This window comes from Vigna umbellata, chromosome 3 (genome assembly GCF_029865625.1).
Source record: "Vigna umbellata cultivar VRB3 chromosome 3, Vumbellata_1.0, whole genome shotgun sequence".
NCBI classification, from domain to species: domain Eukaryota; kingdom Viridiplantae; phylum Streptophyta; class Magnoliopsida; order Fabales; family Fabaceae; genus Vigna; species Vigna umbellata.
In genome coordinates this window covers 27,453,377-27,525,465 of record NC_142167.1, presented here as the reverse complement: position 1 = coordinate 27,525,465, position 72,089 = coordinate 27,453,377, and the positions used below count along the sequence as shown (strand labels likewise).

Here is a 72,089-nt window from a genome sequence, read left to right as displayed (position 1 = left end):
TGGAATAGAGTCAAATTATATGTTGTGAATTGTAGCAAAAGAAAGTGAAAGTATAAAAGCATGAGTTCTTGTGATTTGAAAAAGAAAAAGCAATTAGAAAAGAAGTATTGATTTAACCACATAAAGAGCCAAAGTGGCAAGTGCAATTCACAACACAGTTTCACTCTTAATGTTTCTCTCCTTTTTTCTGGTTCGGATTGGAGTGAACATTTTAGGGCAATTGGCAATGCATTTCCTATTTCAGTTGCAAATCTGTTTGGTCATGTATGATTCAACTTGTTGTGATTTTCTTGTGTTTTTTTAATCTGTTTCTAGTTCTATTCCTTAGGTTCTATTTGCTGTGCTTACTTTGATCAAAAGCTTTGTTTCTTGCTTGTCATTCTTGAATGTTCTGGTTTTGTCTCAGTGCATGTGTAAACTCTGATCTGTTGTTCCTAATTGAAGTTTTTTGTTTGCGTTTGTAATCTGGTCTAGAGTTGATCTTGAGTCAGTTTCTCTGTTGTGCTGTCAGTTTCATTATATGGTGCTTCCAATGCTTGTGGCTGTCATGTTCTGTTCTGGTTTCTGATTTCTGACCTTAGCCTAGCCATTCTTGATTGAGAAGCTTTTACACTTTGGTTTCTGGAATTTGAAAGAAGGTTTGTGTGCTTGGTAGCATCTTAGGTGGTGGTGGTCTGAAAGACTCTCAAGCCTTGAACTGCCAAGGGAGAATCTCCCTTCCAAACCTTTTCATTTATATGCTTTAAATTTCAAAAGAGAAGCCTGAGTGTCGTGCGTTTAGTGAGGCTAATCTGGCCTAATTCCTTGGCACTTTGAAATAGAGAATTCATTGTTAATCTAACTGTTTGTGATTGTTCATTGTGCAGGGAAAAGGAGTTTGAGTGATCAACCTAGAGCAATTGTGATTGTTTTCATTTTAATATGCTCTTGCATTCATTTTAGATTATAAATTGTTTACTGGAATCATTGGTATATTAATTGTTTGAATGTGAATGCTGATTTTGATTTGATAAGACCTATGGGAACTTGGTAGATGCATCAGGAATTGCAAATGTTGCTCTGAATTACTTTTGAGCTTCTTCATTTATGCATCAACACTATTTTAACTGCCAATTCCTGCATTGCATCATGTTAATCTTTCTCCATTGATTTGATTAGCTTGTGGTGGTTGTTTAATCAATTGGACTAAGGATTGAACTCCATACATTTGCATCTGGTTTAATATCCATGTTTAATATCCATGTGTATGTGTATTTTGCTAGAATTGGTGTAATTTCTGTGTGCATATTTGAACTGAATCAGTGCAGGGAGAAAGTGTAGAATAGGTGTGTTGTTGTGTGCAGAGTTGATAAATATTTGGAGTCAAGAATTTTAAGCAGCAGCAGCAGAATCTCAGTAGAGTTTAGAGCAAGCTAAACCAACCATTTAATTAGGGGAGTTGCTTAACTTTCTTACCTCTGGATTGCTTAACTGTTTCTGTCTTAGTTGTAAATTGATAGCATTGATGGTTGCTCTACTGAATTGAGTGTGAATATTTGATTGCAGTTTGTCATTTGAGAGCAAAAGAAATTTATATAGCTCCATCAAGTGCATGAGACTAGGAGAAAAGGGAAGAATCTTTTATATTGTGTAAAGTTAATCCTCTTGATGTCTGTGTGGAAACGGTGCACTAATCCAAATTGTGATATGTGATTGTAGGATGGACTGGCAAGGAGATTCAAGACAATTGATTTCAGAAGCAACAAAGTTGAGCAACAAAGCTGAATGAAGTGGACCAGGACCGTAGCAACCTAGAATAGTTGTTTTCTTTGTATTTGATTTGTTCAAATTGTTTGTAATAGGCTTGTGTTAGCCTACTGTTAGCTTTAGCTTGTTTTGTAAAAAGGCCTTTTATAAAGTCCAAGTGCTTTGGAAGAGTCCTTGGTGCTTTTTCAAACTCTTGGCAACTTTACTTGCTTTAATTTTAGCATAGCTAGACAGCTGAGTGTGTCTTGATTAGCCAAAGCTACAAGCCTCACCATAGGAGTAGACTTTAAATATTGATTTGATTTGTGTTTCACGTAGGGGTTATTAGAGTCCGCTGGTCTCTTAATTGTTTTGATTGTTTGAATTTTTTATATGTTCACGTTTTAGGGATGGATAGGCTAAAAGAGATTAAACTCTAAGCCTTACCACATTAGAGTCCGTAATTAGGAGTCTAGTCTTTGAATGTGTTTGTTTTTTGAGTCGTGTCCTTTGATTTTAAAGGTGATTTTAGTTTAAGGGGTAATTAGTTAGTAGCCTAAGACATTTCTGGCAAGGCAAGACTTGGTACTTAAGCAGTTCTTTAGCTCACCTCTCTTACCTGGGACTTGTCTAAGTGAAAGTTTTTAACCCTTTAAATTAAGAAAACTCTTAAAAACAAAGATGTCTTCTTATAGTTCATATAGGTCTTCTAGGTTAGATAATGTTGATGAAATGTTTAAACAAGCTAGGAATCTTTCATCCTTTGGTAAAGACATAGGTGCATTAACATACCTAGCTTGGGAAAAAGAAATTGATAAAATAAATCCTTGGTTTTATGGAGAGAGTGAATATTATGTCCTTAGCATATATCTCTCTAAGTTAGAAGAGCATGCAAGTGAATGATGGGATGAAAGACAATATCATGTTAGGAAAGGTAGGAAGTCTTCCATACGTGATTGGCATGATTTAAAAGCTTGCATGAGAAGAAAGTTTGTGCCTTCAAGTATTAAAAGAAACCTGGAACTAATTAGGAATTGCATTGATGATGGAAAATTATTTCTTGAGCGTTTAAATGATCATGGATTTCTTCGTAGAGAATTAGAATTTGGGGCAAGACTTAAAGAGCTCAAGAATAAGAAAAGAGAAAGAGATATTGAGAGAAAAGAAGAGGAAGAAAGGAAATAAGAGAAGAGAGAGAAAAGAAAACGAGAAAAGAGAAGAGAGGAATTAAGAAGAGAAGAAGAAGAGAAAAGAAAAGAAGAAGAAAGAAAAGAAAAAGAGAGAAAAGAAGAAAAGAGAGAAAGGCAAGAAAGAGAGAAGAAAGAAAAGGAGAAATTGTTGTTGATGACAAATTCTATTCTTTTCAAGACTATGAAACCTAAAAGGGAAAGTTTCCAAATCTTTACTTCTTTTCCAATCATGGTTTATTCTTCAAACATGGACTTCTCTTTCAAACCAATTGTCATTATATATTCTATGAAAACATTCTCAAAATATGAAAATTCAAATCTTGAGTTAATGTTATCTTTAAGAAAACAATTAACTCAAGACAAAATTGAATTTGGACTTCTAAAATTTTCAAAGATTACAAATCAAAGTATTAGAAGTTCTTATTTCCTTGTTTTTATAGAAAAATTCTTTCTTGGATTGATATTAATTGAAAATATATTTGATGTTTATTGCAGATTTGTGTTTGATCCAGGAGGAAGAAAAAGTGGATATAAAAGAATAAGGCCACTCCAAGGATGCCATGCTCCCAAAGATTGTGTGGAGCTTCTTCATAAGGCGATTGTCAGATTTGAGGATAAATCTTTTTTTAAAGAGGGAGGGTATGATGGAATCCTGCCTGATGTGTTTTCTCAATGTAATCTTTTTGTAGTTTTTACATTTTATTGTGCACGTATTTTAGCTTGTAAGGAGCCTGGGTTACTATAAATACCTAGCTCCACTCTTGTATTGGGACTTTTGAGATTAATGAGAATTAGACTTTCTGAAATAGAAACTATTCTCTCTTGAAAGTCAGGCTAGAGAGTCCTCATCAAGAAGAATTTAGATGTATAATGGAATGAAAGAGATAGAAAAACCGTAGAAACTAAAGAGGAGAGCTCCCGCATCTCCAAATCTGCCTCCAAAGGAGCAAAACGTGTGTTTCTGTGCTCAAGCCATCAAGAGATACAATCCCTAGGGCATCCAAGTCCTTAAATAGCTCAAAACAATAATAGAAAATAGGTCCAGGCCCAACATGCTGGCACTTCGCACCCTCATTTAGGGCGCCCGGGCAAGTGTACCAAATCGTATCAAGTAATAATAATTGGTAAGACCAAGTATTATTTCCCAAGAGACTCACAACACTAAACAGTCATGTAATTACTTAACTAATTAAGACTTTTAAGAACAATTTAGGGTTTTGAATGCAAGAACAAGAAAGTAAATACGAATGCACTTTTGATCAATTGAAGAAATACACAAAGGTGAATGAATGACATTGAAATTATGAGATGGGTATGTTGTTGGGGTTTAGATTTCACCTAGTTTACTCTCATGCATATATGAATTCATCTTCTTCATTAATGTTAATATCACTTTCTAAATTACTTAAAACCCAATGTCTCGGCAAAGAAAGTCTATCCTTAATTACTAGATCACGATGTCCTGTATCCCTAATAATTATTTATGCATTATGATTAGAAGCTTAAGATAACCAAGCGTTATATCCCTATGTCTAGGCAATAGTTCCCCTGGGAGAAATTCCCCAGATCTAGGTTTCCCCGTATGTGTCCATATCACAAAAACCAATAATCATGTCATGAATGAGTTAAACATAACAAGCATATAGCAAAGAAGAATAACCCTAACAATTAATGAAAGATACAAATATCAATTAAAACCAATTCAAATACATGAGGTTCACAAGGTTACATCATCCCCCAACAACAAATTTAATTTAGTTCCCCTTGTCATGGAGAAACCCTTGTCATGGAGAAACTAGATGAACAATGGAATGAGAATGAAAGATAAACCCTAAAAACCGAAGAGGAGAGCTTCTGCATACACTTCTGCCTCCAGAGAGTTGGCAAAATCTGAATTTGTGTCAATTATGTCAAAAGATACTCCCTCTAGGACGTCCAAGTCCTTGTATACAGTTGAATTGTATCATGGGCCAACATTCACACCGCTCAGCGCCCCTACTTAGGGCCCCCAAGTGAGCTTGCGAGAGGAGTGGCGCTCAGCGCCCGGGGAAGGGCGCCCAGGTGTGAAACGTTACATGAAGACTAGCACTCAGTGTTCCTGAAAGGGCGCTCAGGCGTGAATGCGAGACTCCTGCGCTGAGGGCCCCAGAAAAGTGTTCAAAAGCGTCTTGCGACCTTCTGCAGCCTTCTCTTCTAGTGCTCTTTCTGTCCTTTCTAAGTTCCAGCTTCTTGACAATTTAACTCCTCTTCCAATTCATCCCAGTTTCCTACAAAATCAAGGGAATTTAGTGATAAAATCTTCAAGTATAACCTCAACTCTCTTATTCACCAAAATAAGTTAAAAACAAGACAACAAGCAAGTTCCTAAGTCAAAAAAGGGTTCTTTCAGTATCAAAATTTAATCCCAAATAACGATGAAATCAACCATTATCAGTGACGTAATCGATTGTTTTGCGTCTGAACTGATAAAAACTATATATTGACACATTGCTTGAAATACTGTAATTTTTTGGATCAAATGAAAATTGTCATATCTGATATTCTCGTGAGAAAAGATTTTATAGGTTGCACATACGCTCCAAGAATCAAGAACATGAAAAATTTGAAGAATCTTGAGGCATTCTTGAGAGGCATTTTCGTGGACTACATTGGCTGATCACATTAGCACTACTGTAGGTGTATCTGGTTTGATTAGAAGAATTTTCTGCAATCTTTGATTTACTGTTTCCCTGGACGTGCGCATCAAGAAGAAGAGTGAGGAGCTCTTGGACTTTGAGAGGGGATTCTCAAAGGGTTTCTGCAACAAGGACAAATGGTTCTATGTGTGCAGGTATATTTTGTTTCTATATTTGATTGAGAGTTTGGAAGGTGTTTGCATTTAAGAGAGCTTTGTAAAACCTTTGTTGTAATACTCTGATCATTATAGTGAAACACTCTTCAATCTAAGGTTGATTGGGAGAGTGACTGGATGTAGGCATTGAGGCCGAACTAGGATAAAAACTATGTTTGATCTTCTCTCCTTATCTCTTTATAATTTTTTGCATACATTCTTTGCTTACTGTACAAGAAAGATTTCAAGATCATTCTATTTCTGCAAAAAGATTTTAAAAGTGCATGTTTTATAAAACACCAATTCACCATCCTCTTGGTGTTGAGAAACAACTCTCCTTATTTCTAACAGTAGTGAACCTTGATCTTGACCAATACCTACAACAAATAATAAAATAAATATTATTAACATTATATCAAGAATTAATTGTGTTGTAGTTATGAAGACTAACCTTGGAGGAATGGCGATAAAATTCTTAAAAGCATCTTCATTCAGTGCTCTTATGTTGTCATCTCCATATCCCAGGTTTGTGGGTATGTGGTTGTAGCTGCCATCAACATTAAATGCTTAAGGGTTTTTCCAGGGAATTTCTTCCTGAAATTGGCATACAAGTGCCTCACATAATATCTCTGGTCAACTCCACAGAGCAATTTTTGTATAGCTGGTATGCGGTTTTAATAAAATAAAGTGCAATTAAAATATACAAGTAATTAATAAAGGCACACCTCAATGTAAAAAGAGTACAAATTAATCATGAGTTTTACCTTTTATAGGTCTGATATAGAGGTAAATGAAGAACATACTTCAGCCCCACCAAGGTCAGCAACCAATAGTTCCAGAAACCAGCTCCAGGAATCCTTGTTCTCAACTTCAACAATAGCATACGCAATAGGCAACATCTGCTCATGTGCATCTCGGACCACAACCGTTAACAACTCACCATCATACTTGCCTTTCAAAAAAGCTCTATCTAAACCAATAATTGGCCTGCATGACACAAAATTGTCTTTACAGGCCTTCAGGCCTGCATGATACACCACCAAGTTCTTCAACTCAACGCACATTTTCCTCCATAACACTTTCAGCTTCCACTTCACCACCACCACCAACTTCTTCAACTCCATCCACCTCTTCCTCCATAACAGCCTCAACTTGCACTTGTCCATGAACATCACCCATCTCTTCTAACACACCACCAACTTCTTCAACTCCATGCACCTCTTCCTCCATAACCGCATTAACTTGTTGTTGACCATCAACATCAGCCCTCTCTTCAGTTTGTCCTTCATCATCACCAACATATTTCAGCATATGTATGACTTTGGATTCAAACAGGGTGTATCACAAAGACATACACCTCACCATTCAGCCTACCTAAATTTACCATGATGAAAGACAACCTCAATGACGCAAAACACTATATATATATATATATATATGTATATATGTATACATGTATACATATATATGTATACATGTATACATATATACATATATATATATATATATATATGCATACATGTATATATATGTATGCATACATGTATATATATGTATGCATACATGTATATATATGTATGCATACATGTATATATATGTATGCATACATGTATATATATGTATGAATATATATATATATATATATATATATATATATATATATATATATGTGTGTGTGTGTGTGTGTGTGTGTGTGTGTATGTATTTATACACGTATAATGTAATCACATGACAACAAAACACATATTAAATCCATAAATAAAACGTACTCACACAGACAAAATCAAACAACTTTAAACATGAGGACCACAACATCGCAATAAAATATAAAACACAATACAACCACGGGGACTCAACATCGCAATGAAAAAAAGACAGCATATGATCTCTATGATCAATACAAAACCAAACATTTACTGACCTGGCGACTCGAGATTCCAGCGAAAGAGGGACCCACGACTCAAACAAATTCCAGCAAAATAGAGTTGAAAAGGTACTCCTACTAATGTCAGCCACATCAATTAAAAAGATAGTTCATCGTGTCACGTCAACCATAGATTAACGTCGTTGGACCCAATTTAACGGCAGGAGTCCAATTGTTGCAATTTTTACAAAATAAGGATCCAATTAAGACGCCGAAAAAAAACAAGACTAATTTGAGATTCTCATCCAAAAATGGGACTTGCGGAATGATTAAACCTTTTTGAAATGTTACATTAGTTATAACAACAACTATTGTAATTGACCATTTTTAGTGCACTTTCACATCGATTCATGTTTCAACGGTTTTAAAAGAGAATCTTGAAGTGTATTTTATATCGAATTTAGTATAATTTGATGTATTACATGTTTATTTTTATTATAAAATTGTCGTTACTTTTTTACAATGATTTTTTACTAAATCATTGATTTTTTACTAAATCGATTAATACATAGTTCTAATAACAAGATTGTTTCACACTGTTAATATTTTTCATAATTATTTTCTTTTTTCAGTGGCATTGTTTGTGAATGCTTCTTGAAGTGTTAGAGGTTGATGTGTTAGTTTGAATAAGTTGATGTGGAACTTTTTCTCGTTGTTGTTGTTTTTTTCTAATTGGTTGAAGTTGTTTTAGTCTAAGTGTGTCATTAAGATAAGTGATACATATCTTCATTATATTATTGAAATTAAAATCATTTGTTATTTTGAGATCTCAATCATAATAACGTATGAATGTCTCTGTTAACATTCTTTGTCATGTAATTTTTGTTTCTACCATTTCACTTACACATTAAAAAAACTAACCCTTGATTCACTTGTGTTCTGTATTTTGTGATTCTAATTTGTTGTTAATGCTTTTACTGTTTTCGATATTCATTTTCCATATCCTGAATTCAGTGAATTTGCTTTAATTTTTGTGTTTTTACTATTCACATGATTTTGTAAAAATCATTAAAAATAACCAGATTTTGATAAAGAAAAACGTCAAACACTTAAAGCTTTTGCTATAAAGTTCGGATTGAGACACACTATGCATGAAAGTTCCTAAGAAAAACGTGAGGTTGGACAATCTCAAAGGGGATAAGGGGATAAGGGGATAACGGGACTGAAATCTCCAAAATTCATCCATTAGGTAAAAAATATATTTTTTTAGTATTTTTTGGCATTTTCTAAATTTTATTCATTTAGTTTACATATATACTTGCCAAAATATTCTAAAAATTTTGGTTGTATTTTCTTATACAAAATAAAGATTTATCAAACCTTTACATCTTAGATATTTCAAACTTTTATTTTTAAAAAAATCATTTTTTGATTTCTTTTTCATTTTGTATAGTATTATCATTTTACTTATTTTGTATGTAAATGAATATTGATATTCTTCTATGCTTCGTAATTTTATTTTAAGCAAAAACAAATTAAACTTAAAATAACACCAAAAAATTACATTGGTTTATGCATTAGATGACATAAATTTACATCATAATTTTTGTTCATAATAAATTTATATCCCTCACTTTTACAACATACACTTTATAGACATAATCAATCCTAAATATCTGACATAAAAAGATCTCTTTTATATCTCTTATACTAGTAAATGTATAGTGAGTTATGAAATTTTCTAAGAATTGATGTGCGATGCGTCTGTTGCTCATTTCTCAAATTATATTTCATAAATTAATTTTATAGTTTATTAGTTTCGAATGTTTGAATAAAAATTGTAAGTGGCTCGACCTATTTAAGTCTGTTTCACAGCTAACCTTATGAAATGCAGGTTGGGTTAACTTGTCCTGCTTTCAAAAAGCAAGTTGAATGTTATGTCTCGTCTTGCATATGTATAGACTTATGAGCCTTCAGGTTGGCCTGTATTTTGTTTCACTATCTTTTCTTTTTTTAGATTATGACTCCACATTGGATGTGTTTATACTTTGTATAGAGGCAGTGGTACCCGTGCACATGTCTAACAAATAAAAATCAAAACTTTTGACATATGTGATTTCAAGAATAAAAAATACCAAAATCTTTGAAAATTTAGCTATGTACCTGCATGAATTTTTAGCTAGAAAATTTATTGAGATTGATCTTTGAAAAACAAGGTAAGTGTTGACGGCATTTTGCATGTTCTCTAATAATATGAATTTTACATTTTGCATGTTCTCTAATAATTTCGGAATTTTGTGCTTTTCTTGCATTATCGTAATCTTTTTTAATTCAAGATTAAGTTGTCACTTGAAAGATATGGTTTAATACCTCTTTTGTTCCCTCGAAAGGGGGTAAAAGTTCAATTCGGTCCTACCTTTTTTTAGAAGTTCAATGTGGTCCCAACTTTTGTAAAAAGTGTGCAATCAAGTCCTTTTTGGAAACGGCGTTGAGTTTTTAACGGAGCAGCTGATAGGGTGGACTGAAGTTAGCTACGTGGCTGTGTGTGGGTAATACGTGGCTGTGAGAGGGTGATACGTGACTGTGAGAGGGTAAATGTGATAATATTACTGAGGTTAAGAAATCAGAAGTTAGGGTTTGAGATTTCAACACAGATTTCTTAACCTATTTCCCTATTTCCAACTGTTCTTCCACCGCAGCCTCACCACCACCACCACCACCGCCGCCGCCTTCTTCCCCTCCTCCTTCTCCTCCGCCTCTCGACATGGGGGAGTTCCTTCATCCGCCCAACCTCACTCATACTCTGTCGGACGATGAGCTGTTCTGGAGGGCTTCCTTGATGCCGAAGAAAGAAGGGTACCCTTTCCGCAGAATCCCGAAGGTGGCTTTCATGTTTCTGACCAGGGGTCCCCTTCCCATGTTGCCCCTCTAGGAGAGATTCTTCAGCGGCCACGCTCCTCTCTTCAGCATCTACGTCCACGCGCCTTCGCGATTCCATCTCAACGTCTCCGAGTCTTCCCCTTTCTACGGGCACCAAATCCCCAGCCAGGTAAATCACAAATACTCTCGTTTTTTTTTTCCTTTTTGTTTGGTTCCGTCATGTGCTCAGACATGATATTGGATTGTGATCAGGATGTTTCGTGGGGCACAGTGACGCTGGCAGATGCTGAGAGACGGCTTTTGGCAAATGCTCTGTTGGACTTCTCCAATGAGCGGTTTGTTCTCCTTTCCGAGAGCTGCATCCCAATCTACAACTTCCCCACTGTCTACCGATATCTCACAGACTCCGCCCACAGTTTTGTTGAATCCTACGATGATCCCACCCGCTATGGCCGCGGTCGGTACAGTCGTAGTATGCTTCCTCATATTCAACTTCGACACTGGCGTAAAGGCTCTCAGTGGTTTGAACTCAATCGTCTTCTTGCTGTGTATATAATCTCTGACACCCAATATTTTTCCCTCTTCCAATTTCAACACACTTCCTCCACGATGATAAATCCCAAATTACCAATTTCTCTGCAACTCAAACCCTAACTTCTGATTTCTTAACCTCAGTAATATTATCACATTTACCCTCTCACAGCCACGTATCACCCTCTCACAGCCACGTATTACCCACACACAGCCACGTAGCTAACTTCAGTCCACCCTGTCAGCTGCTCCGTTAAAAACTCAATGCCGTTTCCAAAAAGGACTTGATTGCACACTTTTTACAAAAGTTGGGACCACATTGAACTTCTAAAAAAAGGTAGGACCGAATTGAACTTTTGCCCCCTTTCGAGAGACCAAAAGAGGTATTAAACTTGAAAGATATACAATCATATAGTATATTTTCAAAAAGAATTGTGCATATGGTTAAAAAGAAAACTTGATTGAGTGGAGAACCAACTAAGAGAGATGCTTCCATGCAAAGGTTTTATAAACATGTCATTGGACTCACCCGCCCCGCTTTATTACCCCTAAAAAAATGTTTTAAAATGTTATTATTTAATAAACTAATGCTTAGGGGTGATATATATATATATATATATATATATATATATATATATATATATATATATATATATATATATGCGAAATCATCAAAGTAAAATCATAAACAAACCAACCAATCCCTCAACCCTTCTAACATCTAATTGAACATGGTTTCCCTCGAACTAGTTAATATATCCCAATCTAAATATGATTATACTACATCTAACATTGTAAGACCCATAAAAAATATTTACCTTAATGTAACAATTTTATTACTAGTAGTAATAAATTTCTTTGTGAATGGAAAATATAATAAGTTTACAAAATGTGAAAAGTTAAATAAGAAATTTTGGTAGCTTAATTGGTAGAAAATTTTGGTGATGGGTTCAAACTCAAAAAAAAAAACGAAAAAGTAAAATAAAATTTAAAATATTGATAATGGAGAAAGCATTCAGATTTGAAGGCATTATTGAGGAATCCATTATGTAAGTGGTGATTAAGAAATTAATATAATAAAATAATATTAAAATAATAAATAATATTAAAAAATTGATGAATAGTAAAATTTTTGGACTATAAATAGTCATGAGGGTGGGAGGCTATTTTGCACAAAGAGAGGAAGAATCAAGTGGGAAACGTTGAGAAATAGAGAAGAAAGAGTTAGGAAAAAAAATTTAGTTACAAGAAGAATAGAGCCTCTAGAGGGTTTTCAAGGAAAACGAATTCGGAGGAAGAGAAGTCTGGAATAGAGGTAGGGGAGCTAACCTTTCTAAGCTTTTATATTATGATTTAGTATTGTTTTATTACTATTCATGTCTTGAAATTCTGTGTGAATATTGTTAATGCTTACTGTATATCTACCTATATTGAATTTCGGTATTAATATTATATGTTATTGTTTTGAATCTGTAAATAAGAAATTTGTTAAAAACTAGTTGAGGAATACTTTGGCTAAGGAAAGACTTGGTACTTAAGTTGTCCATTGTGACACACCTCTCTTTCCTGGAAGTCTACTCGATATGTTTTTAACTTAAATCTTGTTGTACAGATTGAGTATTGTTAAATTATTATGCAATATATCTCGTTGGAATGAAAATGTCTGATGGATTCATGTTATTGTGGTAGATATGGAATTATGAATTATAATTGTGATGGTAGGATAGAGGAATCTTAAAAACCGGAGTTGGTACATCCTTGATCATAGAGCAACCCTGGTCCAATCCAGTAAGTTGTGACTAGTCATATGTACTGGAGTTTATGGTGAGTTTGATTCATCAAACATTTGATTCTTCTCCGGTGACCATTTATGGTGATATGTTAGTATTGTTAATTTATTTTGTGATATATTCAGTTTGTATGATTTCTGTGATGATTGTAATTTATTATATTGGATTTGAATTTATACATCTGAACATGATATGAGGATTATGGGGAGATTTCGTAATGGTATAATATGAGTTGAGGAATGTGAGCATGGTATTAGTCTCGCGGAGAGATTTTGTAATGCCATGGTATGTGTATATGTTGATGTTGAGGGTCATGAAGTTGAAGGTTGTCCTGATACTCTAATAATCATCCAGTCTCAAGTAGAGAATGATGAATTATGTGGTGAGAGGGGCAGGAGGTCCTGGTCTATGTGCTGGTTTTGGACATAGTGTTGAGGACTAAGAAGGCATCACAAGTGCGGAACCTCCCGTTGATCGCTCATCAAGATATCATCGGGATAAGTGTCTATTGGGTATTGTGGAATGAGTGTATATTGAGTGTATCAAAGTAATGGATGAGTATCTATGATGCGATTGTTGTATGAGGGTATAAGTGTGACTGACATAATTATTATATGAGGTTTGTTGAGTGCATCAAAGTAAATATGCATTTTTATAAATGATTGGTTGCATGTTAGCTCACTCTACTTGTTTATGTTTGTGTTTGCGTATGTGCGATGATCGTATAATTTGTTATACAGGAGCAGATGAAGGAATGTCGTCTGACTCAGTGCCAAGGAAGGGAGAGATAGAAAAACTCAAGTTATAATTATGACTTTGTAGTTGAAATTTGAGTTTAAAACATGTATAAACATATATCAACTATGAAATTTTAAGTGTAAGATTACGGGATGTTACCGTAAATAAAATGTCACAATATATAAATTATGAATTATCAAATGTGAGATATCGGGATGTTACAAACATAAGTTTACCACTTCACCACAAAAATAATCCAATTACTTTCAATAATATCAAATTCGAGAAACAATATACATGAGTCCAAATCAACAATTTCAAATCACAATAATAGTAATGAATTATGAATTAGTTTCTCTTAACTAGATGTTTGATTCTCAAACAAAGTAACTCTACATCGGAAGAATTGAAAATATTTTCTAGAAACTAAATCAACAAAGAGAATATCATTCTCTAACCTCTGATCATCGTATAAAAATACTTCACATGTCATTTATTAAAAATAATACCTTACATAATTTTCAGAAAATTTAAAAACGAAACCATTATGATTTAATTTAAAAATAAAATATTTTTTATAAAAATTTAAAAATTTAAGACATATTTAACCATTTACATATATGTACTTGAAATAAAAATAAATACAAATTATGTGACTGCAAATGGATAAGTTAGTGTGTCGCGTCATACCCCATCTTGTCATGCAAAATTTGGAACAGCGAAAACAAATGTTTCCCACGTGACAACAATGTCGAACTAGTTGCATTCGAAATTTTTTTTACCACATGTCGGCACAACTAATTTCTATGTCCTCTCATGTCCAACTTGACCGTACCAATTAGAAAAATATAGATACGTATAATCTTTTTTATCGACATAAATACGACATAATATACGCTTTTATTTCATTGGATGATCAACTGATAAATTAATACTTACATAGTATTGTTTTTAAAAGTTACAAATAGTCTCTTGCATTTTATTTTTCTGATATTGTAAACACTTTCGAAGTTACAATCCTCAAAAATAAAATAAATAAATAAATAATAAACCGTGGAAATGTTAAGACGACAGGTAAAGGCTGGTATATTACATCTCATAAATATAAAATTTAGTTTATAAAAAAATATTATTTGTTTTTCTTCTCAAAATTCTTCGAAACATGTTTAAATTGTTTTTTGTGAAAATTTACAAAACGGTTTGAATATTTTTAAGAAAATAAAATTTAAACAATAATAAAAAAATTAAAATAAAATGATTTTTTGATATATATATATATATATATATATATATATATATATATATATATATATATATATATATATTAAAAATAGGTATTCTGTAAAAGAAGAATACTTCAATCGTTATACATGTAATTACTTTGAAATATAAAGATTGAAACATTTTTTGTTCATTGATTAATTTTCAAGACAACTTAATTTATATAAAAATCTAAAACATTTACTTTATGTGCTCGTTAAACTCTCTAAATCTACTATATAATTGACTACTATACATATAGAAGCTAAGTGCCAAAATAAAATACATAGAAGTTTTGTTTGTTTGTTTATAACTGTTTATCCTTATAAAAGTGGAATAGCAGCTTCTGGAGATAAGAAAGTGCGTTGTGTTCTGCCGACTTATATATTAAGCTACTAAAAGCTCTATTCATCTAAGTGGGATGCTTTCATTCGTTCTTAAAATAACCTACAAAATTCAACTTATGTTTATTTGATCACATGTTAGTAAATCAATCATATATTATTTACATGTTTTATAAGTTTTATCACGACTTAAGAATTATTATTTTTCGTTATATCTTTAATATAACCTATATAAATTTAGATTCATTACAATATTAATCCTAAATATAATATTTTAAGATATTTATATAGTATTTTGTCCACGTATTTATTTTATATTATATATTTTGTTTATTTAATTTCTTTTTCTTTATGTTGAGAGTTTATTAGCATATAAACATCCATTTGATACAAAACTCTTTATTCATTATTATTCCCGTCTTCACTCCAACATTTAAATTTATAAACTAATCATCCAAGTATGTTAAACATCCCATAAAACTCTTTTTCACTGTATAAGTTGATAAAAAAAATTGGACATCTTTTTTTAATAAGGAGTTTTGATGATGATAACTTACATATAATGGTTGAAGATTTAAATAATGCTTAGATTTAAAATATGTATTGAAGATTTAAGAGTTTAGTTATTGAATCTGTTAATAGGTCAAGAGTATTAATGAGTGGTCCAATAATGGTCTAACAACGGAACAGAATGTCCACATAGATCTCGGTAGGATAGGCTTTAAACATGGCTCTGATATCATATTAGAAAGTGGTTTTTTTAGCCTAACTTAACCCCACAAAATCGGCTTGTATGGTGAGGTTTGCACTCCACTTATATATTATAATTTGGCCTTATCTCTAGTCGATGTGAGACTTTCAACATAATTCATGGAAAATTTTATTTTTCATTAAAAAAACTCTTTGATAATCGATTATCACTATTGATAATTAATTATATAAACGAAATCCAAATTTTCACAAAATGATTTTGTAATAATCGATTATCCATTTCTAGTAATCGATTATCATATCGAGAAAATGTTTTTAGAAAAGTTTTTGTGATAATCAATTATCACTTTTAATAATCGATTATCAACTATAATTGTGACTTGACTCTTCAGTTTCTTAACCTAATTTCGAAAATGACTTTTATAAATAAAGTGGTAGGTTTTCATTTAAAAATACAGAAGTTAGAAAAGTCCATGTACATGAGAAATCTATGTGGAAAGACTTTAAAAACCCAGTGTAGATAGAGTGATAACTTTCACCAAGTGAATTCTTATATGATTGAGTGTTGTTGCAATTGATAGGAGAAATTGTTCATCCTTTGTGTGATTCAAAGGGGTGTTTATTCCTTGTGAATGGAAGGAATGTGTTTCATCATCTCTTATGTGATTCAAAAGAAGTGTCTTCATTTTTTTTGGACATGAATGAAGTGTTCATACCTTTTAAATTTTAAAGGAGGTGTCTTTGATCTCTTGTGACTTTAAAAGAAATGTTTTTTAAACTTAAACTATCATTTCTATGATTGCAAATTCTGGTTTATTTCACTGGTTAATGTCTAACACCTAGACATAACGTCTTTTAATCTAAACCAGTAAAAAATTATTTATGCAAATCTTTTTTTTTTCTACACTCTTTATTTATCTACTATTATATTAAAGAAATCATTTTTATTGCTAAGTCAAATTTAAAAAAAAACAAAAAAAAACATTGTTTCATTAACAAACAAATTCATCCCATCTCTTGGTTTTTGTCTAAATTTGATTATTCAGCTACAAAATTTTAACATAAATAAATTGTTTATGTTCTTTAAATTATCAAAAAATTACGTAAAATTTTATAATAGTACTTTGACTATTCTACTTTCATGTTGTTAAATCATGTGTATATGTTATATAACTTCCTCATCATTCATCAAGATAATATATTGTTAAAAACATTATTTCATTTTATTATTTATTATTAAAATGATTATCCACATATAATATACTTTTATTTCATCTTCACATAGAGTGTTTAAATATAATATGCTAATAATTTATCAACCTTAAGGATTTCATGATTTTGAAAAATACTTCAAAAGATGTAGAAAAAAATATCCTAAAATTTTGATAATAATATTTTAACATAAATATTTTAATATTAAAAGGTGGCCTATAATTAAACAAATTAATTTTCATGTCTATTACAAAATATTTTATATTATTATACCTTTATATATATATATATATATATATATATATATATATATATATATATATATATATATATATATATAACAAATAAACTAAAGATACATATTATTCACACATTAAACAACAACATTCTAGTCTTTAAAAAAATCAAACTATCAATTTGTATAATTAAAAATAATAAATAATTACTGAAAAAAAGTTAAAAAAATAATGTTTTGGTGGGGAAACTCTTGTTTTTCAAGAGAATTGAAACTCCCATTATTTTAGTCCTCAACTAGAAGAAATGGAAAAATGATTTTAAAATTGAATATTTGTTCCTCTTATACCTCGATTAAAGACTTATTCTAGTACGTCGAGTTTCACATCATTTAGGATAGGAGTTAAGACTAAAGATAATTTTAATTACTTCAATCTTAAAGATGTTTTTTAATGATAAAATTGTGATGGAACTTTGAGTCCGGAAAGAGACAATATTTTGAATATGTTGATTGATAGTGATAATATCTCAATAAACTTGAAATCAGAACACAACACTTAGAAGTTATGAGGTAAAATCATTTAGTCATGATGATGCTTAGTTCTCTAACTATTTTGAAGCATAATCAAATTTTGAGAGAAATGAGATTGGAAAGGGAAGGTAAAATAAAAACTTAGGAAAGAAAAAAAAGTAACTGATAAAATTGAAATAAATTCTTGTATTCTTTATATATCATGGTCTGAATAATCCTTATTTATAAATTTCTTTAAAATTGAATTTAATAAATTTAAGAAATTGATTACTAATGAAAATATTTTTTCAACCATGAAATTTTTTATTAAGTTTTTTTAATGTCTATCTACTTGCATTTAATTAGTTTATGTTTATTATTTAAAATTATTATATTAAGATCAAAATTAAATAGGAGTAATCTCTGTAAGTGATTTTGTTGAACCATAGCTTGTTTCCATGTTATTATTTTTATCTAATATTATATTAAGATTAAAATTTAATTATCTATTTGTTTACTATTTTCATTTAAATTTTATAAGAAACAAACTCTAGATTTGAAACTTATGGAAAAGATGCCTAACCCAAATTGACATTTGAAATATTAGTTTTCATTATATTTAAACACTATAATAAAATTATTGAATAATAATCAATTTTAGAGATTAATAATACTTAGTTACTATATTGACTAAACTAAATATCCTTTTATAAATTAATTTTTTTTATCTAAAATGCTTTTTATTATGAATACTTTTTGTGAATTAGAATATAATTAATTAGTTTCTAATATTAGCTATTAAGGAATTAGTATTTAAACTAGTCTTTAATTCTTAAAAAATAATTTAGAATCAATCTTAGTAGCTACTATTAGAGAATAATTTATATTTTAATTTAAAACTAATTATAAGTTTTTATTTACAATAGAGAATATTTTAAATATTAATGATTTTTAATTTATAAAATAGTATCAACTTAGTCTTTAGAGTGACGAGTTATTTTTATTTTTAAACTTGATTTCGATTTTATAATTTTATTGTCGTGACAATTTTAGTTTAAAAACATGTCTATAATTCGAAAGACTTCTATTTCATCTAGTTCGCGATCTTTCTTTTATACATATTACTCTCGTATGTTTCAAATTATTTGTAAGATACTAGAGTTATTTTGCTTGTCAAAAGAAATAGTTTATAGTTTCGAATTTTAAGTTAGCACAAATGTTTTTAAATCAGATTGATTGTTAAATTGATCGAGTTATTGAGTTGCTATCATTGATTGAACTAATGAATTAATAATTGAATTATACAAATTAGTGTAAAATGTTTTATATATACTAGTCAAAACATACTGTATATCTATGTTTACTTTTTCTTTATAATAACAAAAAAATAATAAAATTATTATTATTCTTACTATTATTATAAAAATAAATACAAATATTTTTTACAAATTTATTGTAGATGATTTTTATTTATTTTATAGGTAATTTTCTTATAAATAGTTATTTTAATTTAAAAAATGTTATATAAAAATTAAAATAAAAAAAACATATAAAAGAAAGAATCATATACATATATTAGATCAATTTATTAAGATCATGAAATTTTTTATATTAAAAGTGGTAACTTTTAAATATCAATGTACTTAAAAATAACACAATTTTTATAAAAATTAATTGAAGGTCTCAAGTAAATTAACAAGTGAATCATAATAGTTCAGCCGAATTAAAAGAGATATAAAACATAATTTGTACATAACATATAAATATAAGAGAAAATATCGAGTAAGATTCTAGATTATTCATACTAAACTTCTAATGGAACCCGTGGAAGAGTAAATTAGTTTGCATTGAATTAGGAACCATAAATAAAATTTAATATAATTTAATTAAGTTGAAATAGATTGAGTAATAAAGTAGTTGAACGCTATATTACGTTGATAAGTGTTGAATGGACTATTTATAAATTCTGAATTCCACAATATTTACTAATGAATACTTCCTTGGGAAGGCATAATAAATAGTAGAACTTGAATTCCAAAACGTGACTTTGGAATTAATTCATTGTATGAATGTTGAAAATCAAAGTCAGTGAAAATAAGTATGACAGGCTAGAATTCATTAAGTATAGTTAGATGTCAAAACTCACCTAAATAATAATTTCTCAATCAGTTCCTATTCAATACATAGCCTACTCAAATTTGGCAGTACCTAGAATAACAAGTTTTTCTAGCTAAAATTAGATTATTAATAATAAAAAGTTAATTTTAACTTATAAATGTAACATCCAAACGTATAACTACTAAATAAAATGTTATAAAAATGATAACTAACTAGAAAAATCTGGAAATTTTTAAAGGAAAAGATAGACATCTAATTCATGAAAATTGTCACTGTTTCACTCCTATCTAGTACTAGATCAACGGGAAAGACATTCCCCTAAGCTCACGTCATTTAAGATAATCATTACAAAAGAGAAAATAAACGCAAGCGAACAACAACACAAGAAGGGTAAAATAATATTATAAAAAAATTCATTCAAGCAATTATAAAACATCATACAATATAACTCATTTCCAAATTAAATCAAATCTCAACATACATATGATTTCTAGACTTGACCAACCCGGATATATGTATTGATGTCAGACTATGACAAATTTTTACATTTGTAGTGGTGGAATAGCTGACCCACCCTAAGCTACCACACAAGACTAGTTCGTCTACCACCTATGCACAAAGAACATCATATCATAGACTAGGACCTCCGCTTACTCCTCACCACATAATCCCTTTCTCTATTTGAGATGGAGTGATTATTAGAGCGTTAGGATAACTTCCAAGGTTGAGTCTCTACATCAATACATCACTCTAATTGAAACCACCATCAAGAATTTCACCCTAGAAATTCCTTTCAAACCACACTTTAATTCAATTACAATCTCATTCATAAACTATCCAAACATTCCATATAATATACCAAACACACCTTAAAGTATTATTTATCATTCATAAGAAAATAAGAGAAAAGAACACAAAACTCATAAAATGAACAGGGCACTTAGCGCCAGAACCTTGGCGCTATGCTTGCCCAACGAGCAGCTCTTTGTCACCCAATGAGAGTGCAAACAAAAAGTTCCCCAGCCCAACAAGAGCGTAAGAAGAGAGCTCCCCTAGCCCAGTGAGAAGTCTCTCCCAACCACTATAACACACTGCCACTTCTCTCTATTAACTTGCCCAACGAGTCTGTACTCTCTTAGCTAGTCTACAAAATTCTGCATATTATGCAGAATTTACACCCCAAACCTCACATGTTCTAACTCATATACATCCACATACACCTACAACTCTCCTTTACTATTCCAAACCTTACAAGGATCTAATCCTAGTGTTTATAACTCAACCTAAAATGTTATAAGCCTTATTTTCTCACAAGTTTCTAACTCAAACAACTAAACATCATTCTGTAATCTTAAAAGTTCATTCCTACTCATTCCTAATAACAATTTGGTGAACTTAACCTTTAAACAAGTCACAAATAGTCCACCAACAAACTTTAAACCTCTAAATTCTCCATTCCACCCTTATCTCAAAATTCCACCTATCAAAACTCTCATTTAGCACTAAATTATCCTACAAGTCTTACCAATTCAGAATTTCTCAATTTACTATCATTTTTTTTGTTATCTAAAGACTCATACAAGTTTTAAATGATCTTAAACCAAATGTCAAACATCAGTTATCACTCCCAAGTTGCTTTTATAGAAATTCACCTATTAAACCCTTAATTTAAACTAAACACCAATCCAATAACACTCTTCATTTCCTACTTTCAACTCTACATCATATTTGCAGCACCGTTATCAAATCACAAATGTATGTCGACATATTCTTAAATAGGCAATTATGCACTTGTCAATATACAACATCATACCAAGCATAAATTCTATTACCTATCAAACATAATTTCATGCTTTTCATACAAAATTAAAGCGAAAAATTGGTTCTCTTACCTGAAAGATGGCCAAACTGCTCGAGGAAGTCTAAAGCCCCAAATGCACAGGAAGTCCTATATGCTCTTACGAATCACAAAAATACGATCATCGTTAGAACCACTTATGAGCAGAGAGTCTTATAGAAGACTCAAACTCAACATCCAAAACAAGGAATACTAGCATCAAGAAGAAAAAAAGGAACTAACTAAAGAAAAAAAGCAGAAAGACAACTTACTCTATTGAAGAAACCAATCGGTTATACTTGAAGATCTCGCAGTTGTAATTACTTAGGTAGTCTTTAATCTTCAAACACATGAATAGGGAATGAGAACCCTTAAAGAGAAGTTAGAGAACTCTAGAGAATGATTTATAAAGATTGCGTGTTTTAAAATAATGAAACTTTTTTTTAACGAAACTATTTATACTAAAATCTTTTAATATTAAAATAATCGAGTTTCATTATTTTTAAACCATTACCACTCATAAAATATGTTTATATGTCTTTACAATAAAAATGAATATAAATATTTTTTTGAAATATTAATTAAGAAACAATTACTTTATGTAATAAAAAATATTAAAAATGATTTAAAATTTGAAATTTAATTAATTAATTAATTACAAATAATATCCAACTTATTTTTCTGATATCAATTTTAAAAAGTTAAAATATAATAAAATTAATTTACAAGTTAATTTATTGAATTTGAATATTTATAAAATTAATTATTAAATATTAAAATAATTACTTCATAAATTATCAAATTTAAATTGTTTTATTTTATTTTTTTATATCATAATATTTCTTATTTTAATAATTTAGTGTATCATAACAAAAGATAAATATTTTAATTAAAATTTATTTAATAATTGTTTGTTCTTACGTACCTAAACACACTCATAAGATATATTCATAGATAACATTCCTTCACCGTGATCTTCAATTTGAGTTATACCAAATCTTTCTATTTGGAAGCTGAAATATTTTTCCTTGACTCCTAGAATTTTTAGATCTAATATATGCAGACACATTGAGACCCAGACATGAACATAAAAAATCAATAAATACGATATTAAATGTGTAAAATTTATTTGGTAAAAAGTGTTATTTATAGCATTTATATGAGTTTTTACTATGTAGATTAAAGTCAATAGATGCTTTAGAGTATAACAGTCGAATCATGTTAACCGGTTCAATCTGATCCAGCTCACTAGATATTGATAGGTTAAACAAGTTGGTTCACTTTACGATTAATTTTTTTATAATACTAAAAAACTACAATTTTTTTCTAATTGAAATAAAAATAAAGTTCAATTCAAAAATACAATCGAAAATGATATTAAACTATAAAAATACAATAAAAATTACAATACGATCCAAATACATTTAAAGATAGAAAAAATTTAGAACTTTTTTTAATATAATTTAATATTTAAAATTTATGCGTAGGTTGAGAAACAAACTCTATTCACTATGGATTCAATCGAGTGAACCGAATTCTTAGTGGATTAAGTTTACTTTTGGTCCGATTAAAATTTACAATTTTTTTTAATCCGAATTAAGTTCAAACTCATAATGAACTGGATTGACTTACGAATTTTAATTCATTTTCACAATTTTAATTTAAAATTTTGTTGGACTTGTTTATCTAATCCTAATTAATTATGTTAATCTTGTTTTGAGAGGTAAATTGTAGAATACTTATGTTAGGTTATGTGGTTCCATACAATACATTTTTTTGTTTAATTTGTTTATGCATACATATTAATAAAGTTTTTATAACATAATTATTATATTTTAATTATTTTATTAGAATTGATAGCATGAATTGGTTCGACCAACAGAGGACTTTCACGTTAATATATTTGTTTTATCTTATATGTATAAATTTTAAAAATTGAAAAAAAATCAACAAATTCTTTTTGTAACTTTATTACAATTTTAAATTTGAAGTAAGAATGTAACATAAGTGTAACCGATAAAAGAAATTTTTTTAATTAATAATTTAGTATTTAAATCGTATAAGTAAAAAAAAACTATTATAAAAAATTAAAATTAAATTAAAATTACGTGATTTTAAATATTTTAATATTAAAAAAGTAATAAACAGAAATAAGTGATGCATAAGGAATATATACAAACTGTCCCATCAAGGACTGATAAGAACAATTAAGCTGGAATTACATCGTAAAAATCAATATTATTATTAAAAATGAGGGTTAAAGAGATACCAGCAAAATAGAGAAAAGTGATGAAGCAGACATTTGAGCTGGCTTATATTAATCCTGTCATCTATGTCCTATGTCGACCAAAGCACATTATTGGACAGCCTCTTTTCTTTCTGTCACATTCTCAATTAATAATACCAACAATTTCTTAAAAACTTCAATTAAAAAATAGTGATTTCTTTTAAGTACGATAACAAAATCCGAAAAAAAAAAACAAAAGAGGAAGCAAAAAATAATGAAAATTTCAATTTTGTCAAACATATTGCATTTAGTAATTCCTTGACTTTGTTTGGTGTTAGGTATCAATATATACTATTATTATATATTATTATGGAAGACAATTCTAATTAAGCTTGATAGGACTGAAATTACTGGTAAACTTCCTTTCTAGCATATTTAACACATTTCTCTATTTATTAATAAGACCTCTTATTTAATTCACACTTTCCGTGATTTTTAGTTTCTTAAAGCAAAATAAAATATAATAAAATCAAACCAATTACATTTTATCTATGTATAATAATAATTATTAAATTAATTTTATTTAAGTTGAAAATGAGAATTATATTATATATAAATAAAATGTAATAGGTAGAAAATGTTACATATTCCTCTTGTAAGAAGTCTTACGTTTAGATATAAAGTCAATTTAAAATATATAATTGAATGTAAATTTCACCTTACAAACTGGTTTTATGGAATTGAGCTAACCTTAAAATTCACTTCTTAACATATCAGAGTTTATCCAAACGAGATTTATATAGACATATTCATTATCGGATCATTCACTAATGTCTAGTCTCACGCTGAAAATGTATATACTTCAACGGCATGTGGGGATGTGTGTTTTGGGATTGAGTTAAACTTAAAGTCTACTTTTTAACACCTTTCTTTTCAATAACATTGAAAAAAAATAGTTAATTTGAAAGGTTTATAGAAAAATGAAAGACATTGATATTTGATTTTCTCTATTAGAAAAATTAACAACTAGTAAAAGTAATTACATGAGAAATTACATTGATTAAACATAGAATTAAATTACAATATATAATAATGACAAATTTCATCCTACTGAACCAATTTTATAAAATAATTTAAATTTAAACATAAACCTTAATACAATAACACATTTAAAATAAAATTAGACTGAATAATATTATTTTGTTTCTATGAACAATTATATAGTACAATTTTTGACTTATTAGGACGTGTCGAAATTTATTAGAAACAATAGTTAGGTGGCAACACACAAACATAAACTTTGTTTTGGTTTAATTAGAATAAAAAAGCGGTAGCTCCACGATATCTTAAAAAGTACAGAATAGACCAAAACTTTTATATTTATGTTTTATGCTAAATGCCGTCATGTTATTTTCTATCCCGATGTAGCATGTTTTCCATATGTTGTTAGACACAAAACTAATACACATAAGATATTCTTATTTTTTACTTTTTCAGAAAGCATACTTATTTTCTTTTATTCGACAACTGATATTGATATTCATTTAATACATATTATAAGAGAAAAATAATTATAAAAATATAAATTATTATATTTATTAAAAAATTAAAAAATAGTATAAATAATGTAAAAAAGATTTATGTAATCAAATTATTATTATTATTTGGTTGTATATGGTTGGGGTGCACCAATTTCAAGTCAGTGCACAGTTTTTTCCAAGCAGTTTCCAAATTTTCAATACAATAATTAAATAACCTGTTTAGTAAAAGAAAAAAAATACGTATGAAATAAGATAGGACATATATATATATATATATATATATATATATATATATATATATATATATATATATATATATATATATATATATATATATATATATATATATATATATATATATATATTAAATATAATTTATATTTCGAAATTTAAGCACAAAATCAGACTTGATTTCTTTTTTAAATTTTGATATTTTTTTTCTTAAAAATAAGAATATAATTCTATTAATCTAATTGATATTAACTTTTTTAATGATAAAATCCAAGTATGTTAAAAGCTAATTTGAAATAATTCAAATAACAAACTAAAACCTTGTTTGATATATAAAAAAATTTAAATAATTAAATTAAAAGAATTGCATGAATAAATTTTTATATTAATTTGAGATTACTCTTCTTTACTTTTGTTTTCTTTAAAATTAAAAAAGTTTACAATTTTTTTTCCAAATGAATGGATAAATAAATATAAGTATGTTATTTACTTTATATTTTTAATATATCCAAAGTATGATAATACATTTTTACATTTAACACACAATATAAAAGTAAAATGTAGTGTTTTGAAAATGGGTCATTTGGTGCACCATAAGTTGGTCAATTAGTGAATGAATTTAATCCGACTTTTTATTAGTGAATAAAAAAATTTGAACCTGATCTGACTAGTTGATAGATTACACATATTGGTTCACTGACTTAATTACAAATTATTTTTTAATTTCAAAAAATTAAAAAAAAAATTCTAATTCAAATCTAAATAAATTTAAATTCAGAGTAATATTAAATTTAAAAAATAATTCAAAATTAAAATATATATATATATATATATATATATATATATATATATAATACAATCGAAATATAATTTAAAATCATTTTAAACTGCAAATATAATTCACAAACAAGAAAAAGAAATTAGGTAAATTGACGAATCAACTTAGTTTATCACGCGTTTAATTTGGGTGAGTCGAATTTTGAATGAGTCAAACTCAAAATTAACTCGTATCAAAATTTTAATTTTTTTTTTCAATTAAACTAGCTGAATCCGTGATGGATAGACTTACCTAACCAATTCTAACCTATTTTGAAATATTATAAAGAAATAAATTTTTATAGTTTTTAATAAAAAAAATTAAAAATTAAAAAACTAATATCAAAATGTAAAGACATAAGGGTGAGAAAAAGAAGAACAGAGGCAACTCAATTTCATCACGGCGCCGAAATTATGCATATGGCATCTAATGCTCTGTTATCTATATATAGGCTTCTCGTAGTTGCTCTCAACCACACTACAACATAAGCTAAAAGCAAAAACACACTCAAAGGCACTTCTCAAAATTTTCTCCAATCCCTCTTAGTTTTTGTGCTTTCCTAGTTTCCAGAAACATGCTGAGTTGCCAAGCATGGCCAGAACCAGTGGTTCGAGTCCAAGCCTTAGCAGAAAGTGGCCTCAGCTCTATCCCTTCCCGTTACATTAAGCCACTCTCCCAAAGACCCTCCAACAACACTCTTCCCTCTCCTCAAACTCATCACCAACATGCTCAATACCATGATCATGCCAACATCCCTGTCATTGATCTTGAGCAACTCTCTTCGAAGAATGAGAGTGTTCGAAAAGAGGGGCTGAAGAAGATGGCTGAGGCTTGCAGTGAGTGGGGTTTCTTTCAGGTGGTGAACCATGGAGTTAGCCATGAGTTGATGAAGAATTCTAGGGAGCTGTGGCGTGAATTCTTCAACCAGCCTCTTGAGGTGAAGGAGGAGCATGCAAACTCCCCCACCACTTATGAGGGCTATGGAAGTCGCTTGGGAGTGCAGAAGGGAGCCTCCTTGGATTGGAGTGACTACTTCTTCCTTCATTACATGCCTCCCTCTGTCAGAAACCAAGCTAAATGGCCTGCATTTCCATCATCCTTGAGGTATCATTATCTTCTGTCTATTCTACTTTTTACAAGTCCCACATCCATTACATAGATAAATTATTTCTTTGTCTCTTTCTTATAAAGTAAAAACACACTTAAAATGTTTTATTATCTCTGTCTTTTGACCAGAGAGATAGAAAAAGAAAGAACAACATACTTGTATATGTTGTTTGGTGAAAAAGAAATATATACTATAGATTTACTTCATTAATTGATAGTAACTTAAGTATAATTAGTAGAAGCACTGAAATGATTTTGACACATGCAAACTACGAATCATGTTAAAGATGTACTTATTATATTTTATGTATGTTTGTCTACTTAAAAATAACCCAGAGAAAGCTCATTGTCAAATTAACCCAGACATTATATAGTGACTTGAACTTATAGGTAGCAAGTGATAGGTTGCTTGTTCAAACATCCTAGGCCCAAATTAAGAATTAAAGTATGTGGGTACATATATTCCCTTGCTATCATGACTCTTTTTTTCTTTTCTGTTTCCAAGTTATAATGTTGCTATTTGTTTGGTATGATGCGACGTGGTACTTATATTTGCTTAATGTTAGTTGCTAAATGAAGGTGTACCCAACTAATTAAAGTGGTGTTGTTTTCATTGTGTATATTAAGGTCTCATGGGAGGTTGTGAAGAAGGTACTTTGTAGGCAAAAATAAAAGTGGGATAGTGAAATTAAAATCTGTCAATCTGGACAGAGCCGTGTTAGACATGAGTGAATCTCAACTTTAATAATTTTTTTTTATCTAGTGGAAATTGAACATATTAATTTGAAGTAAAGTTTTGTTTTTTATAGAGGGTAGAGTTTTTTGACAAATTCAGCATGGGTGGTGCGGTTTTTTCCAGGGTATAGAAATATGATTAACGTATAATTGTTAAACACCTTTTTGCAAAGTAAACACGTAGTACACTTGGCCTTTGCATGTAAAACGTGTGGCAAAGGCATATCTCTGCAGTTTATAAAATTTATAAAAGAAGATTGAAAAAATGGGGATAGATAATTGTCGGAAAGCGGTGGCACAGTGTGTATCAGAATGCACCGATTAAAGACATTGAAGATTCACGGGTGCGGTGTAAATTGGATGGACCAGACCAAAACTCTAATTGGCTACCATTTCGGTCTGATGGCTCTATCTGATAAATAACTCCACATTTAAAATATGACCTACCCATTTCAACTTGTGTGAAATGATTCATCAAACTGTCTTTATCTCTGCATTTTTTATACACAACACATCATTCAAAAAGAGAATATTTTATCACCACAAGTGTGTTCTCTCTGCAAAGTGTGTAAGGACCTGGTGTATTCAATTGTGCTTTTTCTTTCTTCTTTTGTTGGTTGCACAGAGAGCTCAGTAACATTATTTTCTTCTCTTGGAGCTAACTCACGAGAAGCATAGTACATATTTTAGACAGGTTAATTGGTACATAATCAGAAAACAAATATTCTTGGTTAAGTGGTATATGTAGGACCATTTCCTTAGATGTGATTATATTATTGATGTTGTCAGTTTGTGAGGTCATGAAAAGAATGACTTATTTGAGACAGTCTAATTATGTTTGTGTGGTGATAGGAAAGTGATCGGTGAATATGGAGAAGGAGTGGTTAAGCTGGGAGGAAGAATACTGGAAATGATATCGATAAACCTTGGTTTGAAAGAGGATTTCATGATTAATGCATTTGGGGGTGAAAGTGAGGTTGGAGCATGTTTAAGGGTGAATTTCTATCCAAAGTGCCCTCAACCTGACCTCACTTTAGGACTCTCCCCTCACTCAGACCCTGGTGGCATGACCATTCTCCTCCCTGATGATTTTGTTTCTGGCCTTCAAGTTCGCAAAGGGGACCAATGGATCACTGTTAAGCCTGTCCCAAATGCCTTCATCATCAACATCGGTGACCAAATTCAGGTCCTAACCTTCCCCACACTCTTCAAACCTTTTACCAGTAAAGCTGTTATTTCATGAAGAAATGGTATTAACGAATGTTGAATGGCATGTTTGATTTCAGGTGCTGAGCAATGCAATTTACAAGAGTGTAGAACACAGGGTGATTGTGAACTCAAACCAAGATCGTGTGTCTTTGGCCATGTTCTATAACCCAAGGAGTGATTTACTGATTCAACCAGCCAAAGAGCTTGTGACAGAGGAGAGACCAGCCTTGTACTCACCAATGACGTATGATGAATATAGACTTTACATTAGGCTAAATGGAACATGTGGGAAGGCCCAAGTTGAATCACTCACTTCCAAATCCTCCTTACAGTAAAATATTTACTGTGTTTTGCTCTCACTTTTCCAACTTAATTTTCCATGTTCAAGACCTTGTTTTATGAAGTTAATAGTTGTAACTTTTTACTTGTTAATGTAATATCTTGTTCTTGTTAAGTTTATCGAAACATGGTATGGTTGTTTTGAATTTATGTATTTTGATAATTTAGAATGATGTGAGATGACAGAGTGTTAGATGGTAGATAGATAAAGATGTGTGATGTTATAATTTAGGGGTGCAAGAGTTGAAAAATAGAAGAAGAGGTTGAATTGAAAGTGAAAGGTTGCCTTGGTGAAATGGGGAAAGAATTGAATAATGGAAAGTGAAATGGTGTGGGCAGTGGAATGGTGAGTATTATGGCTCATAAGAAAGGAAAAAGATAGCACCTTTGATGGATGGGACATTATTTTCAAACTTCCGTCTAGTTTCCATTTATGCACGTTTCAACTAAGAAACCTTATTATAAACATTATATATTATTATTAGTTTAGACACGTTGCAAATACCCCTCCAACCATCAATAATCTCACATTTTTAAAATAATACTTGGAGCTTTCAACTTTCTAATTCAATTGCTCTTAGGATGCCAACCGGCTCCCTACGTTACCCGCTACCAACCTCTTCTACACAATTGCTTTTATTATTATGTTTCATAGGTATTTATCAATATTTGTATCATTTTAAATAAACATATTTTAAAACAAGTTTTTTAAATATAAATTTAGATAAAAGTTAATTTTAAAGTACCACTTAAATTAAATTTCATATTCAAATGTTAATATAAATAAATTTGGTCTTTTTAAAACATCAATCTAAATGATTTATACAAAAATATAAATTTTAAAATTTAATATTTTAAAGAATAATTTTAGTTTTATATGTGTAAATAAAAATTACAAATATTTCAACTGAATTCTAAGTAATTCTCTAATTATTAAAATTTCTTTAACTAATAATTTTATCACTTGATTTTAAAAAAATTAACTAAAATTTATTAATAATTATTAACGTATAGCATTTATACATGAGTTAATAACTATTTAATTAAATATTCAAATCTATTATTTACGAATATCCATCTTAAATGTCTGTACTCATTATTTATGGGTATTCATTTAGTAATAAATTTTACTTGTAAATATTTACGGATATTAATTTTTTTTTGCCATCATAATAAAAATACACTTTATTTTGATAATAATTTATAAATATTTCATTATATTTTTTTATCAACGTTATTATTTTTTTTCTAATAGAAAAGTTAAATCCACATCAACTTTCACCCTTCTTTCCAAATCCTTCAAGCAACCATTCTAAATATTTCATTATATTTACTTAAACTAAAAAAAAAAAAACAAATGATATGATGTATTTATCAAATATATAATATAAATTATTAAGTTTTATTAAGTTCATTTAGTAGAGTGGTTTATCTCCTATCGATTTCCTCCAATACATCTCTTAAACTTAAAACATTGGATATTAAAAAACATCGAACATAGAGTAAAAAAATTAAAATCAAAATAATACAATAGTCCTTAATTTTATTAGAATAAATTTTTATAATTCTAATACTATATTGCGATGATACGTTTAAAGTTAATCTTATAAATTTGATTTGATAAAATACATTTATCTTTATTTATATATTATAATTTGATCTTATTTGACTAATATCAAATTAACATTAATAGAAAAAAACTATCTATACATTAGTCAACTTTATAAACTTCAATAACTATATGTATTAAAAAACTATAAATTCGGATGACTAGAAAATAAAAAATTAAATAGTAAGTTACAACTTTTTAGCCGTCCTAATTACCAATTTGGAAACGCGTGACAATTTCTGTGACTTTTATATTTCCAATTGAACTTATGTGATTCTGTAAAATCAGTAGGCTTGGCTGTTTCCTATGAAAAACATTTTAAATGTTTAAGGAACTTAAACTTTCTATGTTTATGCTAAGTATGTTGTCTTTTCCAAAATATTGTTTCTCAAATTGCTTTTCTGTAGTACACGTCTTTTGAGAAACGAGATTGTTGGTAAATTACTTTTTGTCACTTGTGATAAGAACAGAGTAGGAAGCCTTCTCTCGTACGTTTTTTTAGTATATTTTAGGTTTAATTGCTTCCTTTGTCCCCAGTTTGGTTGAATTGTGTCAAATTCATCCTCATTTTTAAAAAAAGTTTCATTGTCGTCCTCACGTGGTGTAAAAGTTTCATTGTCGTCCTCACGTGGTGTAAAAGTGTCAATTGAATCCAAACATAGAAAAAATTTGTGTCAAAGTAGTCATTTTTCCTATATCTCTGTGTCTTCCTTTCATACAATCAAGTACAGATATTCATTTTACCTTATCCAATTTAAAGCTTTTCATAGCTCCAGAGAAGTGACATATGAAAGGAAGACACAGATATATAGGAAAAATGACTACTTTGACACAAATTTTTTCTATGTTTGGATTCAATTGACACTTTTATACCACGTGAGGACGACAATGAAACTTTTTTAAAAATGAGGATGAATTTGACACAATTTAACCAAACTGGGGACAAAGGAAGCAATTAAACCTATATTTTATGTATAACTCAATGAAAAAGTTATAATCACGTCAAAAGTTTTGGATTTTGGATTTATTACTTTAAGTCCTGAATTAAATTTTAAATTATTGTTGTTGTGATTAATACATTTTATTATATATGAAATTCTAGAACTAATTTTTAAATATAAAAAATTTATTATTAAAATGATTTCATAATATTGAAGTGAGAAGAGCATATGTTGTATCTTAGTATTTAAAATAATGTTGTGTTGTAAAGTATTATTATTTGTGTATTGAAGGTAATATGCAATAATAATTTATTTAGATAAAATGATAAAGAAATTAAAATTTGAAAAAGATGATGATGAGAAGAATACACCAAGAGGCATGTGGTGGTTGATGAGTCAGCACCATGGAATTGGATAGAAAGCTACAAAAGACAAGATGTGTCTTAAATTCACTTGTTGAAGATCAAAAAGTTGAGTCAAAGTGATGCACTAGTTCATTGTAAGTGACAAAGCTGAAAAATACTATTTTGACTTAAAATATGTTTAGGTGTGAAATATGTTTCCACTAGTACTTTTTGCAAGTAGGCAAAGTATACACAATGTGATATTATTTCGATGAAATATATAAACTATTATAAGATTTATAATGTTTTGTGACAAATGTAAGGTAGTTGAAGTAAGAATCAAATAATCATATTTAGATAGTTAACTTCTTAAGTAAGAATTAATCTTAATCATTAATTATAATTTTTGACCCAATAATGATCTAATAATTGATATTGGAACAAAAATCACAAGTTCAACTCTAGAAAAAAAAGAAATTATCACTATAAAGATTGTTGTATTAAATCAAACTTCAAAATTATTTGATATACAAAAAATTCTTTTTAGTTTTAAAATCCAAAAATATAATGACTCGTAGGATTTAAAAAAATAATAACAATCAAGATTTGTAATTTGGATGTAAATGAATTTATATCATCACGAGACTTTGAATGACAAGTACTCCATGATTTCTTTTTAAGAAAAAATTTAAGATTATAAAAGTTAATAAAACAGTATAATAAAGAAATTATAAATTTGAATAAAGAAAAGTAAAATCAATACATTTTTCAATCTTTTAACATTTGTTATATATATATATATATATATATATATATATTGTTGTTGTTATTTTATACTACTTAATATCACTTAATTAGTAGTATTATACTTCTAATTGAATTATTATAGTTATAGTTCCATGTTTATCAAAATATAATTTTTTTTTACATATGTAAACAATAATTAATTGATAAAAAAAATTATTCGTTTTACAATACCATAAAAACTCTCTAAGTTATAAAAAAAGTTATTCTATTTCATTATATTTTTGTTATCATCCTTAAAACAACCTAAAATAGTATGATATCATTTACTGAATTATTTAAAAATCTTGATACCACAGTTTCTTTCAGTATTTTTCTTAAATCAAAATCCAACATGTGAGCCTAAAATAATTATGAAAAATTAGTGGCCATCTGTTGAACATTTTAAGACTCAGAATTTGGTTTTATTAAAAAGAAAAGAAAGTACATTGTAGTGTTATTCCAAACGAGAGTATCAACCTCCAAATACATACATGATACAATTCTAGCCAACCCCAAACATTTATTTATTTATTTTTCCAGCACTATATTACACAGATACACCAAACATTATAGTAAGATGAAGAGCATCATTCTTGTATTAGGCAAACACATTATTAACAAAGAAAACTCAAAATATGAAACTGGGATCCAAAGTTGATAGGCATGCTGCTGCAAGCTGGCTCCAAGGAAGATTCCATGTTTGGTTGTAGAATTCTGGTGGGGTTGATGATGCATGTTCAAAACTTAATGGAAAAACACCCTCTTCTGAAATCCTTTGCTTTTTGACCGATTCATGCTCTTTCTCACTCTGTGATTTCAGTGATTCGGATTCCTCAGAAAGAGAAGGCAGAGGTGCAGTTGTAGAAGAATCAAAAGCCTTGCATGCTTTTCCAGTTCTTGTTTTCATCTCACTGCTTTGTCCAAGTCTCTCCATGTACCTTCCTTGTGCTTCAACTTTTTCCTTCATACTTCTCGCAACCTTTAAGCCAATCAAACAAAATTAAAAATAAAAAATAAAAAAAATCATTGAAGATATTCTCTCTATCTTGGTCAAAACTGAAAAGAAATACCTGTGTTTTATCACCCAAGCGATTTTGCACCTCTTTCTGCATTTGAAGCAGTTCCTTTAGTTGAAGAGCACTGCCAATTACAAACATTAATAGTAAAATCATTGCTGAAAAGTTGGAGGATGCAAAACTGAAAGTTGAAAAGGTGAGAAAAAGAAAATACTGTTGTTGAATAAAATTACTAACTCACGATATAGAGCTAAAATTTGGAAGTATATCTGATATGCTTCTCTTCTCAACTTTTCCTCCTTCATAGATAATTTAGAAAATTCACATGAATTTGGTGTTATTTGGAGCTATATTAGCATCAATACTCAAGGAAGAAACTTACTTGTGGAGGACTCTGGAATCAATTTGGAGATCCTGTATTTCTGAACAAATCCATGTTCAACTTATCAGATTTCTCCACATGATTAACTTTACTGTGATTTTTCAACTTAATTATCTGGTTTCACTTTCTAGATATGAATAATGGCCTTTTGAAGTTCAAGTTTCCTAAATATGTGTTATTCAATTACTCTAACAATTTTGTATTTATTTATATTGAATTAAATCTGATTTCTGTCTTTATATTATTGTAAAAAAATTGTTTTTGTTGAAAATAATGTATGACATTTTTAATAAATGATATGAAAAATGTGAATTAGCATCCATTTTGTTGATGTAAGCATGTTAAAATTGTGAATGGATCTCAGTATTTCAAAGTGTATTAAAACATTTGCTAGGTGAAATTGATTTGACATTGAAAAGACTGCTTAAAAGTATTTATTAATATTATATAAACATTAAATATATCATGTCCGGAATATATTAATTTCAGTTGAAAACTACAATTAACTTTGAGATATGGATATAAACCAATTCAAACATGATGTGTGTAATCTTAATTTTAAAATAGATTTATTTAAAATTTCAGTTGAAAAATGAAATTAGCATTAAGGTATTTAAATATAAAGTAATTCAAACCTGCAAGTGGCTTTTGACATGATAAATGCTTAGCTCTGAAATACCCATAGTCTTCATTCCTTTCAATATACCTTTTGGTGTTGCCCCTACACAAACAAATCAAATTAGTGCCATTTATACAATTTATTAGCTATTAGTTTCTTCAAAATTTTATGTTAATTTATATGTAAGTTAATTTCGGTATATTAATAAACTTATTTTTTCCTTCTTTTAAAAATGTTTATGGAGAAGCTTTTTTCAAACAAATTACTGATGTAACTATCAATTTCTCTCTAACAAATATTTCATCTAACTAATTTTATGGGTTATCACTCCAACTAAATTATATGTTATTGAATGAGTTTCGTTAAATTTAAAATATGTGTTTTTTGTTTTTTAAAAAGGTAATTTTAAAAATCACTTATTTAAGAAAACAAACATCTTTTTTACAAAAGAATAAAAAAGTGCGTTTTAAAACTAAATATAGAATATATTTCCCGTCTTTAAAACACAATGGCAGAATGCAAGTATACAAAGAAATTAACAAAAAAAAAAACGTATAATTTAAAGAAGTTTAATAAATTCCTTTCTCTAAATAATCCAAGAAACAAGAAAAATCAACCACAGATTTTAAAGTATTGCACGAAAACACGATTTTTTTTTTAATCAACAATGAAAGTTAAGGTTGATTTTATAATTAACACGATTATTTATTGAGCTTGATTATAGCTCAAATTCTTAAGAATATTATTTATCATCACATTCTCTCTCGACACTTTTATCTAATACCTTTATTATTTGTTTTTTTATACGAATAAAAATTACGCAATATTTTTTTCTGCTTAGTATCTCTAGTGACCTAAATTCTCTGTTCCTCTTCATTATTTCTCTATAACCATTATTATTTTCTAAAGACTAACGAAAGCTAAAAATTGTTATTCCAACATAAATGGTTAAGCCATCAACAAAGGATTCATCACTTGACAGATTTCATAATTAAGAAATCTAACAATAAAAGAATCATAAAAACCTTAACTTTTGTTTGACTATTTTTCATTTCATAAAACAAGTTCCAGACTTTTTTGAAGATGTCCCAATCTGGTTCGACAGAGAAGAAAGTAAGGTTTGATTGAAGATTATTTTCACCAAGAATCAAACTTGAACAATACCCAAAAGATTGATAAAGTTCATATAGAAGTTCATTGATAAAGAAGTTCCACAGTTTTGCACCATTATTATATGATGATGCATGGTATTATTAAGAGTCATTATCGAGATGCAAAGGAGGACTTACGATCAGGGCCACCTAGTCTATTTACAGCCACTACAAAGCGATCATGGAGTTCTTGTGTCCAGCGTAGGCGTTCTTTGGCGGTGGCAGAGGCACGTGAGCGAGAGGAACCCATAGCTCAACTTTTGGGGTCTAAGGCCCAAGCAAAGGGATTGTAAGGAGGAGGATTATAGCAGAGAAGAGAAGGGTGCAACAAGGACAAAACACATAGAATTAACCAAGGTGGCGATGTCAACTAAGCTGCATTGCATTTCCTTAGATTCTGCTAACTGTCGATAGTTGTCCAAAAAGTCCAACTCTCACACTTAACCTTTGGTGTTTATGCTTCTGGTTTATTCCTTTGTCCCAATGGGAATTATTGATTTGATGGCGAGAATGCCTATGTTTCAGTCAATGTCTTTCTTTACAGATACCACACGTAGTTTCCTTCTCAATACCATTTTCATCACTGCCTCATTTGGCATTAGTCTATTCCATGTTGCTTCCTCAAGTGACTTGCATAGAAGTAAAAAGTTGTGAATGCATTTGGATAATGGTTTAGAATGAGGAAAACCAGATTGTTTTACTAAATTTGTTCATGAGATAGAAAATAGTGATCACTATAAGTTGGGTTGAAAATTTAGAAACATTTTTAATAAAGAGTAAAATTATAACATCCGGAAATTATTGTCTGTTGAAAACAGAAACAGATGGTGGAGACATTGGTTGTAAGTCCTTTGATTTGTTTTTCCTTTTCTTTTTGCTATACACGGATCTCTCAACTCTCTAACATTTCAGTTTGATAAAATTGAGACCAAATTAAAAATTTCAAAACCTTGAAACTAGATTTAAAACAAATGTTCAGAAGTATAGAAGCCACAAAAGGCTATTTTAGCCAAGCATATTATTATTCAAATAAGAAACTTCATTTTTTTCATAATACAAAGGATAGAACGAGAAGCTCTCCTAACAATATTTATTCTACAATGAATAATCGAAATCGATCAAAATCTAAGGTCACACTCTTAAGAAATCATACGTTAAATTTAACAAAAAGCATTTCAGGATGTTAAAATGAGCTCTCCTCAGTGACAGAAAAACTAAAGTCCCATAGAAATCCATTTCACCTTCAAGTTCACCACACATGCGTCCTGCCTTTTAGGAATAGGTAAATAGAAAGAGACAAAGTTGACAGAAAATCAAAATTTCACGTCTTACTTCACACATAATTCAGTTTCTTTTTTGTTGAAGTCATCTATGCACACACAATCGTTTCATCAACCCATCATGCAACAACACAATTTAAGTTGGATTAGAAAAAACTGTGGAGGAGAAAATGTTGTTTTCTCTGATAAAAACTAAAATAAAGTTACAATATAAATTCAAGCAATATTCAACTAAATATAAACTAATCATGAAATTAAAATTTGTCATGTCCTATTCTGTACTGTGTATCATACACCAACCGTTCATCTTGGTAAAAAAGAAACTTGATCCCTACTAAATTTAGCCATTACATGAACTTCTGTAAGTGATGTAACAAAATTACAGTATCTTGTAAGCCACGAAACAACACTCACCTCACATGCACCCTTTCCACAGTCTTCACTCTAGGGCCTGCCACGCCTCAGGCTGCATGATGGACATTTATACTGCTTTATGCCCTCAGCCTTTGCAGGGGTGATCTTAACGCACTTCCCATGGAACCACCTCTCACATATGTCGCAGCAAATCCAAAACTCGTCTGCGTTGTAGTTTCCACCACAGCTTCCACAGAGTGTTTCGTTGTGCTCATCTTCATCCTCCTCGTAACCCTCATCTGCAGCAAACTTCGGGTTGCTTTTAACTTGCCCATCATTGGATCTCTGCATATAAATGTACAGGAATGACATCAGAAATGGAACATGCAGCATGCCTCGCATGGTTTTGCATACACTGGAAGACAACTGCTTGAACTAGTTGTGCAATAACATACAAAAGCAGACATCATGGTACAGATATCTTAGAATACTACTTTGTTTCAATTTATCTTCTTGGGAATAGCAAAAGTAACAGCTAAAGTGTCCGAACTTAAAAAAAGCCATCAAGCTTACGCCCAACACACTCTTTACTAATTGTTAATATTTATTGGAAACTAATAAGTCTTGAGTGATAAATCATTAAATAAGAAAGAGTGAAATGCAATTTTTATTTTTTTATTTCGAGTAAAATTTCAGCAAAAAATAAAGTGTGTAAGAGAGAGTGCTGCTACACAAGAAACACTTATCACTAGAATAGAAATACACTAACCTTGGTACTTCCCCGAGACTTGCTTCCACTATCCACAGTGGGCTTGTCCTTAATTGGTTTCCTTTCAGTCACAACTTCAAAAACGGATGGAAGATCATTGATCAAACTAAACAAACGTTTCCTGCCATAAAGAAATGGGTTAGCCATCAATAGAAGGAATCATAAGCAGCAAATGAAAAGAAAAAATTACCACAATAAAGAAATTCGGTAGAACAGCTCTAATAATAAGTAGTTGCAGAAATTTCTAGTTGAAGGGAAAGCCATTAGAGAAAATCGATAGTAGTCAATCCCAGATAGCAGAGCAAAACGCAGAAATTAATTTTCAAGTACTACCAACCGGAAGTGATATAACAGTATAGCAATTCACAGAGCAACTACTTTTTCAAGATAGCTGATTTTGTCAAACACCCTCTACACAAACATAACTGAAATTATATAAGCGATTTATATGCGATGGAGTATTCTGTATTTTAATAGGTGTGATATCAATTGGTATTCTGTCAATATGACAGACTTACAAATGCTCCAAAATAAAAAGGCACTCAAAGTTTAAGATATGTTCACCATTAATAGCCAAGAGTCATATTTTAAAGATTCATACATCACTAATCTATGGCTGGAAAAATATCCAATGTCATAAACATACCAAATTGAGACTAAAATAAATCAAAATCAAAAACTAAAGTGATGACAAAATAATATATTTGTAAGTGTGTGTGTGTGTGTGATCGGAAGGTAATTCAAACTGCCGATGTCATCATAGTTTAGATATGTTGACATACATAAACTTTTATGAGGATAAGCAGAGTAGTCAACATGGTCACTCACTGATAACCTCAAATTCATTTTTTTTTTCTAATAAATTGTTGGATGGGGACCTCAGCTGATCTTGCTGGTCACATAAGATTGTATTAAAAAGCTTACTGCAAAACAAGGGACGCATGCGTAAATCTATCAGGCATCAGATCACAACAGACATTTGAGAAATTTGAATGTTGATAATTGCTCGAGACATTCATCAACCACACCAACAACATCGTGGCCCTTAATTTCAACATTAGACAAGGATAGACAGCCACAATGAACTTAACTTATCACCACATTCAAGCATATCCTAGATCTTACCTTTCATTGCGGTTAAGACGAGCCCCAAGGTAGAAGGCCACAGAAACCAACCACGAGTCACTGTGCACAGCAACCAGAGATAGCCAGTCCCTTCGGTTCATGCCATCCCTAGCAAAATTGATTCCAAGAGCTGGCTCAGGGAGCTCTGGTGGAACTTCCTCTGCTGGCAGAGTTACTTCCCAGGCTTCATTTGGGTGTCCATAGAGGCACAAGTTATCCTTATCTTAAAGAAACACACCAGAGACTTTAAATTTAATAGAAGGACACAATACACCAGAATGAATGTGATTGTTGTCATCTAACCAGACTCAAACATCGGAACATACCAATACTACCTCATTCCATATTCCCTCAATAACTAAGCGCATTTTTGGATTCAAATTGGATAATGTAAAATCCAAAATCATAGTTGAAATACCAGTAAACAGTTAACCGATTTTGAGACTCAAAATCAATCTCGAATGTTTATCTTAATTTTATAAAGTTCCACTACTAACTTGTTTCTACAATAAAAACATCCCAGCATAAATTAATTTCACAGTCAAATCAACAGTAACCAAGACCAATTTCATACAAAACCAGTTCTGCAAAAAAATCACCCCCCACGCACAAGAACTCACATTCCTCTCATTACCACAGACCCATGTCGTTTTACTCAAATTCCGAGCGTGCAAACTCTAATTTATTCACTCCAACCAAAAAACCAATTTTGCAAGTTCACAAACAAGACGAATCCCACAAAAACAACCAAGCAAAATGAACACGTAACAAAAACCAAACTATGGAACCAACCCCAGAAAACCCAGATCCTAACCACCCTTTACCTGGATCGCAGAGTCCGTAAAATTCATCAACGTCTGAAAGAAGAAAAGGGCAAAAAGGTCATAAGCAAGTGGGAGAGGAAAATGGAAGAAAGAGAAAGAGGCATTGGAGAGAGAAGAGTAGTACCATGAGTGAGAGCGCGAATAACACCGGTTCTTCTGGCGCTATAGTCCTTGAAGATCTCTTCAACGGTGCGCGGACTGGAAGCCATGTCCATAACACAATTGAGATCTAAGAGAAAGGGCTTGGAATTCGGGGAAACTAAATGAAATTGAAGAGAAAGACCATGGAAATTGATCAAAGGGGTGGAGAAAGTGAGTAAAAATACAAACTTGAAGAATGTGTATGTATTAGTATAAGTAGTACTCAATATGGCTAAATTGCCTCCTCTTCCACTGTGTTTCACTTGCTTTCCACTAAAAAAAATAGGTTTGGTGAGAAATTAGGTCTAAAATAATTAATACGTAATTCGGATCGATTTGGGGTCATAAAAATATTAGGACCCCTTTTATGAATTAAATGAGTTTAAAAATAATATTTTTCATAAATACTAGAATAATCATTATGCGTGATATGATAAAACAACATTGGTGTCGTAGCAGTTACATAAATCTCTGTGGATTAAAGCAACATTCGTTTTGAAGAGAGTTTAAGTTTAGGTTGCACTGAGTTCAACCGATTCAGTTTCTATGGAGCGAGTTCGGGTCGTAGAAATTAAGACCATTTCTTTCTATGGATAACCTTCGTGTCATAGAGGTTCGAATAATATTATTTTCCTAGTAAATTTAGATTTGGTTTTTGAAAATTAAACTTCTGATGGGTATACTATTGTTTTTGGATTTATGATATCAATTATAATTTGTTTTTTATATTTTTATATAACTATTTCCATATTTTACATAATTTATACTTGTTTATGAAATATATTTAGTTAAAAATAAATAATGATGTATAAATGATACGCTTTAAATTTTGAACTATTTTCTTATTTTTTTTAAATATATATAAGCTTTTATTTATTATTTTTGTCAATGAAAAAGATAAAAATAAGGCTAAAGTCGAAAATTGATCTATCCAAGTCAATTAAGATTCCAATCACAAATTTATCTGATATTGATTGGATAATGATTTTTTCTCTTCAAAAATTAAATTAAATTTGTAAGCACTTGACTATTTATGTTCATGTTCCTATTAATGGTGGAACACGAGTGGAAATAATAGTCAGCTATCCTCTCTATAAATAAATAGAATAGTTATTTTGAGAGTGTTTGTAGGAAATATTATTAATTGAATGTTATTAGAAGTTTTTATTTTCATTTATAGCAGTTTTAGAAAATTTTCATAACTTTTTATTTTTATTTTAAATTAAAATTAAAATTTCAAAAATATTAGTGATTAAAAGATGGCATTGTATCATAATATTTATTTATCATAAATATAAATACGATGCATATTTATTTTATTCATATTATATTTAAAACGATCTTGAATTGTGTGTATTCTCTCAAATTTACTTAGAATTTTAATATTAAAAATATGTAATTTACAAATATTAGATAAATGCTTAACAAAAATTGCATTCAAAGTCCAGTTTTCATCAAAATTAGATCGTTGGTTCAATAAGAATGAAGTGAAAAGAAAGAAAAGAAAAGTAAATAAAAGTTCTGGGTATTTTAAAATACCTTATGCAGCCAATAACATAAAAAATGTACAAGCTTGAGTTCTTATGTGCTTAATTGAATATTATTATGTTGTTAATTAATTATATATTAAACATTATCATCAGTGATATAGATGTAAGATTCAGATTGTGTCTTGTGAAAAGTTACATAAAAATAGTAGTTACAAATTTATGAGACATAAAAATATATTTGTTATAGTCAAGTTTTCTCAAATAAAACTCCTCTAAAATTGGAGGATAAAGAAATGTAGTTTAGTTTGACTAATCTTATTTTTTAATTTTTTTCGAAAACTTTAGGAGGAAGCTTAATTCAAAAATATATTATCATTTATGAAAGAAATAAGAGTTTTATCTTATCCTTTTAGTTTTCTTATGAATTATATTTGAGTATTATTGAATACAAGTAACATAGTATAAGTTTTTAGTTATAGTTGTTTTTCGAAATAATACAATAAAATAAGAGAGTAAAATATTTAATGTGAAGATATTGTTGGAGAAAAGTTCATCAAAATCTAATTATTTTTTAGTGAATGTTGTCATTGTAAGAACCTAGAAAATAGAGTATTAGAGTTGGTAGGTATATTAAAATAATGAGACTATATATTTTATTTTAAAATAATTTCATAATAAAAAAGAAATTTCTAAATTTGTCTCATTACTTAAAACACATTCTATTTCTCTAAAACTCTTTCTCTTTATTTCCTCTCACATCTCTCTCTAAGTGTTCTTGCTCTTAAGTCATTTGTTTAACGATAAGGAGGTGTCTAGACGATCACGGCGTCAATGTCTATAATTCTAACCGATCAATTTATGTCTTAGAGCAAGTAAGTTTCTATTCATTTTACCTATTAGCTTCGGTCCATGATCATGCATGGAAATTGTGTTGCATGCATCATTTGGTCTTCCTTTCTTGTTCTTGGTTAATCTAGAGTTCTCTTTGTTTTCAATTTGGTGTTTCGTAGGTTCATCTAAAGATTCCTTGCGTTTCAAGCAATCAACGAAACATTTCTTTGAGTTAGGCAATTTATTGTGAGGTGAGGGAATCTAGATCTGTCTTAGATTATGTTTGTTTAAATTAAAATAGAATCTATAAGAATAATATGATGTATTGGATGAAATTGTGATAGTAATATAGTATTTGCTATGTGTAAATAACGGTATTTGGTATTATGAAGTCTTTGTGATTATAATAATGTGAAATTGATGTGCTATGTTGTTATAAATATGTATGATGAAGTTGTGTTGTTGTTTGAAACTGAATTCAAAATTATTGTGATGAGAAATGGTGAAACTCTTTAGTTTTAGGCCTAAAATGGGAGTTTGTATGTGTGTGTTTGAGAATTTGGGGTTGATGTGAGTAAACCATTGTTTAGGTTATGAGGTAAATTAGAACTTGTTAGGAGGGTTAGATGGTTGAAAAATGATATGTAGCAAAGGGAGGGATTATAGTTGAAGTTTTCAAGTGTTTTGGTGTAAAACGGGGGTTTTGAGTAGTAAGATTTTGAAATAGTGCGCATAAACTGTGTTGGGAGGTTAGAGGTCTGTTATTACACCTATTAGGACTTGTCTAGGTACTAAAACCAGTAAAATATGTCATGGAAGTGATAATGGCTTCATAAGTTGAGTTTCTAGTCCATTTTTTAGGTTTTAGCTATTGGGAATTTAAAGTAGAATAACTGGGATGAAACTGAGGTATTAGAGTGTGCTAACAAGTGTATTTAGACTTGTTTATGTAGTTGATAAAATGGTATGAGGGTTTAAAAGTGTAGAATTGAAGTTGAGTAGCTTATAGGAGTGAATTTGGGTTTTAAAGTTTCAAATTGACTTACAACAATGTTTTCTGAGTTTTCTCAAGGTTTGGAGGGTCCTCAAAGTCTTTAGAAGTTGTAGGGTAAGTGGGAGAATTAATCTAAAAAGAGTGGAATTCTGCTGATAGCGTTGAGCACCCCATTCCAGGGGCCAGGATGCTGAGCGTTAGCTTTCTGGTAGTGAGCGCAAGCAAACAGAAGCTAGGGCGCTTAGCCCCAGCTTTTGGGCGCCTGAGCGCCACCCTAGATACTTCTATATTATGTATTAAGTGTTTTTCAATGATTTTTTTGGTTTTTTAATGTATTGTAAAGTATGATTAAAGGTTATAAATGTTAGTGTGCATTGTAAAAGTAAAAAGATGTATGGACATGGTTTCAAAGATTTTCAAAGTTGTGAATTAAGTTCCAATGTGGAATTCTTGGTGTAGTCTCAAGTGTAGTTAGTCTGAATACAGGGAGCTCAGTCTTGGGGTTTATCTTGACACTCTAATGGTCATTCATTCTCATATAGAAATGATTGATACATGTGGTGAGATCTTAGTCCTGGGTGCTTCCAATATGATTCAAGGCGTGGAATAAACTAACCTTGTAAGTGTGGTAGGATGAAACTCATTGACAATGGCTTTGCAAAGCAGTAGAAGCCACCACAAGTGCACAATCTGCCATAGTTCGACATTCATTCTAAGTTCGGACAGTCCATTCATAATAGTGTCATGCATAAAGTGTTTGATGATGGTGTAGTGATATGTTTGTTGTATGTAAAATGTTTAAATGAGTTTATTGTTACCAATAAGGAGTATTGGTAAATCTTGAAGAAATTTGTTTTGATGATGCTACAAGAAGTTTTAGTTGAAGAAGATATTAGAATTAGTTAAAAGCAATTTGTAGAAATTAAATGTAGTAGGAAATTCTTGTAAACCTTGTAAACTTGCATTTTTAACTGTAATAATCGATTATGGAATGGCAATAATCGATTATCACAGAGTCATACAAGAATAATCGATTATCACATCATATAATCGATTATCACATTCTTGAAAACCTGTAACGGACTTGAATAATCGATTATCACTTACAATAATCGATTATTCATGGCTGTTGGGAGCTGACCTTTGGCATTCAGTGTACTTGGCTATATATTTTGTTTTGGAGAAATTAGAATGTAACGTTGTTGAACAGAAGCTCTTGCAGAATACTGTTTGTCAGAGGAAGTTCTCAGAAGCTATAGTTCAAGTTCCCTTGCTTGGTCTCGTGAACAGGAGAGGCTCGCGTGTCGTGTGTCGATAGTCGGAGCAAGCTCTCTTCGAGTTAGTAAGGTGCTCTGCCTGGTCTCGTGAATAGGAGAAGCTCGTGTTTCGTTTGTCGATAGTCGGAGCGGTTCTCTTCGAGTTGGCAGAGTGTTCTTCTTCCGGTTCGTTCGTCGAAGGAAGGTTTATTTATCTGCTTTATTCACTATTTCTTGTAATCTGTTAAATAACTTTTTAGTGAAAAAGGTTAATCACTATTTATAGTGATTAACGACTGGACGTAGATTCTTTTGAATCGAACCAGGATAAAAATTGCTTGTGTGATTTTCTATTCCCTACACTCTTTATCTTTTACGCATATCAACTGTTTGATAAATTTTCTCTAAGAAAATTGTTTTTCTAAAACGGACCATTAAACTTGATTTGTGACCGTAACACGCTTTCCGAATATTTTATTCCGCTGCGCGACTCTATAACGGTACCGATTGTTCCAACAATTGGTATCAGAGCTTGCTTTGATATTTTTTCAAATTTTTTCGAAAATGGGCCGTCATAACCAAGTTTATGCTGAGGGTGCTTCTATTGATAGACCTCCTTTGTTTACGGGGGAAAATTATGCGTTTTGGAAAATTAGAATGCAAATATTTTTGGAGTCTATTGACAGGGGTATTTGGGAAGTTGTTATAAATGGACCAATTGTTCCCACTATTTTTGTAAATGATATGCAGGTAGAAAAACCATTTTTACAGTGGACTATGGATGAAAATAGAATAGCACAATATGATGTTAGGGCTAGGAACATAATTTTATCTGCACTAACCCTTGATGATTTCTTCAAAGTATCTGTTTATAAAAGTGCTCAGGAAATGTGGGAATTTTTAAGAGTCAGTCATGATGAAGTATCGAATGTGGCTAAGTTGACTTGTTCGAATTCATGCTCTACATCAAACTCCTCAAGCTCAAGCGATTCTAATGAGCAAGAAAATCTATGCTTGATGGCCAATGATAAATCATCTGAAAGCAAAATATTGAAGGAAAAGAAGGACTATCAAGGTTCCTCTTCAAGCTTGAGATGTTATGGATGTGGTGAAAGAGGCCATGTGAAAGCTTATTGTTCAAGCAACAAAAGAAGTAAAGAAAGAAAAGAAAAGAAAATTCACAAGAAGAAAAAGGTTCACGTTGCGTCGGAGGATAATGCATCAACCACCTCTAGTTCAAGTGATTCTGTTGAAGAAGTAAACTTATGTTTGACAGCTAATGTTGATGACACTGCAAGCCAAGTAAGTTGTTCTAATTCTGAATCTAGTGAATTTGATTTGCAAAAAGCTTTTCTTGAATTGCTTGATGAATCTGAAAAATTGAATGTTGCTCATAAAAATTTGAAAAAGGAATTTAAAGAATTGCGAATTAAATATGAGAAGGCATTAGATGAGGAAGTAAGTTTGAGAAATAAAATTTGCAACTTGGAAATGAAAGAGTCTTCAAATGTTGAAAATCCTGTTGAATGTCTTTCATGTAAGAATCATATGCTTGATATTGATATTCTTGAAAATCTTCTTGAAGTTGCAACTGGAAATAATAATGTTGAAATGCCTATAACTGTTAGAAAGGTTTATAAAAACAAAAGTGTTTTTAAAAGTAAGAACCAAATTAAAAGAACCCGTAGGGTATGGGTTGAAAAAGGAACTGTGTCTTATAGAAATCCAAATGTTGTCACATGCTTTTATTGTATGAAAAAGGGGCACACTTCTAACAAATGTAGAATTAAACATTTTGATGTTCCAAATGGAAAATATGCTTGGATTCCTGTTATAAAGTAAATTGTCTCTAACCTCAAAGGACCCAAATGAGATTATGGGGACCAAAACTCTATTGTTTTGTTTTGCAGGTTAATTTTTTCAAAAGGAAAAGAAGACTCTATGGTATCCTGGTATTTTTTAAGAGCTTTGAAATAATTTATGAATGTTAGATGTGTCTTAAGTTGAAAATTTGGCCCAAATTTGTGTTTTCCGGAAATTAACGTAAATAATCGATTACCAAGGGTAATAATCGATTATCTCGTCCTCAAAAATTTGGATTTTGACAATTTGGCTCGCACATAATCGATTATTTAAAGTAATAATCGATTATCTTAAGTTTTCGTAAAAAAAAAAAAAAAAAAAAAAAAAAAAAAAAAAAAAAAAAAAAAAAAAAACTTTTTTTTATATTTTTTTGGAGTCTGTTTTTAAAAGGGGATTATTACATTCAGGGGAAGATATATGAGGTATTATGCTCTTTCATGTTATGAAATTTCAATTTTATTTATGTTTTGAAATGCATCAATTCTTTTGTTGAGGGGGAGAAAAATTTGAGGGGGAGTTTTTCCATTATTTTACTTTTTGCTTCTGATCAAAAAGGGGGAGAAGAATAATACAAGGGGAGAAGTATAAATTATTACAGGTAGTGCTAACCTTGTTGTTGTTTGTTAGCTTGTATGTTTTGCAGGTAAGCCAAACTTGCTTTTAAAATTGAATTTTTGATCATCATCAAAAAGGGGGAGATTGTTACCAATAAGGAGTATTGGTAAATCTTGAAGAAATTTGTTTTGATGATGCTACAAGAAGTTTTAGTTGAAGAAGATATTAGAATTAGTTAAAAGCAATTTGTAGAAATTAAATGTAGTAGGAAATTCTTGTAAACCTTGTAAACTTGCATTTTTAACTGTAATAATCGATTATGGAATGGCAATAATCGATTATCACAGAGTCATACAAGAATAATCGATTATCACATCATATAATCGATTATCACATTCTTGAAAACCTGTAACGGACTTGAATAATCGATTATCACTTACAATAATCGATTATTCATGGCTGTTGGGAGCTGACCTTTGGCATTCAGTGTACTTGGCTATATATTTTGTTTTGGAGAAATTAGAATGTAACGTTGTTGAACAGAAGCTCTTGCAGAATACTGTTTGTCAGAGGAAGTTCTCAGAAGCTATAGTTCAAGTTCCCTTGCTTGGTCTCGTGAACAGGAGAGGCTCGCGTGTCGTGTGTCGATAGTCGGAGCAAGCTCTCTTCGAGTTAGTAAGGTGCTCTGCCTGGTCTCGTGAATAGGAGAAGCTCGTGTTTCGTTTGTCGATAGTCGGAGCGGTTCTCTTCGAGTTGGCAGAGTGTTCTTCTTCCGGTTCGTTCGTCGAAGGAAGGTTTATTTATCTGCTTTATTCACTATTTCTTGTAATCTGTTAAATAACTTTTTAGTGAAAAAGGTTAATCACTATTTATAGTGATTAACGACTGGACGTAGATTCTTTTGAATCGAACCAGGATAAAAATTGCTTGTGTGATTTTCTATTCCCTACACTCTTTATCTTTTACGCATATCAACTGTTTGATAAATTTTCTCTAAGAAAATTGTTTTTCTAAAACGGACCATTAAACTTGATTTGTGACCGTAACACGCTTTCCGAATATTTTATTCCGCTGCGCGACTCTATAACGGTACCGATTGTTCCAACATTTATATATATATATATATATATATCATTCTTTATTTGTAAACTAGCTTACCTTGTGTTTGTGTTTGTATGTTGTTGTGTTATTTTCTTTGTTATAATCATCTTGTGGGTGTGAGCAGAGGGAGATGAAGTTTCTCTAGAATATACACTAGATGGAGGAGATATTGTTTAGTTTTCTTTACATTAGCTTTGTAAATAGTTTTGGTTAAACCGTTTGTATATAAAGTTTAATTTTATAGTTATTTTTGGATGACTGTAAATTTCAGTTTATATTATTGTCTGATGTATCTTACTAAATCTGTGATGACTATTATTTAGTTAAATGCTATATTTTGGAATGTTACCGTCATAACAAAGTTATAAGTTTGTTTTAGTATCAAATCATTATCTTGATTTTCATTAACTTTCATATATTTTGAAGTAAAAAATTTAAGAAATTAACGATAGCAATCAAATTATAAAACATTTGTGGTTAATTCATGTAAAATTAAATAATTTGATTTAAATAAAAATAAAAATAAGTTATAAATATATGGAAATAAGATATTACAACAATGTAAATTATAAGAAAATAAAGATTAAATATACTATTAGTCCCTCACAAAAATTGAAAATTTTCTTTATATTATATTTTTATATATTTTGGTTTTCAAACTTTAGGATTGAATATAATTATTTTAACTACATCATCTTGAATGTGTTTATATGTTGACACTGAAGTAGAAACGTGTCAAAGATGTCATTCACCCAAAAGACATTTACTTATGTTTCAATTTTTCTCAAGTGAATCCAGGATTTTTACGTGTTCAATAATGTTTTCCTGTAATTTTTCTGAGTTTCGAATAATTCTCCAAATTTTTATTTTAAATTGTCTAATAAATCATGTAATGAAAGTAAACTCTCTTTCCATCCATTTCAAAATGTCTATGATCTTTTTCTGAACCAAACATAAATCTTTGTGTTCATTTAGCTATCACACTCTATTTCTTATAGAAAACTTCAAATGCTAGCCTGAAATGCATGACATGTAAAAGAATTTAAGGTAATATAATTGAATTAAAATAATAAATTCTAATTTTATATAAGAAAATTTAAAGACTAAAAATATATTTAACCAAAAAATAAAAATAAAAAGTAAGATGCAAATATAGATAAAAATAAAAAATTAAATATGTTATAAAAGATAAAGATAAAAGTAAATACATAAAAGAAAATATAAAAATGAATAAATAAAAATAGAATAAACAGAGAGACAAAAAAAGAAAAGAAATAAAATATATTAAAGGGTTAAATATGTTTTTAGTCCCTAAACTATTGGCCGTTTCTGGTTTTCGTCCTGTTTCAAAGTAAGGTACAATTTGGTCCTCATTCTTTTCGAAACGTTCGTTTTAGTCCTCGAAAATTAAACACTGTTTAAAAATTTGGTCCTCATTCAGCAACAATGAGGACTAAAACCAAAATTCCGAGAACTAAAACCAACGTTTCGAAAAGGATGAGGACCAAATTGTACCTTACTTTGAAAGAGGGACGAAAACCAGAAACGACCAATAGTTTAGGGACTAAAAACATATTTAACCCTATATCAAAAGATGTTAGGATTGAAAACCACCTCTCATACTACTTAAAACAAATTTACTTCAATAAATCTCAATTATATCATCAAATCATTAAATTACTTAAACATTTAATATTTGATTGTTGAGGTAAATAAACCCAAATTAAATATATTTTTAATCCCTTATAGATCATAATAATCATTATTATATAACAAGAGTTTAAAAAAGGTGTAATTAAAATCATTTTATATCTAGCATTAATTTTAATAAGGTATTATTCACAACAATATTGATTCAAAAGCACTCAATGGCAATCAAATCTTAGTTAATTAATAGAATAAAAAGTGATCAAATTAATACAGACATTAAATATAGAAAGAAATAATATAATTGAAATAAACATTTTAATAAAATTAAATAAAATATTTTCATGCATTTTAGTTGTTACATCAAATAAAAACAAAAGAAAAAAATTCGTCGCTCAACCTCACCAAGAAAGTTACTTCTTACAAGTCATGGTAAAAGATTTTAAGACCGTCAAAAGATGTGTAGAACTTCTTATAATATCTTTATTTATAAAAATATTGGACAGAGTTTCTCATCCGTTTTATCTAACTTCTAACAAATCACAAACATTGTTCTATTTATTAATAAAGATAAAATAAAGAAAAAAATAAAACAATTTGAAATGATCATTTAAAAATAATAACAGTTCACAAATTTAAAATATATGTTCAATAAATATTAAAAATACTATTTTTTTTTCTAGAAACTTATATAAATACTTTAAAAAATATTTTAAACCTTTTATTTCGTCATTCTTAGAAATTATAATTAACACGTTCATGATTGTGATGCATAAATTTCTCATAAAGTATTGGTGGTGAATGATGATGTGATATTTCAATGGTAAAAACAAAGCTCATGCATAAAAAGGTTTTCTTATTATGCATGCATGATCACTAGAGCTAGAAATGGCAAAAAAAGAAATAAAAATGGCACCCACAAAAATCATTAACATTTTGCAGTAGAAACTAAAGTACAGAGAAGATCAATGCAGGAAGGAAATTTTCACACAGACAAGTAGAGAAGTAGTTAAGAAAATACTGAGTAGCAAAAACTACAGAAGAAATGAAACAATTAACAAATACCATCTTCTACGAAACTGTTCTAATTGGAATTCCAGTTCACAGTGGCAGCAATTGGCATTTCAAAGAAAATAAAGCAACTATGAAATGATTGCTTAAGGTGATGTCAGTAATCGTTTGATGCCACTTTTCTGTTCGGATGTAAGCCTGGAAGGAAACTTGATATTGAACTTGATTCTCAAGTTTCCCTTTCTGGAAGGATCTTTTGGAATCGGCATACCCTCTCCTTTGACAACTTCTTCATATGTCGGACTAATCGTGTTGTTAATAGGAATTGTCAGATTCCGACCATCAAGTGTTGTCAGCTGAACTGTGTAACCTGTCAAGGCTTCTACAAGAGATACTTTCTGGGTGACAACAAGATCATTGCCATCCCTCTTGAAGAGAGAATGAGACTTCTCATCGATTATGAACACAAGGTCTGAAGGTATAACTCCTCTTTGTTCATTTCCCTTTTCGGGAAATGTTATTTTTGTTCCTTTCTTCCAACCTGGCTTTATCTCAATTGTCAGGATTTCCTGCACTGTGATGGGTGTCCTGCAAACAAGATAACATGCACCAGATTAGGTAGTCATAATCACAGTAATATCAAAGATTTCATACATGATTTCACAATTCATCATACATTCCATAGGAAGTTTCTACAAGATTATTCTTCCATGTTGAAAATAAAGACTTTTCTCCTGAATGTTTGGCACTCAAGGAACACAAGAATGAAAAATGAAATTCACTAGCTGTGTACACATGGGTTACCAAGCAATAAAAAGAAAAAAAAACATACAGTCACATACATTTCCAGCTAACATGCTTACAATCAGCACCCGTGAGAGTGAAAGAACAACTGCAGAACATTTCTCCTAGAGTTAAATCATGTTACCTAATTTTAATAGCACACTCATTAGCTGTTAGCAATGCAACACAAATCAAAACTAAGTTTTGAATAAGTGTGGAAAACTTTGAACAAAGGTCTACAACCATTGGCAAAATACCACATTCAATGTCTTAGCATGTGAGCATTGTTCATGGAAACAGAAATAGAGTATCAAAAGTACATAAATGAGACATTTCAAAGATATCATCAATCAAAAGAATCTAACCTACCACTTTGAGAGTAGAGAGTCGATTACTCTAAACCTAAAACACTGTAAACATACAGTTCAATTTGAAAGCTATCTAACAATCGACCCAAGTGATCAGACTAAAGCAAATCATCGAACTCTACATGAAATTTGGTGATCCGATTCCTTGCAATAACACACCAACATGAACAAACTTAGTCCTTGATGAAACTAGAAAGTAAGACATGCAAATGAGTAAAAGTAGAGAACTCACCCACTGGCATCGTTAACATCACTTGAAATCTTCATTTTCTTGGTAGTCCCTTTATACAAATCCTCCAAACTACAAAACAATGTTTTCTCAATGGGTGCCCCTTTTCTAGGCATATGGCCAGAGCCCTCCCCAACAGCATTCCGAAATTGAGCAAAAATATCTTCACCAAACGGGCCACCCCTGGAAAATCCAGGTCGGCCACCCATGTCCCCCATTCCACGACGACCAAGGGGGCTCGTAAACCCGAAAAACTCAGAAAATATATCATCCGCACTTCTGGGATTGAACCGGAATGTTGTCGGCCCACCATCGCTGCCACCAGGAAAACCACCGCCACCCGGCGGCACCCCATTCAAACCCTCCTCACCATACTGATCATACACGGCTCGCTTCTGGGGATCACTCAAGACCTGTTTCACAATACAAATTAGGAAAAGAAAAACCACCTACCCCACCTCAGAAAAACAAAAAATTGGAAAACTTTTAAATATCAAACTACCAACTGATGCTGTGAACCAAGAATCTACCCCAGCCTTTTAGATTCAACCCAAGAAACTCAAAATTGAAAACCCTTGAAAAAAAAATTGCAACTTTGCACGAAACACTACAACATCAAATTTGAATAGTGTTCTCAAACACTAAGTAAACAGTTCAACATTCAAATTAGGGCAAAACAAGAAAACCCCACAAATTAATAACAGTTTCCCATCCAAACTCATCATCAAAATTACAACTTTCAAGGGGAAAACAAACAAACAAACTCAAATTACTTCAAAAAAGTAAAATTTTTGAAATGGGTATACTGAATTGACATACATCATATGCTTCTGAGATTTGCTTGAATTTAGCTTCAGCATCTTTCTTGTTGTTAGGGTTTTTATCAGGGTGCCACTTCATGGCCAAACTTCGATATGCTTTCTTAATATCATCATCTTTGGCGCTCCTATCTACTTTAAGAATCTTGTAGTAGTCCACGCCCATGTTTTCTGTGCTCTTTGTTCACTGCTATGAAATTGGAGAAAGAGGGGTTATCTAGTATCTGTTTTATACAGGAAAAAACAGCATCATGATGATATCACGTTCATTTCCTTCAAATAGAATACAGAGAGGTACTGAGAGGAATAGATGTCGATATTCTTGCTAGTCACAAACCAGATGTGTCATCTATTTATCATTTCTCATTCATTTATATAAGTTTAATTTAACCTAGCTAATAGCTTCTTCTTCTTTTTTGTTTTTTTAAAAAAAACTTGGCTAATAGTTGAATGATGACGATAGAGTAGATTTATTCCTCGATAGTAGGAACGTTTCATATTATAAAAAATATTTTAATCTTTTAAATTAAATGATAATTAATTTGGTTTTACTTTTACGATGCCGAAAACTAAAATGATTGTCCGGTTAATAATATTAAAGAGTAAATAATTTGTACTTAAATTTTTAATATTTTTTATAATTTTTATTATAATTTGTTTGTAATTCCTCTAATTTATTATACACAAGTGAAAAAACAGGAATCTTATATTTCTGTATATATTTTAAAAAAATATTAATCATGGTAATAAAAATATTATAAATAATTATATAGAAGGTAATTTTAGTATTTAGATAATTTGTTTTTGTTGTAAAATATAGAATTAAGAGTAAAATAAGAATATTAGATTTGTATTATTATATTATGTGTATTAATTTTAAAATATAATTAAAGATAATATATTTTAATAATAACAATAATATTAAGATGTTAGCTAAACAATCTTATATAACTTTTAGTAACACTATCTACTTATTGTCTTTGAATATAATAATTATGTTTTCAGAATTAAAAATAAATTTTTAACTTGAGTAATATCTTGTTTAAGATAATTTCAAATCAGAATTGATCTAATTTCAAATTAGGATTGATCAATTATTATTTTTTAATTGACTTAATATATGGTCTCTTGATTCGTAACTTTTTTAAAGTGGTCATATCTTTTTTAAAAAGTTCAAAATTAACTCATATAGTTTAAAAATGATTCAAGTTGGTCCTTTTTGCTGACGGCGTTAAAAACCCTAAGGGTGTAGCTGCCCCTAGTCAAAATTGAATGAGTTGTCGACTTCTTTATTACGTGGCACGCGGAGGTCAAATAAGATGTCAATTTTAGAAATAAAACTTAATGAAGTGAGGTCAAATGAGGTGACACTTACTCAGATATTGCAAATTTAGGGATTTCAGATTAGGGTTTTGAATCAGGATTGATTTCGCGTTTTGGGGTTCTTTTCTTTGTTTGCAAATTGGGTTTCCTTTTCTTGGGTTGATATCACGCTTTGGGGTTTGGTGTTCATGATCTTGCAATTTGGGATTTTCTGTTATTACTTTCTCAATTTTTGAATTTGGAATTTGTTGTTTGCATGTTGTTGAATTGGATTTTTCGGGTTTCTATTTTTGTGTTCTTAATTTTTGTGCTGGTTTAGTACTGCAATTTGAGGCTATGATTTTAATTAGGATTCTGGATTTTCGCTTGGAGGATGATGACTACGAATTTGGATTGTGGTTCTTTTTCTTGTTTGTTTCTGTTCTTGGACTAAAGATGTTGATGGTGGTTTCCCGAGTTGCAGCGGGGGAAGTGCTGGTTGGGGCGACCATGGGGTGTTGCGATGACATTTAAAACCCTTTCTATGGTTGATTTTTCCTTACTTAAAGTCCTGCATCTTTTTTGTATTGAGATTTTAGATGAAGATCTTCAACAAATTCTTTCGGGGAAGGGGGAAATAATTAAAGAGGCAGAAGGAGAAAATAGGAAGAAGATCAATTTGAAGATCAATTTCAACAGATTCTTCAACCCCAAATTTCAGCCTCATTAACTTTTATTTGTAAAATTTACACCTCAATTGACCTCAGTGTGCCACACAATAAAAAAATGCACAATTCATTTAGTTTTGGCCAGGGGGCAACTACACCGTTAGAGTTTTTAACACCGTCAACAAAAAAGACCAACTTGAACTATTTTTACACAGTATGAGACAAATTTGAACTTTTTAAAATGAATAGGACCACTTTAAACAAACCTTACGAATTGAGGGACCAAAATAAGTATTAAGTCTTTTTAATTCATTTTGGAAACTAATTAATTATCACAAACATGTCATGACTCACGTGGTTAAAAAATATCAAAAATACTTAGGTCATTAAAAACTTCAATTTATTTTATCAAAGTCATGACTTCGTTTTTCTTTTACTTAAAATTTATGATTTAGTATTGAGTGATTCTTTTCATGTAATTTTAATGACAAAAAACATAAAGAATTATTTTTTCTCTGTCATCAAAATACATTCAATCCTTGATTGGAAACATAAAAAATACTACAAAAGAATATATTTGGTTACTGATTGCCAACATATGTACCTTATCAATCTTTTCTTCAACTTAATAAAGTTTTTCTCATAATACTAAGTTAGACTAATGGATAATTTTTACGAGTCAGTTCTGCTCGAGGATTACTAGTTTAGAGGCATCCTACATAAATTTTCTATGATAACAGGCTATTCCCACAAAATTTTCTAATATTTGTGACAAGCTTAGGATGATCCCATTGAAGAACTATCTCAACTTTATAAGGATTTTCTACAAGTCCCTAAGTTGATATGACATGTTTTAGAAATCTACCTCCAATACCTAAAATTCACACTTTTATAGTTTTGCATACAATTGTTTCTAGGAGTGGCAAAATGGAATAGTCCAACTCGATATTGACCCGTTAAATACAGGTCAGACAGAGTTGGTCCACCACAAAAAAATGGGCCAAAATTTGTAACACGTCCTACCAAACTGCAAGTTGATGGACTAACCTATCACACACACACACACACACACACACACACATATATATATATATATATATATATATCAAAAAAATTATCATATAAATATTTTATAAGATTTTAATTCATTAATTAATGCTTTAATTTGATAAAATAAGATAATTATTACATTTACATGTTAAATTACTCTTATAGCTAATAGTTATTAGAATTGTGTAATGAAATATTCGTGTGTGGACAAAAACCAAGATAGTAGTAAATTTATGGTTTAATACCCAATTTTGTCCCCAGTTTGGTTGACAAATCTCAATTTAGTCTCTTGTTACAAAAGTGTTTGAAATAGGTTCTTACTTTTAATTTTGAGTCAAATTAGTCCCTTCCATTAAATATAACCAAACGGAGTTAATGGGATGATGATGTGGCAGAATGCAATGATAACGTGTTATTCTTATATTATATGCACACTGACGAGTTAGAAGTTAAAGAAAGTTGGAAGGGAAAGTTGAAAGGGAAATAAATTTGAGTCTCTGTTTTCTTGTATTTTGTGGATTTGAGAAAGTCTTTGTCTTTGTTGAAAGGGAAATCACCCACTACATCTCAAATTCACTAGAGAGAATGAAAACAGAAGAAAGATAAAATCAAGGTGGAATCAACTCGAAATAGCAACATTCATGATGAAAAGGATGCATTTTTTGGATTACATTCGAGAAGGGTAGAGGTGATTTTAGCGAGGATGAAGAGAGCGTGAGCGCGTTGAAGAGGGGGCATTTGGGAGAGGGTTTGAGGGTCGGAGAGCGACAAAAAGTCGTTAAAATGCGTTCGGAGTAGTTGAAGGTTGGAGAGAGTGGCATTGGCTGCATCCATAACCGGCTCAGGAACTGCACCGCTCTCACTTGCTTTCACCATTTTGAAATTAAGAGGTTAGAGCAAAGAGAGAAGATGCTAGCTACCACCACTGTCACACAGGTACACACAGAACACGGGTACAAGGTAGGGTTTGGTTCTTCTTTTATGCCACAAAATACAAGAAAACAGAGAGTCGATGTTGTTGGGTTGAAAGGGAGAGTTGAAAGGGAAAGTTGGAAGGGAAAGTTGAAAGAGAAGGTTCAGAATTTTTCTAGGTTTGGATTTGGAAGGGGAAGCTGAAAGAGAGTTCCCAAATTGGGAAGTGAATCAAAGAAAAATTTTGGCTGCCCCATCTTTCCTGGACAAATTCAGTGAACGTCATGTAAGCGGGGGCGAACGGAGGAAGAGGCGAAACGGTAGTGGGTGGTGGCTGCAGTGTGATGAAAGCGGGACAAACGATGTCGTATTTGGAAGGGTGAGTAACAGAAAATATAATTTTTGACAATTTAAAAATAACAATATCCAGCTCAACCTTTGACAACTTAACATGTCACCGCATACAATATAAAACTAATATAAAAATGACCCGTTATCACTGCATTCTGCCAGATAATCAATCTCTTAACTCTGTTTGATTATATTTAACGGAAGGGACTAATTTGACTAAAAAATTTAAAAGTAAGAACCCATTTCAAACACTTTTGTAACGATGGACTAAATTGAGATTTACCAACCAAACTGGGGACAAAATTGGGTATTAAACCTAAATTTATTTTCTTAATAAAATTGTGCCTTTTAAAAAATTTTCCTTTTTATAAATTGATTTTATAATTAAAATTGATTATTTATTAATAACAACAATAAAAATAAAGAGTATAGGGAAAAGAGAATTGCACAAGTAGTTTTATACTGGTTCAGATCAAAAGACCATATTGTTAATCTTTCTAAAGTGAGATTAACTAATCACTAACAAACAACAACAACTTATAATCACGGAGAATAAAATTTGGTTTAGAAAGCACATCTCGTGAATACACAAGATATAAACAACACCTCCTTTGACATAGAAAGGATGAACAATACCTCCTTTGACACAAAAAGGATGAACAACTATCTTAGTAACAGCAGCAACACTCAATCACTTAAGACACATTTAGTGAAAATTCTCGCTCTATACACACTAGGTTTTTCAAAGTCTATTTTCACAAACATAGAGAGTTTTTCTAAGAGTTAAAACTCTAAACCTCTAAGTGAAAAGGATTTTAGAAACTAGGTTTAGTCAAAATATATAGACTCTTACATTTGAGAATCACATTAAGAAATTGAAGAGTCAAGTCACAAATGTCGCTGATAATCAATTATCTCAAGTGATAGTCGATTATCACAAAATCCTTTTTCAAAAAACATTTTCTCGCTATGATAATCGATTATCAAAATGTGATAATTGATTATCACATAGATACTTTTGAAAAACATACTTTTAATTGGACAATCAATTATCATTAGTGATAATCAAAAAGGTTTTTATGAAAAATTAAACATTCCTTGAGTGTCGAGTGTTCTCGTGCTTGGGTTTTGCCTATTGGCTATTGATTTACTAATTTAAATAAAATACACAAATTACAAGACTTCAAAAAATAAATTCTTAATTATTCAATGAATCTCTTGAATCCAAGCATTCTTTAAATTTTCAACACTTATCCATGAGTCGTCGTCATCAAAACTCTTTATTGAAACAAAAATGCTCATCTTCTTCTTTTGTCAACAATAATTAGAATTTAATTATAAGTGTTAATGATTTAAGTTACAATAAATCCTTAAGAAATATAATATAAGTTAATATTTTAAACTTTTTTTTATTTTAATTTTTAATTATAAAAAAAATGGGCAAGTGGGCTTGTCCGACATGCCCTACCTTTGGCTTGCCAATTTGGGAAGTTAGGTGAGTCGGGCCAAAACGAGTTATCATGGCCAACTTTGCCACCTCTAGTTGTTTCTCTCTTAAAAAATTCAAAATAATTTTAAAACATTTTATTGCTCTTCCTGATTATAAGAGTAACCTAATATACCATTTGTGGATACCACCATAAATCTATATAAGAAAGAGTAAAAACTCCTAATTATACAATCCATAAAAATAGTTCTGGAATTCGTCACTCAGAATGACATAACCACATTTTTATAGTGCCTATATTTAGATTTGAAAGTTGTCTTCTAGATATCTTCAATTTTAACCAGAATATGTGATAACTGACCTTGAATTTGTCTTGAAAAAGATAATTGCTCCACGTAGGTCATCTGTGAAATCATCCATCCCATGAAGAAAATATTTGTTATTGATTGTTAACTTGTTTACTTGCTTGTATTCAAGGCACAATCCATTTTGCTTACTAATAACATTGGAACACCACATGACAAATGAAGAAACACTAGGTCTGATAAATTATTTCTCAAATAAGTCTCTTCTTTCCTAAAAGAAAAAAAATTAAGTGATTCAATTAACATGTAAAGGTCTACTTTGGAATTATGTCTATGGCAAACTTTTTCTCTCTTAGGTGGATGTTCTAAAATTTATTAGAAAACACATTCATGTAAAACTTTGCCTCCTATATAAACATGTAAAGGGCATAAAGTAATCTCTATTCGTTAGGACATTAAGTGGCTTCAAAATTACTCTCAATGTATCTAATCCATTGTCTACTTTATCAGGATTTATCTTTCCATTGAATTTTAGAGGAGTATGCCTCATAAAATTCTCCAAGCTTAGAGAGGGATGTTGATGAATATTTTATGATGCTTTCTCAACCATCTCAGTGGTCTCTATTGTTGTTTCATAGTAGCACTTTATTGTTGTAGGTTTGTCACTATCATCTTAATAACCCTAACAGTACGGGACATGTCCTCTAAAGGAGGAGGAAATATAGGTGGTATATATGTCATCTATAAATATAGAAAAGAAATTAAATTTTAAAATCATATTGAAATATCTAACTAATTCCTTTAACTAGGATAAACATTCAACTGCACATAGAAGAATATTAATTCCATTTATCTTAGGTCAATCTAAGATATGACTTTCTTAGATACCATAAGTATGTTCTACCAGAAAATAACATCTGATTCAATGTTTGTTTACAAGTACTAATTTGAGTAACTCTCAGTGAGTGGATAAGTACAATATAATGAAATATGAGAACTTGTGAAGTTCTTTTTTTCGTTTTATGAACAAACTCTAACGATATAAGCTTATAGAGATAATAACAGCATAATGATACAATGATAGCAAAAATTCTTCTATTCTCTTGTGAGTCCTCCTTATATAGCTTTCTTTAAGAGATGATTGTTACTTAAAGAGAGTTAACCTTCTTGAGAGTAGGTGTCTTCTCATATAAAGATATGTGCTTTTGTAGTAAGAACTTGTACGACTATGCTAGGACATATTTAGGAAACATTCCAGGAATGTCTTCTTATTTCATAATGTCTTTCTGATCCACATGTAGTGCTTTTGAGTAGATCTTTGTATTGTCAATATCTGCATAAATAAAGAGAGAGAAAGTACACCAAACAAGGTATAGTACATATATATATATATATATATATATATATATATATATATATATATATATAATGATCTATATGTTGATAGAGTGTTAAAACATTATTCGTAATATAAGTGTTTAGCGCGAGTACGAGCTTTTTCAAGTAGTGACAATTAATAAGATACATAACATTTATTGCTTCTTTCTCTAGACACTCTTACTCAAATATTGTTTAACCATTTATAAATGACATGTCATGGTTTGTCTTATAAGCGTTTAATAAGAATGCACTTTATCCGCACACTATATTCCATTAAATGATATTTCTCAAAAATGTTGTTTGTTAAACTTCAAAACTCGAGATGCTAGACAATTTATTTTCTTTAGATGATGTTGTCTTAACACATTTCTGCTTAAATTTTAGCCTTCAACTTAAGCATTCATCTAATCACTCAATTGATAATGCTTTACACTTCACATTGGAAGCCCTCAGTGGAGTTTCACTTAAATAATAACTTCGTGCATTCACCATAGAAAGAATTATCATCACACACAAATCTATAAATTAATTATAACAAAGATACCTTTCCTTAATTAGAAGTTACTTGCTCTCAAAGAGCTAGAAAAAGTAGGTGAACCAAAACTCTTATAACCTAATAAAATGTTACCAAACAATTCCAAAATACAATAAAAAGTATATTAATTGAGAGAATAACCTTTCTTTATATTCAAATAATAGAAAATTGAATATTTTATAACAAAATCACTTACACTAAATTACAAATTTTTGAGATATAAATGATCCATTACAATACTTAGTGTATGGTGGGATTTAATTTTGAAAGAGGTAAAAATTAGAGTTAGAAAGTTAGAAGGATAAAATAAGATAGAAGGTAGACACTAGTACAAAAACAACGTACAACGTCGATTATTTTGGGCCTTTAACGTCGAATTCGAGTCCGACGTCAATTTTGTCAATATTCGACGTTTTTTAATTAATTGTGATCCTTTTTTACAATTCTACTAGACCTAAAAAGTAAAAAAACAACAAATTTTAGTTTTTGGTATTTTATAAAGCATGAATTATGAACGTGCAGTGTAGTATAAACAACAAACAAGTTCAATAAAATAACAACACCAACAACAAACAAGTTCAACCAAGCAACAACAACAAACAAGTTCAACAAAAAACAACAACAAACAAGTTCAACAATTAAGTTCTTCAAAAACGAAAATGAAAACTAACCTTCAAAAGATGAGTTTGTCGGATTAAAGTGTCGTCACCAGTGAGAGAGAAAACATAATGTGCCTATGAAAGACAAGAACACGAAAATAATCGGTCAAAATAAACGAAAATCATACATAAAGTAGTTAATTAACATACATTTGTATCAAATGAAAGAAATATTACATGTGATGGTCGTCAAACTTCGTTCGAGAAAAGAGAAAAGTTTAAGAAGAGAAGAGGGTCTCGTGCGCTAAAATAAAGTGAATGAATTTTCAATCTTCCGCTCAAATTTTGATTGAATTCACTAAACGTCTAACTTTGGAGCATTCGTCTTTTTATATCCTTTTACGTCGAATTACAACTCTAAACGACATCTAATAATTGCATTTATTTACAAAACTGTCACTGGTTATTTTTAACGTTGCAAATTAAGTAATTAGACGTTAAACGCATGACGTTATACGCTGTTTTTGCACTAAGGGAGAGACAGTTTAAGAAAAAGACAAAGGAAATAAAAAAAATTAGGGTGTTGCTCCCTCCACCACCACACTTTGCTCCCTTCACCACCCCATTCCTTTTTTATCCTTTTCTTTATTTTTCCATTCCTATTTTACCCTTAATAAAATTTTAGGGTTAATATCTTTTAACCTCTAACCGCTCTAATCATTTTTAATCTTTACCCACTCTAATCCTTCACGTAGTGGGAACTCTTCTTCCTTCTCTTTTTATTTTATGTTCTTCTTCTTCATTTTCATACTTCTTCTTCTCATTCTAATTGTGGTCTGAGAGTATGGTAGACTTTCATTAGTTAGTGTGCGAGATTGTAAGTGGTGGTGGAAGCAATTGATCAACGTGCAAGATCGGTGCGGTGGGGTGCGGTAGTGTGGGAAGATTCGTCGTGAAGGAGATGCGTAATAAATCCTAAAAAGTTATCGTATAATCTTTAAACGAATGTGACCATCCGTCAACGGATGTCAACATCCATTTAAGGGAAAACGGACGTTGATATCCGTTTTGCCTTAAACAGATGTTGACATCCGTTTAAAGATTATACGTTTATTTTCCAATTATTTTTAGGGTTAAATATGTTTTTAGTCCCTAAACTATTGGTCGTTTCTGATTTTCGTCCCTCTTTCAAAGTAAGATACAATTTGGTCCTCATTCTTTTCGAAACGTTCGTTTTAGTCCTCGAAATTTTGGTTTTAGTCCTCATTTGTTGCTAAATGAGGACCAAATTTTTAAACAGTGTTTAGTTTGAGGACTAAAACGAACGTTTCGAAAAGAATGAGGACCAAATTGTACCTTACTTTGAAAGAGGGACGAAAACCAGAAACGACCAATAGTTTAGGGACTAAAAACATATTTAACCCTTATTTTTATTAGTTTATTTTCTATATTAATTTTAAATATATTTTAATAATGTAATTTATATGTTTTGATGTATTGTTTTTGAGAAGACGAATGTGGTGGAGTTGGGGGGGGGGTGAGAATCTAAAAGAAAGAGAAGGAGAGTTGGTGGTGGGACTGAGTGAAAAGTGAGTGGGTAAAAAAATAGGGTTTGAATTCAAAGTAAATAAATATGATTAAAAATAAAATAAAGGTTATTTTTGTAATTAAAAAAGGTTATTTTTGTAATTAATATTTTTTTAGAGAAGGTTGGGGAGGTGGAGGGAGAAGTGGTGGTGGTGGAGGGAGTGACACCCAAAAAATTAAGAAAAGAAAGGGTAAGAAACCTTTGGCCCAAAATTCATAAAATTTGTTCATTTTACTTACTTATTTAAAAGGACATAAGAATTTTTGAAAAGTTATAATTAAATTGAAATTAAGAGATAAAGATATAATATGGAATATTACCAATGAGTTTTTGAGATATGTTATATTAACATTTCTTCTTTTTTAAAACAGTAAATTTTATTTGTTTTAATAAGTTTTAAGTATTTAAATATTTGTTAAAATGTTTCATTCCACTGGGTAACCAATTTTTGTTTTCCAAAATTCTTGGCATTAATGGACTGATATGGTTGTTACATGTTCATTGACGTGTTATCTGTGATGTTTTCAAATAATTTAATTTTAAAATAAATGAAAACGATGATATCGCATGCTCAATCCGCATGTTTGACATCTATAAAGATTAGGAACGAGACTACCATCGAAGTTTTAAAAATAAATTTCTTTTGAATATTCAATAAAATATTTTTAATAAATATTCAATTAAAACTACTTAATACTTTTAACTTTTTTTTAATTTTTTAATTTTTAACTATTAGAATTTATTTACCAACACTTTATTTGTTACTCAAATTTATTGACCCATGTAAATAATTATAATTTTGTCATAAAACTATTTTTCTTTTTGGTATGGTTGCAATGTAGTTAACTTTTTTGGGCGTAACTTACCTAAAAAAAACTCAAAGGATGTCCATTGATGTGTTATCTGCGATGTTTTCAAAGAATTTAATTTTAAAATAAATGGAAACGATGATATCGCATACTCAATCCGCATGCTTGACATCTATAAAGACTAGGAACGAGACTACCATCGAAGTTTTAAAAATAAATTTCTTTTGAATATTCAATAAAATATTTTTAATAAATATTCAATTAAAACTACTTAATACTTTTAACTTATTTTTAATTTTTTAATTTTTAATTATTAGAATTTATTTACCAACACTTTATTTGTTACTCAAATTTATTGACCCATGTAAATAATTATAATTTTGTCATAAAACTATTTTTCTTTTTGGTATGGTTGCAATGTAGTTAATTTTTTTGGCGAGTAACTTACTTAAAAAAAATTCAAAGGATGTCCATTGATGTGTTATCTGCGATGTTTTCAAAGAATTTAATTTTAAAATAAATGGAAACGATGATATCGCATGCTCAATCCGCATGCTTGACATCTATAAAGATTAGGAATGAGACTACCATCGAAGTTTTAAAAATAAATTTCTTTTGAATATTCAATAAAATATTTTTAATAAATATTCAATTAAAACTACTTAATACTTTTAACTTATTTTTTATTTTTTAATTTTTAATTATTAGAATTTATTTACCAACACTTTATTTGTTACTCAAATTTATTGACCCATGTAAATAATTATAATTTTGTCATAAAACTATTTTTCTTTTTGGTATGGTTGCAATGTAGTTAATTTTTTTTGGGTTAAATATGTTTTTAGTCCCTAAACTATTGGCCGTTTTCGTTCCTCTTTCAAAGTAAGGTACAATTTGGTCCTCATTCTTTTTGAAACATTCGTTTTAGTCCTCAGAATTTTGGTTTTAGTCCTCATTTGTTGCTAAATGAGGACCAAATTTTTAAACAGTGTTTAGTTTTCGAGGACTAAAACGAACGTTTCGAAAAAAATGAGGACCAAATTGCACCTTACTTTGAAAGAGGGACGAAAACCAGAAACGACCAATAGTTTAGAGACTAAAAACATATTTAACCCATTTTTTTTCAAGTAACTTACCTAAAAAAAAATTCAAAGGATGTCCTAAGCAAAATCAGAGCTTTAAAGGAAAAAGAACTCATTAAAAAGAAATATAAAGTAACAGTTATTTGAAAGGTAATATTAAAAAGATAATGTGTATATAAATAAAAAGGAGAATTTTCTTCACATAATAATATAAATAATTAAAAAATATATGTATTTTCCTATATGTGTATTTAAATAATAAAGTTTTAAAAAACATATATAATTTTGTAAGAATAATATTAAAAATATCAAAATAATATATATATATATATATATATATATATATATATATATATATATATTGTAAAAATGATATTTAAAGAATGCATATAGTCTTTATATTTTAGTGCAGAATTAATTTAGTTATTTTGGAGTAAAAATATGTGGTTCAATTAATTATTCTAGTAAATGATGAAAAATTATTTATTATTTATTAAAAGATAAAATTGTTTAATTAAAAAATACACTTTAAAACACATAAAAGTACATTTGAAATTATTAAAATCTTAATATATTTGAAATATATATATTATATTGATATTATTTATATAAATGAAGCATGAAGTAATTTTAGATCAATAAATTTTGTTATATATAGTAGATTTGAAAGGAACTTTCAATGTAATACTAAACTTTAAAGAAAAGAAAATATTCAACTAAATTATTTTTGGCTCTACACAAATAATGTCGATTCAGTATTCCCTTAGCCTTAGTAGTTCTAATGAAACCAAATTAATGACATGTTAGCTACGACTGAAATTGTCTCAACTAATACTGAACTAAATGATTTACTTTCGGCTGAAAAAAAAAATGAAAAGGAGAAACTTACCATAAAAGAAAAGAAAGTATAAAAATTTCAAATTATCGTCTTTAGATAAAACTTAACATTCTATACTTTTAAATAATTAAATTGTTCTTATAAATATATAAAATTTTATTTTTTAAAAAAAATACCCAAATAATATATTTTTATAAAAATGAATGACATTCAAACATCAAAGTTGACCACTTGACTTCTCTAATATGTGGACAAATGTCACTCAGTAAATTCAAATTTGCTAAGCGAATTTGTCCACAAATCAGAGCTTTAAGCAAAATCAGAGCTTTAAAGGAAAAAGAACTCATTATATTATTATTTTTAATCTTTAAATGATTATTAATTTAAATGCAATTATTTTAAATTAAAATAATTATTTTATCATTTTATTTTTGAAACGACTTGTTATTTAAATTTATTATTTTTAAACTAATGTTGCTTTATTTTTCTTTCATTTCTCTAAAATCAAACAACTTATTATTCATTAAATTATTCTCTTTTCTTCACTTATCTACTTTCCAGTCCCTATTTCTATGTCCAATACACCATTAAAGCAAACACACTTAAGGATGACGGAGAGCAAAATTGTTTGAAATATAGCCATACCTTCTTAGGTTTTGCGGCAATGGCCAATACCACCCTCACCAGCAGCACCATAAAGTAGATAATTGTTAATGTTTGGCAATACAATATCAGTAATTGAATACATTAATCGATGATTCTGGTGGCAATCATCTAGTGGCTAATGCACCAGAGGCAGTGCAATGGCTAATATGATCCTCACCGGCAGCCACCATTTGCTTCCTCATTGTTAATGATTGCCAAGAAAGTACATGTTTTTGTGTCTGCTCATGTAATCTCTACACCAGGCAGTGCGCTGATCAAACAGTGAAAATCTTCCTAACCTTCTTCATGTTCCTACGACAAACAGGGCAAGTACCAGATGCCTCAGCTATCCTGCATATACATAATAAGAGTTAAAAATTAGTGTTTACAAAAGTTCATACGAAATAACTTCCCATTTAGCTTATACATTATCTAATTTAGTTTTCAGAACTTGATCTACTTTTTCAATCTTTCTTCTGAAACGAGAATTATTACTTGTTTGTTAGTTCTTAAATACCATCAGAACAATCCGGGGGAAAATGATGACAGTGTTAGTAGTTATTACAAGAAAGAATTACCTGGTTCCACAAGCAAAACAAGCCACACAGTGGCCACACGGAAGAAAGAAGCAGTCCCTTGGAGCATCAAAGCAAATAGCACAAAGACGCCGTGTATTGTTACTGGTTTGACCATCACCAGGAAGCTTCCCATCAATGGGGCCTCCTGGAAGAAAATCAAGATCTTCCTCGTCTTGTGGCAAGGAATCATACGATGAACCCCAACTCGAAAGATCATCATCTTTGTGAGAAAGCAGAGGTGCCCTCTGAGGTTCTGTTCCCACACTTCTATGTCCTGCTCCACCTTCATGAGCAGACTGAAGGTTGTTCAATAAATTGAAGGACCAAAACACAAGAAAAGTCAATCCCCCTGCAGGAAGATATAGCGTAAATAGTAAGATAAAGCCTTTTAAAATTGGTACAGATTGTAAAAGCATGAGTTAGTAATGACTAAGGAGTTTACCAATGCCAAAAATATAGGTTACCCATCTCGGTCCATAGGACAGTTTGATATACCATTCATTGGATGCATTCTGAACCAAAGAAAAGTTACATAAATAAGTAGCAAAACCAAAGCATATGCATTTCACAAGTTGGGAGAGGGAAAAGGCACATCATTTACAAGCTTCAGACTTCAGTGACAGACCAAAATCCAGTGCTAGGTTGCAACATTAATAATTTTACTTCCCATTTACCATTTACATGTTGTAATGATCACCATTTCTTTCAGTCCAGTATATGATAATTGCAACGATAAGCATTTCTTAGAAGTAAGTAAATGATCATAATCTTGCCTGTTGTGGAGCAGGCGTAACTAAAACAGCTGCACTTCCATCAAGAAAGAAAATATCTAAAGCGCATGGACTGTTGATGAGAGCACATCTGTAGTAAGCATTTGTTGTATTATGCAAAGAGGATATTACACTGAGGTTTAATGTCACCTATTGAATAAGAATAGACAAAACGTAAGTAACAAATGACTGATTACTTATTACTTAACAAATTAGTACAATGCTTGATAACATATAAACCCATTGAGATCATTTGAGCATAAACTAATAAAATCTGGTAAGATTGCTTGGATCAAACTCTTCAACCGAAACTACATCATTTCGAAAAATAATTAAAAATAACTTGTGTAGTCCTCTAAGCATGTACGAGAAAACAATAAACAAACATATAACCCATTTGTTATGAAAAAGTCTTCAGTAACTTCAATAGTTCTCAATTGTAGACGTTTTTGGCGTAAACTCAAATTGATTATTTTCAGTTATATTTCTCCTTTCAATCTAAATTGAATATATAACCCCTTCTCATAATATGATAACGTGCCTTGTAAGTTTTATCCTTCCCATATTCTCATGTAGTTTAGCTCACCCTTTACATTCTTGTTATCAGAATCTCTGCATCATATATTTGAATGTCTGGGTGAATTTGTCATCATACTTTTTGGATTTTGCTTTTAAAATATGTATATTTAAAAAGTTAAATTTTATGAATAGTTTTTTTATGAAGAGATATGGAATTTTGAATCTCTTATTATTTCATATAACTACTATATGATGGATAAGAAAATAACCTTCACATCCTCATCCAAATTACCCAATGCTATGTAATAGCTCGACGATTGGAATATTTCCTGGGTGATCATACCACTTCCTATAAAGAAACAGAGCAACATCAACATAGGTACAATAAACACATGTTTTTATTCGGTGTCTGTAAAAACATAGATTAAGAGATAGCATAAAGAATAAATCTCTCGTATTGAATTGCATTAATCTTATTGTTTTCGTCATCATATATGAGATTTAATTTTTAGAATTACAGTAGCTAAGTTAAACCACTCTATTATTCACTAAGTCTCTTAAGAAACGGAACCTCGTATATTATCATGAAACACAATATTCTTGGATAATTGTATAGTGAGCTTGTTATCACAATAATTACAATTTCTATCTTCTCTTCAACTCTAAGGTCTTGTTCACTTGAGTGGATTTGAGGGAGAATAATTGAGGGAATTTGAGAGGATTTGAAAATAATTTTTTTTGTTGATTATTTGAGTGAATTTAGAGGTAAATGAGATTGAATTTGAAAGTAATTTTTTTTAATCTGTCACGTCAATCAAATCCTACACTGATTCTCACAAACTTTACTTCCAAATTCATTCTCACTTACCTCCAAATTGACTCAAATAAACAAAAAAAAAATTATTTTCAAATCCTCTCAAATCTCCTCAATTATTCTCCCTCAAATCCACTCAAGTGAAGATGACCTAAGTTTTTCTAATAATCTTCTAAGTCAAAGACATGGACAAGCACGTAACGTTTGCTGCTATATACTTTGCTTTTGTAGTAAACAAAACAACTATTGTTTCTTTTGTGGAGGAACTAGACATAAATACAAATCTAAATGTACTTCTATGCTCACGTCACTAATATAATAACTATTTGTAAAATCTAGTCTGATTTCTCCTTTCTTATAAAAAAAACCCCAAAATTAACTGTACCTTCTTAAAATTCGTTTTGTTATAAGCTAGTCTGATTCAAGATGACAATGGATAGGGTAAAACACTTGTCTATCCCCTATTCTGTTCGCAACAAAAAAAATTTAATTGTTATCTACCCATTTAAAAAATATATACAGAAATTTTAAAAAATATATTTTATAAATTTTTAAAATAAAATATAAACAAAATTACAGAAAATATAAAATATAATATAAACTAATTTTTTTAATTAAATTTAACCTAATAAAATATAAGTTAAATTTGAATTTTAATTAAATTTAAGTTAATAAAATATAAATTTAATTTAATTTAATTTTTGTTTGCAGATAACCAATATTCGTTGATACAGATCATATGATATACACGTACCTAGTTCGCTTTTAAACGAGTATTAAAATATTTATTACATGTTACTTTTATATATCAACTATCCACCACAACTTTTTTTCCCAAATATTAACAAATATAAATATTTTTATCATCACTAAATGTGATAGGGTTAGAGTGGGATAGACAAGAAAGTCATGACTACTCACAATAAAATAAACAAGGTTTTTAACCAACTTTTTAAATAAAGTTTTATCAACCAATCGTTCATGCTTCATCCTTATACAACTTTGTTTTGTATTGGATTCTTCGTAATATTACTATTTCCCATTCCAAACCTAGTTAACACTTCACATGCATATCTTGCAAATGAAAATTTCATTTAAACTTTGTCTAACTTCTCTTTCGAGAAAATATTTCATCTTTCCCAAGTTACATATATCAAAGTCAAAGGCCATTAAAGTTTTAAACTTGTTGCACATGGTCTTATAATTCATAGCAAATATTAAATCATCAACATAAATAGTGATATTAATATTTTATCTTCATGTGACTTTGTGAATAATGTGTGCTCAACCTTTGGAATTTCTCTTATTCTTCTTTCTTTATAAATTCTTGGGATTGCTATACATACACTTTTTCTTTGAGCTCCCCGTGAAGAAAACACTCTTCACATCAAGTCGAAAAACTTTCCATCTAAATTGAGAAATTGTTACAAGTATCACATGAATGGTATCGAGTCTTGCCATTAGAGCAAAGACTCTTTGTATTTCTCCAGACTCCTATCTTCATTAAATTCCATTTTGAACACCCACTTAACTCCAATAGGTTTGACTCCCTTAGGCAACACAATGAGTTCTCAAGTTTTATTCTTCTATATGGCTTTAATTTATTTTGGCATTGCTTCTCTCCAAATG

General features: G+C 30.1%; 5 protein-coding genes and 1 pseudogene across 5 annotated transcripts in view; 2 read left to right on the top strand and 4 right to left on the bottom strand.

Annotated features, from left to right (window-relative positions):
* Window positions 1-9,574: 9,574 nt before the first annotated feature.
* On the top strand, window positions 9,575-11,143 carry LOC124846789 (glycosyltransferase BC10-like; annotated as a pseudogene).
* Window positions 11,144-27,006: 15,863 nt separating this feature from the next.
* On the top strand, window positions 27,007-30,154 carry LOC124846790 (jasmonate-induced oxygenase 2-like). Its single transcript, XM_047324140.2, has 3 exons — window positions 27,007-27,695; window positions 29,286-29,619; window positions 29,720-30,154. The coding sequence occupies exons 1-3, from the start codon at window positions 27,166-27,168 to the stop codon at window positions 29,975-29,977; spliced, it is 1,122 nt and encodes a 373-aa protein (XP_047180096.1). The 5' UTR covers window positions 27,007-27,165; the 3' UTR covers window positions 29,978-30,154.
* A 3,954-nt stretch (window positions 30,155-34,108) lies between these two features.
* LOC124846791 (myb family transcription factor RLI1-like) lies at window positions 34,109-37,093 on the bottom strand. Its single transcript, XM_047324142.2, has 6 exons — window positions 36,968-37,093; window positions 35,695-35,780; window positions 35,060-35,099; window positions 34,919-34,976; window positions 34,732-34,801; window positions 34,109-34,640 (listed from the first exon to the last, which is right to left on the bottom strand). The coding sequence occupies exons 1-6, from the start codon at window positions 37,077-37,079 to the stop codon at window positions 34,290-34,292; spliced, it is 717 nt and encodes a 238-aa protein (XP_047180098.1). The 5' UTR covers window positions 37,080-37,093; the 3' UTR covers window positions 34,109-34,289.
* A 1,175-nt stretch (window positions 37,094-38,268) lies between these two features.
* LOC124846788 (PHD finger protein ALFIN-LIKE 1-like) lies at window positions 38,269-41,656 on the bottom strand. Its single transcript, XM_047324139.2, has 5 exons — window positions 41,306-41,656; window positions 41,182-41,214; window positions 40,358-40,580; window positions 39,233-39,353; window positions 38,269-38,808 (listed from the first exon to the last, which is right to left on the bottom strand). The coding sequence occupies exons 1-5, from the start codon at window positions 41,394-41,396 to the stop codon at window positions 38,554-38,556; spliced, it is 723 nt and encodes a 240-aa protein (XP_047180095.1). The 5' UTR covers window positions 41,397-41,656; the 3' UTR covers window positions 38,269-38,553.
* Window positions 41,657-51,969: 10,313 nt separating this feature from the next.
* Window positions 51,970-54,617, bottom strand: LOC124824654 (uncharacterized). The gene is made up of 3 exons (XM_047297112.2): window positions 54,270-54,617; window positions 53,454-53,863; window positions 51,970-52,658 (listed from the first exon to the last, which is right to left on the bottom strand). Exons 1-3 carry the CDS (start codon window positions 54,432-54,434, stop codon window positions 52,217-52,219), a joined length of 1,017 nt encoding a protein of 338 aa, XP_047153068.1. The 5' UTR covers window positions 54,435-54,617; the 3' UTR covers window positions 51,970-52,216.
* A 13,126-nt stretch (window positions 54,618-67,743) lies between these two features.
* LOC124824655 (E3 ubiquitin-protein ligase APD2-like) overlaps window positions 67,744-72,089 on the bottom strand; it is a 9,418-nt gene continuing 5,072 nt past the window's right edge. Inside the window, exons 6-10 of the mRNA XM_047297114.2 lie at window positions 69,916-69,995; window positions 69,131-69,277; window positions 68,800-68,869; window positions 68,358-68,706; window positions 67,744-68,130 (exon numbers count right to left, since the gene is read on the bottom strand). Of these exons, the coding sequence (XP_047153070.1) occupies window positions 68,055-68,130; window positions 68,358-68,706; window positions 68,800-68,869; window positions 69,131-69,277; window positions 69,916-69,995 (722 nt within the window). The 3' untranslated portion in view covers window positions 67,744-68,054. The remainder of the gene's footprint in view (window positions 68,131-68,357; window positions 68,707-68,799; window positions 68,870-69,130; window positions 69,278-69,915; window positions 69,996-72,089) is intronic.

Excerpts from the sequence above, each read along its gene's own strand:
- LOC124824654 (XM_047297112.2), bottom strand. The coding sequence starts at position 54,434 with ATGGGCGTGGACTACTACAAGATTCTTAAAGTAGATAGGAGCGCCAAA. Across the intron at positions 53,864-54,269 it reads AAATCTCAGAAGCATATGAT|GTCTTGAGTGATCCCCAGAA; the intron begins GTATGTCAATTC and ends ATTGTGAAACAG. Across the intron at positions 52,659-53,453 it reads GATGTTAACGATGCCAGTGG|GACACCCATCACAGTGCAGG; the intron begins GTGAGTTCTCTA and ends TCTTGTTTGCAG.
- LOC124846791 (XM_047324142.2), bottom strand. The coding sequence starts at position 37,079 with ATGGGTTCCTCTCGCTCACGTGCCTCTGCCACCGCCAAAGAACGCCTA. Across the intron at positions 34,802-34,918 it reads CCAAATTTTAGCTCTATATC|TGCTCTTCAACTAAAGGAAC; the intron begins GTGAGTTAGTAA and ends TGTAATTGGCAG. Across the intron at positions 34,641-34,731 it reads GCTTGGGTGATAAAACACAG|GTTGCGAGAAGTATGAAGGA; the intron begins GTATTTCTTTTC and ends ATTGGCTTAAAG.
- LOC124846788 (XM_047324139.2), bottom strand. The coding sequence starts at position 41,396 with ATGGACATGGCTTCCAGTCCGCGCACCGTTGAAGAGATCTTCAAGGAC. Across the intron at positions 40,581-41,181 it reads TTACGGACTCTGCGATCCAG|ATAAGGATAACTTGTGCCTC; the intron begins GTAAAGGGTGGT and ends TGTTTCTTTAAG. Across the intron at positions 38,809-39,232 it reads AGTCTCGGGGAAGTACCAAG|AGATCCAATGATGGGCAAGT; the intron begins GTTAGTGTATTT and ends ATTTATATGCAG.
- LOC124846790 (XM_047324140.2), top strand. The coding sequence starts at position 27,166 with ATGCTGAGTTGCCAAGCATGGCCAGAACCAGTGGTTCGAGTCCAAGCC. Across the intron at positions 27,696-29,285 it reads GCATTTCCATCATCCTTGAG|GAAAGTGATCGGTGAATATG; the intron begins GTATCATTATCT and ends GTGTGGTGATAG. Across the intron at positions 29,620-29,719 it reads ACATCGGTGACCAAATTCAG|GTGCTGAGCAATGCAATTTA; the intron begins GTCCTAACCTTC and ends GTTTGATTTCAG.